General features: G+C 44.2%; 2 long non-coding RNA genes across 2 annotated transcripts; both read right to left on the bottom strand.

Annotated features, from left to right (window-relative positions):
• Window positions 1-11,368: 11,368 nt before the first annotated feature.
• On the bottom strand, window positions 11,369-15,721 carry LOC111773793 (uncharacterized). The gene is made up of 3 exons (XR_002808422.2): window positions 15,524-15,721; window positions 12,548-12,854; window positions 11,369-11,806 (listed from the first exon to the last, which is right to left on the bottom strand). It is a non-coding gene; the product is annotated as an uncharacterized lncRNA (long non-coding RNA).
• A 16,775-nt stretch (window positions 15,722-32,496) lies between these two features.
• LOC111773867 (uncharacterized) lies at window positions 32,497-45,069 on the bottom strand. The gene is made up of 2 exons (XR_002808526.2): window positions 44,914-45,069; window positions 32,497-32,631 (listed from the first exon to the last, which is right to left on the bottom strand). It is a non-coding gene; the product is annotated as an uncharacterized lncRNA (long non-coding RNA).
• Between the last annotated feature and the right edge of the window lie 27,020 nt (window positions 45,070-72,089).

The raw sequence follows: 72,089 nt of genomic DNA on the forward strand, positions 1-72,089 counted from the left end.
CCTCATCTGACATGCACCTCGGTTAATTGGTAATGACTTATTTATTTGCTGAAAACATTCTGTACAGAGCTATCTAATTCAGTTTAAGTGCAAACAGAAGCAAAACATATACCCCAAGATTCTCTTATAATTTTATATCTTCCATCCAAGATTTTTTCAGTAGATTAATATACACAGTTGCTTGTCTCAACAGGTGCAATGTGAAGATATACAGATGTATTACTGAGAAACAGGAAATAAATGCTAAATGTTTGCAAGGAACGTGTGAAAAGCCAGATTCGTAAGTCTTCTCATTTAATGGTGTCTGACAGAAGTGGACATCTCCACGGATCAATGAAAACTCTTTCTTCTTTAGCTGTATTATGGATTTTCTTAAAGACTACAAAGTTATTTAAAAACAACATTTAAGGCCCAAACAGTCTTGGAATAAAAATGAAATCATATCCAATAATCATCAAATTAGTCATGGGGATAATGAAAGAGTAAAAATATCCAAGAGAAGGGAGTGGACATTCTATTCTGTGCTGTTCTGTGGGAAGTGCACCACTGCAGAATTCTGGAAAAGACATCAAGCGTGAGGTCAGCTGTGAGTGAAAATTTAGACCAGAGACTTCGTGACACTGATTAGGGGACAATGACTAACCATTTGGCTTATAAATGCTGTAAGTGGAGGGGTCAGTTGAAGGAAGTGAGATTCAGAGGCAAAAGTGGGAAGAGGACAGATTGAGACTGGCCTTGCATGCCGAGCTAAGGAATCTGAACTTATTCCTTTGGGAAATGGGAAGCTATTGGAGACTTTGAGGCCGCATCTGATGTGTAAACGGTGGTATTTTAGGAAGATGAATCTGGCTGCAATGTGCAGTAGATAACAGATGGACGAGAAATGATGGGGCACTGTCGGAACTAGATGGCACAGCAGGATCCGTTGGACCAGCTACAGCTGGGCGTGTGAGGCAGAGGACTCCTGGGCTCTGAGTTGGTTTGTGTGAGAGGCAGGAATCCTTCTGGGGGAGATTTTGTGCTTGAGCCCCTGGAGATGGAAAGGGGAACATTTCATTGCAAACACTGCTCTCTGTTCTCCAGCCTAACACCCAAAACCAGGAAGAGGGGCTGCAGGCAGAGCACAGAAGAGCTGCTTCTGTGAGGGCCTTTGCAAGGATCCGGGCTGGCCCCGACTGTCGGCTGAATAACTGAGAGCCAGGAGAAATCTGGTTAGGAAGCAATGCCCACTTTCCTCCTGCACCTTGCCCCGGGCCACGTGCGGGGGAGATTCCACGCTTTGTGGGGGCTGATGTTTATACATTTAGGGGCCCTCCTTCTCACAAAGAATACGAAATTATAGTGTAATTGGATGTGAAAGTGAATACAGTTGCACACTGCACAATGATGTTTCAGTCAACAGTGGACTGCATACACAACGGTGGTCCCATAAGATTCGTACCCATAGCCTAGGTGTGTAGTAGCTACACCCTCTAGGTGTGTGTAAGCACCCTTTATGATGTTCATACAAGGATGAAATCGCCTAACAATGCATTTCTCAGAACGCATCCCCAGTCATTAACCGATGCATGACAGTACTTATTTTGAATAAAAAGAGAAATGACAATAAATTACAGTTGTTAAATAACCAACAAACATCACACAATCTAGAATAACAATATTTTTTAATTAAGGACCTGATATGCTTGTATAATGATTTTCTTTTCCCAGCTGTACACTCTCATTGCCTTTTAAATCTGTCAACAACTTTATACTATCATTTTCTGTAGAAAGAAAGCAAGATAAATTGGCCTTTGTTGTAGTAAAAAAGCAAAATTTGATTTTTAATACTGATAGTTTAGGAAAGTTTCTTTCAGCTTCACAAATCTTTAGTGGTAAAGTCATGTAAGTTTTCAGAAATGTTATCAAATTGGGGGACGTTGCTATAAAATTTATATCAAATGGGAGTTGCAAGAAATATTTTGGGGGCATTTCAGAGTATCTAGTCTATAAACCTATGCTAAATACTTTTTGAATTGATGACTCTCATTAACCAACTTGTCACCAATGTCCTCACTGTAGGATGCATTATGAGTTTATGTTATCTTCATCGTTGTTGGTATTTTGTGTCAAATCAGGAAAAAACTAACAAGATCGCATAAAGGTGTGACTGGGCAGGGCCACTTCAGGCCAAGAGAAGAGCACAAGCAAAGACAAGGTCTGGCAGAAGCAAGGAGTCCAGTTTGATAGAACATAAAGTAGGCAACAGTGGAAGATGGACCAAGAAACTGTTGGGATCATGTAAGGAGGTAGGAAGTGGTGCTAAAGGCTGGCACGTGTGCTGAGACTCATTCTCCTTTAGGTTAAGAAATCAAAGGCCATGGGGCTGTTCCCGTGGCCGAGTGGTTAAGTTCGCGTGCTCCACTGTGGCAGCCCAGTGTTTCGCCAGTTCGAATCCTGGGCGAGGACATGGCACCGCTCATCAAGCCACGCTAAGACGGCATCCCACATACCACAACTAGAAGGACCCACAACTAAACATACACAACTATGTACTGGAGGGCCTTGGGAGAAAAAGGAAAAATAAAACCTCTAAAAAAAAAGAAATCAAAGGCCTGTTTTTGGGCCCAAGCACATGAAAGCCAATGCTAAAGTCATTATCATTACAATCAAACTAACTGGGATTTGAGTACTAACTCTGCTGTTAACAAGCTTGTGAACCTTGCTAATAATCTGACTCTACATGGAAGTGACTGCAAAGTGTGTGTGAGTGTGTCTGTTTGTGTGAGTATAGCACTAAACACAAACTAAATACGTCCCCAACTTGTCCTTAGAGGATTCCTAAAGTACCCAAAGACTCCAATACCACATGAGTGTGACACAGGGAAAGTCAAAGTAGAGAGACCGGGAGAGACAACTGTCTTCATTAATTACCATTAAAATATCTAGTTTAGCAAATTGTTTTAATACATATGACCATGTGAATGTAAACCTAGGGCCCCCTCCAGGACCATAGAAGGAGCTCCATGCAAATGAAGCCGTTTCATTAGCCTCACAGTGAAGCTACCTTCAGTCACACTGCTTTACCTGCCATGGGTGAAGGATAAGCATCAGATGAGAGCCATGAGACAGAGGAACAGTGGAAACTTCCAGAACAGATCCATGCAGAACACATAACTCACTCATGGAAACCACCTGAAATCCCAGGAGGGACCTGTGGGTGGGCTGCAGGTCTGGGTTATGCAGATGGAGGCAACAAGAGAGTGGCATGTAAGTTATCACCATGGATATGAAACTTGCAGAAATTCCAGATACAATCATGATAATCCCAGCGATGTGAGAGCTTGAACCAACGTTATCACAAAGAAAAGTGAGAAAGGGATGGATTCAAAGACGTCCAACACAAACATGGACAAGTCCTCGTGACTGGAGAGAAAGAGAGAGGGGCAGGCCATTCAGCCAGGGACTTTGGGGAGGGGGAGGTTTCTCTTGTCAACAGGTCAAGGCTCCCGGCCTTCGCACCTCAGGATGTTCCCTTCACGCCAAATAGCACCAGGGCCAGTTTGTTGGGAGGGAAGTAGGGAGTGGGGTTACTTCTTCCCAAAGCCCATGAAGCCGGCAGTGCTGGAAACAACGAGAAAACTCAGAAGAAAACCTCTGTGTGGATGGCAGCAGTGGAGGTAGCCACCTCAGAGATGCAGGCAGGAAGGCTCTGGGCAGATGCTGCAGAGAGCTCACCAGGAAACCAGGGCTGGTGCTGGACAGCAAGGAACGTGACCACAAGGCACCCCCTAAGACCTCAGGTAGAATGGGGGTCTCTCCAGGTACCTTTCCTTGTGCTGTATCTGTGAGGTTTTGTTAAGATCCGAGTAACAGAAGCCCCCACTCAACTTGGCTTGAAGAATTGGTGTAATTTAATGACTGGCATTAGGAAGAATGCGATGTAGGCTCCTGTTCTGCTTCTCAGCCATCCCTCTCCACTCCTCTCCGTTTGCTGGCTTCATCCTCAGGCCAGCTGCCCTCAGGATATGCGATGGCTACCCACAAGATGTGAGAGGGCTGTCCCCAGGATGTGAAATAGATGCTCTCATGATATGAGATGGCCGCCCTGATGATATAAGATGGTTGTGTGTGACAACCAAGACTACATTCACATCCAAAGGTAGAGAAAGAGACCTGCCCCCAACACACACACACGTGCACACACACATACACACACGCACGCACACACACACACACAACCACCCAGCAGACGCCTGAGCTCTGCCCTGATTGAGCCCCCCTGACCTGTCCTGCCTAGAACACTGCCTGGCATGCAAGAAATCTGAAAGATGTTACTCATGTGGATAACAAGAGCAAGGGTTACAAGAGAGCTCTGTCTCCTTTGCTGAACGACTCCGTGTTTGTGACCTCACTTAGTCCTCACAACGGCCTTGGAGACTGACACTCTTATTATCCCCATTTTACAGCTGAGAAAACTGAGGTTCAGAGACGTTAATTTTCCCAAGGTCCCAGAAGTAGCAAGCGAAGGAGCCAAGAACTCAGTTGGTCTGGCTCCAGATTGCTCCCTGTCTCTCCCTGTGCGACATGAGGAGTGTTTTAGCATCACCTGAGTATGGTGGCCACGAGGATGTGCCTCGTACATCTCCAAGAACAGGGCGCCCCAGCGGCTGCACTCTGAAATCCATCACTGGGTTTGGGGAAGGCCACCCTTTGGGCTGCTCCTCACCAACGACTGGACGCAGCAGGGGGACGACGGAGGCAGGCCCGTTACTGGGGGATGCAGGATCCCTCCCACAGCCGACTTTGGCTTGAGGACACCCAAGGACCTTGCCCAACTTTCCTTAGGTGGCACAGCAGCCTAGGACCCTTTTGCCCATCATCCTGTCCGAGTTCTCAGAGTGAACACCCCTCTCTCTGGCTCTCCATCCAGTCACAAGGTCGGGTCAATGTTCTCGTTGGCGCTTTCTTGAATCCATTCCTTTCTTACATTTCTTTATGACAATGATGGTTCCAACTCAAATCCTTCATGATCAGGTTGACTGTGATTTTCTCTCCTTCGTTTGGGGGTCAGACTTGCATTGCAGTCTAACGGCTCTCCCACCTTCTCCAGCTCCCTCCCCACCGTCTCTCACAGGGGTGCCCCTCATATAATTCTTGCACATTTCATCTGATCTTGGCATCTGCTTCTTGGGGGACCCAAAATAACACATTAAAATTATTTTATTCCTATGTATACATTATAATTATCCATGCAATATTAATACATTAACAAAAATTTCAAGACTAGGAAAAATAACAACACAGTAATAATAACAGCTAATAATTATTGAGCACGTACCCAGTACCAGTTCTGTCTAAGTGATTTCTTACATTAATGCATTCAGACTCACAATATGCTGAAGAGGTAGGTGCTACTGTCCATTTTACAAATGAGGAAATTGAGGGAGAGAGAGGTTAAGAGATTTTCTCAGAGTCCCACAGCAGGTAAGTGGAGCAGTCAGGACTTGGCCCCAAGGAGGCACACACTGGCCTCCATACAGGACCCTGCCTCCGCACTCTGGCTCGTGTGTTTTCCCTCCAGCCTTTTGGCGCTCCGCATGCTTGGTTCTCAGCCTGCTATTCTCTGTTATTCTCTATCCATCACGCCCTACTTTTATATTCCATAGAACTTTCATGAGTCAGCATTACATATTTATCTTTTGGGCCACTTATTTAGAATTTTCCATCATTCTCATTGTGCATTCATTTGCTCCATCGGCCCCAGTGGACCCCTTTCTCAAAGAGAACAAGCGCGTCTCTGTTAGGATCCAGGGCCCATCCCTCCTGGGCACGTGGTAGATGTCCAATAAAACATTGCCGAATGTTGTTCTTTGTCATCACACTGCCTGTAAGATTTTATGTGCTGCTTTTCCTAAATATTATACCATGAGCATTTCCCAGGTTGCTCCATAGTCTTCATAACTATCGGTTTTAACGACTATGCAATAGACTATGACTATTAAACCAGACGTTTAATTAACACTCCAATATTGTTAGACATCCAGAGCTCCTAATTTTTTGCCATTATAAATGATCATGTGAAGAGCATTTCCATGTAGACAGTTTTTCCTGCGGCAATCAAATTCCAAATTACCTGGGAGCACGGAGACAAGGAAAGCAACCGAAGTGAGGGCATTTTCTCTTTGACCAAGTGACATGGCCTCTCCCGGGCTGCGGTGCTCTGATACACAGTGGGGGAGGAGGTGTCTCTGCTGAGCCAGTCCACACCCCCACCTGCCCCTCTGCTACACCTAGACAAGGTGGAAGGACCTGCCGGCCTTCCTGCCCGGTCTGCTTGGTCTGCTTTACACACCTCCCCTTTGTCCCCCAAAGCACCGCAATGCAAGGTCATTCGTGGCCCGCCACAAGGCAGCAAACAACTTCACAGTCAGTGCTTGGCCTCCCTGGCCTGGAAATGTTCTCCCCAGGCCTTTAGGTAGGGCGTTGCTTATGGCTGTTAGCTCCTGTTAGGTCCTGGGCTCCTCTCACCTCCCCCTGGTGCTCCCTTGCCCCCCACCCTCCCCGGCAGCCTCACACCTCCTATATTCCTGTTAGCACAATTCACTCACACACACACAACTCAGACTGCTCTCCACGCCCACCTTTGCAGTGCCGCAAACTCATTAAGGTGTTGGGGACCATCAAGGAGTCATAGCATCAGTTCGCTTTGAAATCAGGGTTTTCTTTATTGTGAGCAAATGTGGGGGGATGCTCTTGCCTCTCCTGACCAGTAGGAATCCGGAGCTTGCATCTCTATTTGGTGTGCAAGTTTATTGTAGAGCTCAGGCCACACAGCGAGTCCTGGGAAGGCAGGGCAGCCACGTGAAGCGTGGTGCTGGGGGACTGGTGTAAGTGTGTGGCCTCAGAGAGGACCGGGCGAGCTCAATGCTCAGCAGGCGAGCCGTGAGACATAAATCCTTGCAGTAGACGCTCATAACCGTTCCTCACACGGCGCTCTTACAGGATGGTATTTGCAAGCACTTTGTCAAGGTGATAATTCACTGGAGAGCCTCTGTGCCTTTCTCCTCCTTGGGTTGGAAATTCTTCATAGCAGAAGTCATAGGAACTTCAGAAAAACCCAGGGCAGATGCTGTTGATCTTTCCTTTGGCAGTCTCTGGAAGGTCATCCTCTGAAGGTCATTTTGATGAAAATAATTCCAAAATGAATTTAAACACAGTTCACCAAGTAGCCTCTGGAGTCGGCATCCACTTACATTTGGAATCCTGATGGATTCTCCGAAACGAGCAGGAAGTCAAATTCTAGAAAACCTTGTTTAAATGATTTTTTTAAGCTCTCCTGGTGTCAGACTCAGGAAGCATGTTGTTTATTGGCAAAATTCTCAATTTTTCCTTTCTACTATCCATATTCAGAGTGATCGTGCGTGTCTCTGTGAGTGTGTTAGTCGAAGAACAGCACAAAGGATAGCATCTTTGGGGATATATCTTAGGGGTTTACATTTAATTATTTGGTTTGGAAATGAATTAAATGTAAGTTCCTTTGCTGGGAAATTATACACTACGCATTCTTGATTTTACGTTGCAATTGAAGGATAAACCTGTTTTTATAAAGATTTGCTTAAAAATCAGCCTGACTGCCACAATATTGGGTGTGCAGGACCCCACCTGCTGATGCTAGGGAGTATGTGAATCATGGCAGGACAGGGGGATACTTAGGCATTAGGTCCTGGAATTGACTCTGGGCCCCTCTGTTTACCAGCTCTTGATCACAGCGTCTCTGAGTGACAGTGCTCTGTAAATTGCACAAACCTTCCGCAGCACATTTTACGTCCGACAATCCCAACCTGGATGTTTGTTTCAAAACAAACACAGCATGGCTGACCATCAAATTTCTCGTCCTGCTCAGCAGCCTCCAGTAAGAAAAGCCCACGAGAGCGTTAGAACCAGGATGGAGCAGGACCGCAGGTAATGGGGTGGATAATTGTGGGAAAGGACACCAGAGCCTGTTTCTCAGAAGCTGATGAGGTCAAGACACCTGATCTCTGATCATCGGCTAAACATTTCCCCGAAGTCCACACCGCACATTCACACCGGAACTGCTCATGTGTTTATTTTTATAGCAAAGCCAAAATTCTGCTATGGTCTTTGTCAGAATCCTGGCTAACACAGCATCAGGCTTTTGAGAAAGGTAAAGCAGTGTCTTCTTCAGGAAGGGGTCATCGTGGTGGGTAATGTGGTGGTGAATGTGGCACTGTGTGTGCCTGGACAGATACCAGATCCCCTCTAAGTCCTGACTAGCAGGATCCCAGGTGAGAAATGGGACCGCAGAGTAAATGACTCCCTCTCTGGGGTTATCAGCCTCCACCAGCGGAAACTTTAGAAGCCTTGAGCTGGTATGTGAGAGTTATTCAACATTTCCATAATGCATATAAAAACAAACAAGCATAGATGGATGGATGTTAACTAGACTCCTGGTGGTGATCATTTCACAATATACACAAATATCAAATTATTACATTGTACACCTGAAACTAATGTAATATTCTATACCCATTATATCTAAATAAAAATAACCATAAAATAAACAAGCATACTTTGCAGAAAAACATTTCCTGCATGAACCACTAGCTGTTGTTGGTAGAGGCTATTTGGTAGATGAGCTTTTCCCTAATTCTCTATTCCTCAAAACAGGGTCGGCAGCAATAGATGCAAACCCACAGGGCTGTGCAGTCAAATAAGATCTTGGAAACTGTAACATGATGGCAAGCCACTCACAAAGCAAATTTTCATATGCAACGGCCTGAGAAGATTTGCAGTAAAGAAAGCCATTTAAGCATTTCCAAACTTTAGTAACAAAGAAGCCTGCTTGGACATCTTAAGGCTTCAGGTTCTGCAAACCCAGCTTGGCAAGGCCACCCAAGATGGGAGACTTGGGTGGCGGGTCCAGGGGGCCTTTTCCTTTGTTCCCGATTGACCTCAGTTGACAGCAACCTTGACATTGCAGGCTTTTCTGGTCATTCAAGCCAAAAAAGGTTAACGAACCTGAAGCAAACACTTAAAAACCCTGCACAATTCTCTGCAGAGAATCCCTTGGCAAAGCGAAGAATCCTTTGCTACTGTCCATTTTCATCTCTTAAATTACATATTTGCTATTAAACGAACTGGCAGCACGCCTGTCTGGGGACCACAGAGAGTCGTCATTGGCTTACGACTCGGAATGATGGAGCTTCGTCCTTGAAATGGGCTCTCTTTACCAACACGGATTATTTGCATTCAGGGAACAGGGGCCAGAATTTCTTCATTCTCCTTTGGAAGCTGTGTTTTTCTGGAGCCGCTGCATTGTCCCGGGTTCTGCAGAGGAGAGAAGGGCAGGCTCTTCACCACAGCTCAAGCTGTGTCCCTGAGGCCCGTGTCCTGTTATCAGACATGGCCCTCCCCCTGGGCCGTGGGAAGAAGGACGAGGAAGAGATTGCTCTCCTCTTCTCCTGGGTTTCCTGCCAGCCCCAGGTTCTGCACTGCTGTTTCTACATGTGGCCCCATGTCCTTAAATCCACTTGAAAACTACAGTGGGCAGAGGTCTGGAGAAGACGGGCAGGGCCTGGGAGCCCTTCTCAGAGCCCCAGAACCGTGGATTGGTCCTCTTTCTTACTTTTCCTCTTCTCCCGAGATCCTGGCCATGCAGTGCTGCCTGGAGTCAGAACTGATGCATCACACTCCACGAATTCTCCATTCTACTTGGAAGACCAGGCAAGGAAAGGCAACTCCCTTGCATCTGGCATCCTTCTGGGGCCATGGGGGAGGGCGGCGCTCTCTCCCAGACGGGGAGGGGCAGGAATGTGATTCTTTCACAAAGCTGCAGCGTATCTGTTTCCTGAGGGTGCCGTTTATTCTTCTGGAGGCTGAAAAACTGGGTGAGAATACAGTTCCATTTAACCCAGGGATACGGCTCGTTTGGATTCTTGGAAGGAAGGTCATGTGAACGAGAAATGGGCCTCAGCATTCACTCCCCAAGATTTGTATTCTGTGTTTACTTTTTAAATAAAATTTCAGTTGGTTGATCACAAGACATGGACAGGACTTTCTGAAGGAAGCATTTGTGATGGTCGCATATCTATGAACGTCAAGGGATGTGATTCTCTCTTTAATACTCGGGAGATAAAAATAGCATAGATAGTTCCAGAAAGCTGGCTCTGGGGTCCTATCACTCACCCCCAAATCAGAGCTTTCAGGTCCATTCAAGGGAGAGTTCAGGGTGCATTTTGGCAGTGACGCAGATTAAAGAAATCCTCATGCAAGCCGAAAATCTCGTTCTGGAACCCAAGCCGGGCGCAGTTGCTGAGGGAACTCTGTGCAGTGTTAAGTGAGCTCATTGCTAGCTATTTTCTTGTATATAGCTATACCCCATATCATGCCCAGAACCCACTTAGCCTTGAGGTGTGCTGCACAGGCCTGTGCCAGGTGGTGTATCTACAAGAGCTGATGCTCCCATATGCAAGAGTTTTGTAAGCCAGTTGTTAAACTCTTGGCAGCTTGAAATAGACCATGGTGGGGGAGTATTTACACCACAGAAATTGGCAAATGCTACAAATCACGGGGGTCTTTTTTCTGAGAGATGATTTACCAGCACACCACTGCCTGAGCTGGGGCAGAAGGAAGAATAAGGAAATAGGTCTGGCCAAAGGGCAGACATTTAAGGCAAGTCACCACAATTTAAGGGGTGTGAGCAACCCAGACTTGATTTGATGGGGTCGCCATGCTTGGCGATGTGGTCCCATGGGTGGACTGCAACAAGGACCATTGTACAGGCAGCCAGCAAGCCTCAGGTGTGGGCCCAGGAACAAAAGGTCTTCCCCTACATCAAGTAAGCATGACAAACCGATATCGTGCCATCCTCTCAGTGCTGTGGGAAATTAAGAGGAGCCTGGGATCAGGCTTGGGTGGATCAAGCAGAGGAGACCCACCCAGCCTGGAGAAAGCCGACTTTGGTCAGCAAATGGCAACCTGCCTAAGAGAGCAGTGATGGGGAGCCAGACGACCAGTGGAGATGATGAGAAAGAAGAAAGGCCCATTTGAGAATCAGGTACCTCTGGAGTCAAGATCTTCCATGTATGAAGAGGGAAACCTGGTAGAAGACAGGATTTACTAAAGCCTTACTGGATAGGTACCTAGACAGTGGCTCACTCGAGCACGGAAAGGTAACATGGCCACGGGAGACCAGAGAGCTCACCGAGACACAGCTGACTAACCCAAAGTCTTGGCATGTTAACTATGTTTACAGAGGGCTCATTCTGCTCCAGGCACTATTTTGAGAGCTTTACGGAGAATATCTCATTTAATCTTCACAGAAACATCACAGACGAAGACTGGCTTATCCCATTTTACAGATGAGGAAACTGAGGCACAGAGACTTTATTCAGCTACCAGGTAGAAGAGTCAAGATGGGAACTCAGGTGGTTTGACTCAAAGCTAGCACTGTTAGGATGCCACTTCAGATTCGCTGATCTCTGCTTCCCTGAAGCTTCCATCAACCGGTCATTGTCACAACCCTCTAGAGGCCACCAAAGTGGGACAGTAGTTCTTCCCTCTGACAATCCTTCAGATATTGGAAGACTACTATCAGCTCCCTTGGGTTCTCCTCTGTTCTCCAGGATAAACAGCCTCTGCTCACTCAGTCGCTTCTCCTGGGATGTGGCTGGGCCTCCCGCACCGTGGTGAATGGGCCATGGAGAGCTCAGCCCCACATGCTGTATGTGCAGGATCCGTACAAAGTAGAGTGCAAACACCGTGCCCTTTGCTCTAGAAGTATCGATGTCTATTAAGACTCCAGCTAGTGAAAAAACAAGCCACAGAACAGAGTGTTAGTAGGGTTCCATTTTTGTAAAATAGTTATTTAAGCAGAGTAACATACATGTGTACACACATAGGTTTTTTTTGTTTTTTTAGGAAGATTAGCCCTGAGCTAACTGCTGTCAATCCTCCTCTTTTTGCTGAGGAAGACTGGTCCTGAGCTAACATCCGTGTCCATCTTCCTCTACTTTATATGTGGGACGCCTGCCACAGCATGGCCTGCCAAGCAGTGGTGCCATGTCCGCACCCAGGATCCAAACCAGCAAACCACAGGCCACCGAGGCGGAATGTGAGCTCTTAACCACACTCCACCGGGCCAGCCCCCACACATAGTTTTTATTATGCACAGAAAGAACCCTCCCAAAGGATAAATATCAAATGAAGCCCTGCTATTAAATGTAGGTGGTGAGGTTGGGGACGGGGACAAGGAATTGGGAAATTTCACACTTCACACACTTTGATATTGACTGAAGTTTTTATAACAATTATGTATTATTTTATTTTTTTGACCCAAGAAGGACAGTCATAATGTATTATTTTATTATTTAAAAAATAATAATTGACTTCTAAAAGTTAGTCAATGACTCTTTTAAAAAAAAAAAAATCTGTTTAGAAGCTATCTTTTAGAATACTTCGAGGGACTCTGCAAGAAGCCAGGCAGAAACTCATCCATCTAATCATTTCATTCTGAATATAAAGATTTAATCAGAATTTAACTCACCCTTCTCCCCTAAAGGCTAATAGGAAAATTTGAAATTTATGGGTCCAGGCTCCTGCTGTGGGCTTCAGGCAGCAAGGCAGTTTTCCAAAGATGAGGTAGACACGTGACTCCCCGTGCACGGCCGGGTTTCAGGGATGACACGCCGGTCAGCTGTGCACGTTCCTGGCCCTTTTCCAGCCTGTGTAACTAAGGAGGGTACAGACCAACCTATGATGCTGCAAATCCTTTCAGAGATGGAGCCGCTTACTCGTCCTCCTCATCTGCTTCCGAGGATGCTCAAGGACTTTGTAACCCCCCAGAGCAGAGCCTAGCGTAGGAAAGAGAGACGAAACCTCCTGTAGCCCACGTTCAGGCACAGTCACAAAGCTTTACAGTTGATGAAACACAGTGCTGAACATTCTGGAACGGATGAGGCATGGCGCTGAATGCTTTCTTTGTCTTTGCAGAGGCTGTGGCACTGCTTGGACAGGCGGTAATGGCAACTGAGGCACACGGAAGGGAAGTGGGCTGCCCAGGTACATACCACTGGGACTAACCCGTGTTCTTTCCAGTCCACGACCACATACTTGAACTAGAATGTGAACATTCTGGAGCCTAATTCAAATACCACTGAGGGGGTTAAACTATGTCAACCTCTATGGGAAGCAATTTGGAGAGATCTGCCAAAATTTAAAATTCTCATGTTCTTTGCCAATTTCACTTCCAGGAACTTATGGTACAAATATACTCATGTGTTGAAATGAAATGTGTCCATGCTCATTCGTTGTAGCATTGTTTGTATTACAAAAATTGGAAACAGCCTAAATATCCTTAAATAAGTGATATTCAAATAAATTAGGGCACATAAAATGGAATCTATGCAGCCTTTAAAAAAGAAGACCACAGATAGATAAACCCTGACGTGGAGTGAGCTCTAAGATGCGGCATTAAATATTCAAGTAGGGAAAGGCGTCTGAAAAGTGTGCACAGTCAAGGGTGTCCAAAGGATGATGGGGAAAGACGTTCATGCTTAGGATGCATGTTATATGTCTGAACTGTCTCTAGAAGGTGATACAAGACACAGGTTACAGTGATTGCCACTGAAGAAGGGGACCCGGGATGAGGGGGACGGGGGCCAGCGGAAGGGGAGCTCACATTGACTCTACCCATTTCCTATCTTCTGAATTGTGTACATTGTTTATGTATTGCCTGTTTAAATTGTAAAATATAATTTAAAAAGAAGGAAAGTCTTGGTCCATGAACTTTGGCCAACACTCCAGATACACCCTATGGTTACACTGGGCTGAGAGCTGTTTTGCCATCAGGGCTGTGACAAGAGCAAAGAGGGTCCAGGAAGAGGTGGTGGGAATCTGGCACATGGGAGGGGACCAATGGGATTCATGCATAAGAGTCATGGGTGGGTCACGGAATCTCAAGTCGGAACAGGTCTTAGTGTCCTGTAACCCAAATCTCTGCCAGACACATGATTCCCTTCCACCACGTCCAACACTGACCTTCGGCTCTAGAACCTCCATCTAAGACATCATGATGGCAAGTTCATGTCTGCCATGAGCATTAATGAGAAAGGCACAGGGAACCACCTCGCACTGTGCCTGGCACGTGGTGCATGTTCCATAAACGGCTGTCCTGTTGAACGTGAACAGTGCAGAACGTTCCATACTTGACGGCAGACCTTGTACCCTCTGGTATTCTGACCACTTCCCCTGTCGTGAGCATTTCCCACCACATTGTCTTGCAATGGCTGTGTAATATTCTGCTGATGGGGAGCTATAATTTTCTTAACTGCACGTTTAGTTTGCTTTGAAATTTTCAGACAAATACGAATACAGATGAGTATCTTTTTGCACATAGCACGTTATTTTTCAAAGGCCCTGTTTCAGCAAAAATATTCAATTGAAAGACTGAACATTTTTTGGCTGGGGGAGTGTTCGTGAACAATAATACGTTGCTATGACATTGACACTCTGGGGCACCTATTCTAAAAACAAAAGTCCAAAAGAAATGCGCCTGGGGGGAGCAGAGGAGAAAATATGAATGTAAATAAATATGGACCCAGGTGAAAAAGCATCAAAGATTAGTCTGGATGGAAGAACCGTATTATCCATCTCAAATTCTTCTCTGGGAAAATCAGTGTCCTGTAACATTTCGGGACTTACACGCTGTTTTGGCTAAAAGCAAAAACAGCAAGAAGTCTGGTATTTCAAAAGGATAAAGAGGCATCACATCAAAATACAGAAAGTTTTCCTTTCCTCTGTCCCCAAAGAGAAATATTGTACCTGTTGAAAGAAAGAGGGAGAACTGGCATCTTACAGGCAGAAGAGTTGGCAGCCCCTGTCCCCTGAGGCAGAGGCTGGGGTCCTGGAAAGAATGGGATTTTGCCAGGGTCTGGTATTTTGTCAGCATCCTTGCCTTCTCTGGAACATCCCCATTGTACCGCTGAGTAAACTAAGGCCAAACTTTCCCAGGAGCTCCATCAAAGCTGAGCTCGGCCCTGGCCCCTGACCTCCACTCTGCTGTCGGCCCCCTTTCCCCCTCCGCCCTCCTCTTCCTCTGTAGGTCCTCACAGCAGACCCCTCTGAAGCCCCCTCACCACCCAACTTCAGAACCATGTCGATTAACTCCACCCCAGCACTTGTTGTGGCAAAAGGAGAAGGCTTCCTTTTGCTGGATGACGTCCTGACCTCACGGCAGCTCTGATGCCATTTTCTTCCTCTACTTTCTCTTTCCAGCTTCTATGACACCATCATTTTCCCCCCTACCTTTAAATCTTCCTATGCCCAGAGCTCTGTCTTCAGACTTCTCCTTCCCTCCACCCTCCCAAAATCTCCTCACCCCAGGTGGCCTCATCTAACACCTTCTAAACACTGATGAAGCCCACAGAGCAGCCAGCATCCGAGGTTGTCTTACCAGTTCCAGCTGCTATAACAAAACACAGCAGACTAGGTGGCTTATAAACAAGAGAGATGTGCTGCTCACAGTTCCAGAGGCTGGAAGTCCAAGGTCAGGGTGCTGGCGTGGCCAGGTTCTGGTGAGAGCCCTCATCCTGGTTCATAGCTGGCGCCTTCTCGCTGCGTCCTCACCTTGAGGAAGGAGAGAGGGAGCTCTCTGGGGTCTCTTCTACAAGGGCAGCAGTTCCATCATGAGGGCTCCACCCTTGTGACCTAATCACCCCCCAAAGGCTCCACTCCCTTATACCATCTTGTGGGTTAGGATTTCAACATGTAAATGGGAGGGGTGAGGCACGAAGATTCAGACCACAGCAGTGGGTATTACTGGATGCCTCCAACTTACAATGTCTACCTGTCTAGAATACAATTCCTAATTCTCCTCTCAAAACACGCACGCACACACTTCTCAGGTTAGGGAAAGGAGGGGTTCGTGGCCTCTCCATAATCTAATTTCTCTTGCCCCACCTTCTGATCGATGTACAGGCTTTGTCACAACCAAGACCTGAGACCAAGTCCCACTCTTTCCTCTTTACTTGGGTGGGCATGTTACACGATTGTTTTGATACTCACTTTCCTCACCTGCAAATTGGGGATAACAACTCCTATGTGATAGGGTTTCTCTTAGGGTTAAATAGGATTATAAATATCAAAGTGCTTCACAGAATCTCTAAGCCAAAGTCACCTGCCCACTGGCCATGGCATGGGGTGGGCTGCTGCCGTTACCCTGGGAGGCGCCAGCCCCACCCAGATTTGGAATTAACCTTTGTTGTATCCCTCAAGAAGGTCTTCTGCCCACTCAGACCGTGGTGGCCTCTCTTCAGCTCACCCCAAATCTTGGGGTCCTTATTCATTCACCCTGCCTCACTCAACTTCGGCATAGTGGGCTCTGCCTTGTTCCTTTCATCCTTCGCTAAGAATGTTTTGGAAAGGAAGTACTTTGCCTTACAACCCGCCCCACTCTCCCAGGTCAGACTTGGGAGCATAAATAGAGAAGAAACTCCAGTGAAAGATATTTTCATAAGCACCAGAAGTTTAAATGTGTGTAATTTGAAAACCTCAGAACTACCACTCACTATGCGGGTTTTTCAATTTCACTTTACTTTTTTAAATCAAATATTGCTCCTCTTCATGCTAGTGGGAGGCCCCTGGATTTAAACATGACTCGATGCTTCCCTTTTCCGTAGAGATCCAGACATCAGAACTGTAACTTCCAGTGTTTCAACTATGCCCTCATTTTAAAATCCACCATGTCATCTGGTTTGGACCCAGTGGTCAACATTCTTTAGCTTGCTGATATCTGTGACCCAGTAACTTAGCCTGCTACAGGGGAATATTCAATCAACATTGGTTCCTTCTTCCCCCGCAACCATTTCAGACACAACATGCTTCTGATTTTCTGTCTTGTAGGAGATTCAAGCCCTGAGTTCTGAGCTTACTGCAAGAAATCAAAGGGATTATAGTTTTATTTTCCTTCTGTTTCTATGTACTTGGTTTACTCCCCTTTTAGCTCCCTTCCTAGATAAAACAGATAAGCATTAGAAAAACTAAAAACTGAAGACAATAGTGCTCACTTCAGCGTCCTAATGTGACTGCAGAAACATCTAGTGCATTGCTTTCTCTTTCCTAGTTTCCCCAGGAATATTGCCTGTTTCTTTACCAAACAGATCAGAGTTTAGCTTGATAAAACTCACAAAGAACCGAGGGTAAGCGATGTCTCTTGCGTCAGCTGATCACTGAAAACTAAAAATCACCGTGCTAGGAACAAAATTCGAGGCACGCAGCCTGGTCCTGAGTGTCAGAGACACGAAGTGGGAACCCAAACCTGCCTGTCAGCCCTCTTCTTGTAAAGAAACAGGAAGGGAAAAGAAAGTGAATTCAGGCTACTTTGAGCACATCTTGGGTGTTGATTTAGAAATCCTGATGGCCGGTTGCATCAGACACCAGAAAAGCGTAAATCTAGGAGCATCTATTGGCGGTGCGCTTCCCTGAGAACTCAGGATAATGAAGCACCTGATTTAAGCTCTTTTTGGGATAAACATGCCAAGGTTCTAATTCTGTAAAGGGATCATAGATCAACCCAGATCTGGATAATGAAACCAGTGGAGTTTTAAACACTCATCAAATGTTGTGTCTGGCGCATCTGAATCCTGGAGTTTATCTTATTAAAATAGAATGCTGTACTGGGGAGAATGATAGTGGGAGCCAGGAAGACTTTCTAGATTACTAAAAATATGTCTTTTTTTAAATAGGGAGAAAAAAGTTGCTTTGAGGTCTAATGAGTGTCTGGCTGTGTTCTTGATAATTCTGGAGAGTTCAGGACCTTTCAGGTATGCAAGCCTTATCAGTCAACTGTTGCTACATGACCAACCACCCTAAAACTTAATGACTTGAGACAACAATCATTTACTGTTTCTCATGAGTCAATGGGTTGGTTGGCCTGGCCCGACTCATCTCAGCTCTGCCCCCTCAAGCATCTGTGGCCAGCTGACGGGGCAGCTGTGGGTTGGTTGGTCCCAGATGGCCTTGGCTGGGACCCCTCAGGTCTCCTCCACATGGCTTCTCATCCTCCAGCAGGTTAGGTTGGGCTTCTTCTCATGGACATAGGAGGTTTCCAAGATAAAGCGGGAGTGTCCGCTTCCTCTTGAGGCCTAATTCAGGACTAGCTCACCCTCCTTTCTGCCACATTCCAGTGGCCAGAGCAAGCGACCAAACCAGTCCAGGTCCCAGTGATGGAGAAAGAGACTCCACTTCTCCTGACAGTAGGAGCTCCAAGGCCACAGGGCAAAGGGTGTGCATACTGGAACAGTAGAGAACTGTGCTCAGTTTTAGTCAATCTTAGGGGACCTCAGCCTCTGGTGTTTGAATACTGTCATGTTAATAGCTGCCCAAATTCCCTGTTGGAACATGGTAACCAGGAAGCCAAGACAAAAACTGGAAGTTTGACCCAGGAACAGGAAGCAAAAAACCTGTGAAGGATACTTACCCAGCCTGGCTACGAGAAAAGTGTGATGTGTCCTTTAAAAAAGCCAAAGACTAACTAAATAAATAAACAGGTAAAAATAAAGTTGATAAGGAGAAAGGAAAGAAAGAGCAGAACAAAACAACCAAAGTTGAACCAGTTTCGGAGAAATGGGTCATGATGGATAACCCAAGAGGGATATTTATAAAAAGAGCTTTGTAGAGTGTGTGGCTTTTACTCCAACACTCAAGATGTAGGAAATGTCCTTTTTTATTTCTATAAAACAAATAAAATGTGCTCTATGCCCACAAGGACAGGGCTGTTGGTAAATCCAGTGGCCGCCTTCTCTGAGCCTCCCTCCCAAGCCCATGCAACTGCTGCAATGGTCTGGAAGCTTATGTCCAGGCCTTCTTATGTCTGTCCACACTGGTCAGCTCCGATAGGCTCACAGTCCAAGCCTGAACATGGGGATCTTCATGCAAGCTGGGATGTTCTGAGCTCAGGGTCCAGCCACCCCCAGAAGCATCACCCAGCCATGCCATGTGCTTGCCACCTCCCCCATGCTGTAGGGAGCAAGACAAGGTCCCTACGACTCCTGAGACCCCAAGCCTTTGCCCCCTTTCCCATCTTGCCTAAAGCTATCTGGCCACATCCAGTTCCATGTCCCGCATCTCCCAGAGCCCCACATGACCTCCAAGACGTTCAGCTCAGCTCTTTTTTATAACAAAGCCTCTCACCTCTGACCTGAGTGCTGAGGTTGTCCAGATTTTCCAGAACTTCCAAGACAGACAAGGAGTCAGGTTAGAGAGGGTGAAGAGGAATTGCTCTCCTTTCTCCTGACCCTTCCACAGAGTCTAAACAAAATATGAATTAATATCTCAATAACCCATCCTGCCACTTCCAGCTTCTCTATAAGCCTGTCATCAGGGCTGCTAGCAAGAGGCAAACTGGTCTGAACCTCAAGCACCCCTTCCCCTAATTGAAAAAGTTTCTGATCCAGCCCCAGCTGCCCCCTTTCCCGTGATGGGGTTCAGGGCAGGCCGCCCCAAGATGCGTCACTCTGGTATGTGGATTATTTCAAGCTGAAGACAATAAAGGCTCAGAGGACTCAGGAAGAACATTTGACCTTCCCCCAAACTGCCTAAAAGAATTTAACACAGAAGGCCTGTTCCAGGAAGGCGCTAATACCGTAAGATAGTTATAGGATAATGTAAAATAGGTGTGATAGAAAAGCACCAACAAGCCCGTTTTTTTGGCCCAGCAAAACTTGTTTAACAAAGACTTGCATTTCCATCTCCATGTAAATTGCCTTCCTCCCCTCTGAAACCCCCAACCACTACCCCAACATCCTCCTTTGCCTTTAGGTGAAGGTGATATTTAAGGGGGCAGCTTCGGCCACGTGGCTGAGTTACTCAGTTTTCCTGGGTTTCTCCCATGTATCCATGTTATTAAACTTGTTTGATTTTTCTCCTGTCATTCCATCTTGTGTCAATTTAATTCGTAGCCCAGCCAGAAAGACCTAGAGGGTGAAGGAATTTTCTACCCCCCCCCCCACACCTGCTCACCAACACCACCCCAGCACCTCCTCTCTTTCTTTCTTTTCCAATTTAAAGAAAAAAATAAAAGTTCAGCAGCTCATGTCGAAAATAACTTTTATTTATGTCATGCTTTTTTTAAAGCAAGATCTTTCTCGATCCTCCCAGGAGGCCTGTGGTCAAGCCTTTTAAGGGATATTCCATGGTGGAGCCCAGATCCTGTTCAGGGCTCTCCTCACCATCATGACTCTGACAAATGCACGCTCGTTCTCAGGTCTCCCAACCATCGACTGAGCTTCACGCTTCTTCCTTCGATGCCCTTCCAGCTGTTCGAATTCAGTGCATCTAATTCCAGAGCCCTTTATCCTAACGTTAACTCCCCTCAGGAGTCTGGAAGGCAGTACTCTGACAACAGGACCATCCTTCTCCTTGGCTTGAGAACTTGGGTCTCCCTACCTCCTCTCCTTCTCTCCCCACGCAGAGCTGATGTGACACCTTGCTGCCTCCCACCCATCCCTCTGTCCCACGCTGCCATCCCCAACCTCCACCCATCTCCCCAGGCCCTGACCTCCCTCGCGGTCTGCCTGGCCTTGCTTCTGCCCCTCCCTCCTCCACCCTGCAAGGGAGGTCTCCGCCCCGGGAGATGTGTTGAGCTGTAAAGGAGCCGAGGTGAGGGAATTCACATGAGAAGTCCTCCGTTGCAACAACTCCTTCATTACGGACAGAGCAGAGGAGGAAACCATGAGTAAGCACACAGTGTTAGTAAATATCTGCAGTGTTGGTGACAGATTTTACAGGAAAGAAATGAAAAGAGAGTTCACCAAAACCCAGTTGTAAGGTTACTTATCAAACTGATAAACAAACAGCAAGCAACAGGATATATTGGAGTATATGAGGAAGCCATTTGGTGTAAAACTAATTTGGCCTAACATTGTTTTTCCAAAAGGGCCTGACATGGCCGTGGAGCATGCATTGTATATCTGCTTTAAGCATTCGCTTTGTCCCAAAGACAAGAATAAATGGCCCCAAGACAAAGATGCAACTTCCCCCATACTGGCATGTCCTTAAGGATAAGCAGCTCTCCCCAGGCTAGGAACTGATTGCTGCGCTCACCCTGCTGTGTCCATTGAGACAGTAGACCTGCCACCTGCTGTGTGAATAGCTGTGCTGTGGCGGCTAGGCAATCTCGTGACTGCTGTAAATGGGACATTCCTATCATAAGTGGTGTATGCTTTTTGTTCCAGGGTGGTATATAAGCACTCTGTACACCCCACTTCTTTGGCGCCCTTCCTTCCTTGGGGAGGGAAGTCCCAGGGCTAGCGCTCAGATCTGGCTCATAATAAACTCACCCCAATTTTGACTTATAGGTTGGTTATGGATTATTTGTGGTGACAGAATTCTCATTCAGAAGGCATTGTTCTGTACTCAGTGCTGGAAATCCTTCAATGGGTCCCCATAACTTCCAGGATGAAGGTCCGAGATTCAGACTCCTTCATAAAGGCCTTCTCAGCATGGCTGCAACCTTGCTCTCTATTCCAAATTTGGAAGGTTCCAATCTTGGAAATAAGAAACTCTCTCCTCCTGAGGGGTTTTAGGATTTTAAAAAATCATGTCATTAATTTTGCATGGTATTTGATAAAGAAATAGTTTAAGGAAGAAGTAATTACTCTCTATTTTACAGGAGTATATTATTGAAGATTTATCACGGATCCACAACACTCTACTTTCAATTGTAAAATCCATAATGCTCTGAAAAACAGAAGTCCTTTTCCATGTTTGGCATAAATTAGTCCACAGATCTGACCTGAACTGACATGAGGTTATTCAGAGTCTATATTTATCTTACGTGGTATGAATATTCAGACGTTTCACTGCAGAAATATTAATGTGTTTAATTACAGCCACAGCCCCAGACCCCCCTAGAGCATTTTATATAACATACGACATCTACAGTGTATTACTTCTTTAAAAATCTCAAACATGCTGAAATCTGAAACATCTCTGCCTTAAGATTTTTAGGTAAGTGTTTTGGACCAGTATAAATTTATTGCAATATAACTCTTAATAATATTTAAAATCTATCTTTAGAAATCCATAGGATCATCCTATGTAAAGTCATATCAATCCCCACCATTCCCCCTTCTGGTGGTTTAAAAACATATGCCCACATATTTTAAAATATATCCATATAGTCTTTGTTATTCTTCCCTTCAAAAGGTGGAGCTTACTTCTCCCCTTGAACGAGGACTGGAAGAAGAGACTCACTTCTAATGAATAGAATACCGAATAAGTGATGGCACGTCATTTCTCAGATTAGGTTATAAAAAGACTGCACCTTCCATCTTGGATGCACACTCTCTCTCACTCTCTCTCTCTCTCTCTCTCTCTGACCATTCGCTCTGGAGAAGGCAGCTGCTATGTTACGAGCTGTCCTGTGGAGAGGATCGAATGTTGAGTAACTATGGAGAGTGGGAGCTTCAGCAACATCTAGCAAGGAACTGAGGCCCTTGGTCCAACAACTGATGCAGATCTGAGGCTTGTCAGCAACCATAGGAGTGAGCTTGGAATCAGATCCTTCAGCCCCAGCTGAGCCTTAAGATGAGACCTCAGCCCAGGGGGACAGCTTGACTACAGCTTCAAGACGGCCCCTGAACCAGAGCCACCCACCTAAGCTGCTCCTAGACTCCTGACTCACAGAATCTGAGATAATAGATGTTTATTGTTTTAAGCCGCTAAGTTTAGGGTAATTTGTTACCCAGCGATAGACAGTGAATACATCCGTCAGCCTTCTCTACCCTAGCACCTTATTTCTTTCCCCATCACACTTTATCACAAGCCAAAGTTTCATTTAGCTTTTAATTTATTCATTTGTTGTTTATCTTCTCCTCCTTCTATGACGGAGGGACCAATGAGCATATTCAGGGTTGTGCTCACATCCCTTAACGTGAGGCCCGGCTCACAGAGGCTGAATACACACTGAAGGATGGAAGGAGAGGGCGAAAGGAAAATTATTCTGGGGACAGAACCAGGGAGGCAGCGAGGGTTTGGGGTCAGTGTTAACAAGTAAATTATAATCATTTGAAAGCTCCAAATCCCAGAGAGTAATCCTCCCGCCCCCCGCACGTGGTCCAGGTGGTCACCAGGCCCCCTGGACTCTGCCCCCTCACTCTCCCTGAGGGTGTCACTCCTCCACCCTCACCACCCTCTCTCACTGCCAGCCTCCATCATTCTTCACCAGCGTCCTCCTGGGTCTCCTTGTTCCCACCAACCCACCTCCATTAATCCGTTCTAAACATTGAACTGTGCCCTGGTCGGGGGAGGGGAGAATAAAGGGAAGTTGAGGGTTCCTCTCTTTCTCCAGGATCCTAAATGAACCCAAAACCCCCTTCCAAAAAATTAAGAACCAGTGGTTCAGAATAAGATTTCCACTCCTATTGCACCCCATTCAGTGAGAAGATAAGGAGAAAGTTAAGCAAGAGTATTGTCAGTTCTAAAGAGAGTGAAGATAGCTCACCTCATGCTCAGGAGTGTAAATCACATTATTTTTCCAGGAAGCAGTTTAGCCATAGGTTCAAAGACTTAGAACCCTCATCCTCTGCCACCCAGTAATTCCATTCCTAAGAAGCTACTTGTGCACCCTGGGACTATGGCAGAGATTTGAATAAAGATTCATACACAAGGATGCACAGCACAGTTTGCTTTTAGTAGATTACAAGCAACCCAGCAACAGAAAAAGGCTTAAATAAATTAGAATATAACCATTAAGTGAACATTATTTACCAAGTAAAACTGTACTTTCCAGTTTTTTAATGACATGAGAAAAACCTCACAGGATAATATAATGAGATGTTATATATAAATATATGTACTTATTATGTAACACACACATATACAACAACAGAAAAAAATACATCAAACTGTTGCCCCTGATGATCTCTGAATAAGGAAGTAACGGGTGATTTTTATTTGCATCTTTATGATTCTATGTATGGCCACATTTTCTACGTTGAACAAGCATTGCTTTTACGCTTAGCTAAGAATTATAATTTTCTTAAGTGAAGAACAGGGAGGCATATGGAAGAAAATAATCTGAAATAACATCCAAGACCCTTGTTGGCATTCTCCTCCCTACACGCCCAGAGATGCTACCATGGCAGGCAGTCAAGTTCAGGGGAAAAGCCACAACCCAGGTGAAGCGGGTTCCCACCCAGGTTCTGCCCATTGGTCCTTGAACAGCAGAGAAAGGCGGCCATCAGTCCTGTTCATCAGGGAAGACTGGCTGGTGTAAGGAACAACGCTGGAACCTATTGGCTTAACACAGCAAAGCTTCATTTCCAGCTCAGTCTGTGGGGGGTAGGAGGCAACATGCGGGGACTCTATTCCATACTTCCTTCAGGGACTCAGCTTGCTCTTCTGTGAAGATGCAACCATCTTCAACACACAGCTTACAAGATCCTCGGGGAATGGGAAAAGAGAGAGGGAGAGAGTCCTGCAGGGGAGATTTTGACACTCCTGCGCATGTTCATCAGCCTCATCTCAGTTATGTGGCTCCTACTACCTGTAATGCTCTGGGAAGTGTGGTTTAGCTGGACACCCAGGAGGAAGAGAAGAGCGCAGCTTTTCCTGAACTTCTGTCTTCTGTTCCTAAAGATTCCCATGAAAAGGGACACTTCTTCCAAGTCCCCGCGGCCTGCAGAGTTCTGTGCTTGGGAAAGAGAAGCTGGGGAGCCCCCTACCATTGCTCACTACCTCCCCACTGGATGCTGGACAGAATTCGAAATCTGCAAGGCAGACGGTGTCTATTTCTGGGTCCATTGCTCCTGGCAGCCTTGACGCAGGTCCTTGTCAGGCTTCCCGCTGCCAGGGATCCTCTACCACATGGGCAGTCTCCCTCCTACTGATGTGATTCCCAACACTTTCTTTGCTGGGAGGCAAAGGCGGATTTGGGCAGCCTGTCAATAGCAAGGAAGCTGGACGATTGAGAACCAAGCTCTTCTCATTGCAGAGTGCTCCAGGCCATTTTGGGGAACTGACCAACCTGGTACCCACCCCCGCCAAAAGCCCTCCTCTCCACTGGGGCTCTGATCCCTCCCCGCAGAGGCAGAGGAAGGGAAGGGACAGGCGGTTAAGCTCAGAGGCTTCAGGCCATCGCACCTGCATATAGAATGACATGTGCACAGTCTTCCCAACCGCACAAGCATCACCATCACCCTAGTGAAAGGCCAGAGGCAGCAGATAAAGGAGAAGTTGTGGGATGAGCGTGAATTAATACTGAGCCTACGGCAAACTCAGGCAAGAACGGCATATGCGATGAAAAGACATTAATTGCTTAAACCTTACTGGGGGGACCAAGGATTCCTTACTAAAGAGAAAGGATTTAGAAGTCAAGTCTCTTTAAAGCCTAATTGGTCCTCAGAGGATGCAGATTTGCCCCACAGAGGAGACTCAGGAAATGTGACTCAGGCTGCAAAGGCGATTCTCAGAGAGAGCTGCTCCCATGGGTACAGTGAGCTCCAGCCCCATGTTGGAACAACAGAGGACTCTAAGAAGGGGCCAAGTTCACAGGACACAGACTCTTAGAAGCCACACGACCGGCAGCCAGGGCTGGGCTTCCTAAGAGAGCGCCCGGATGCAGTGCTTCTCAAAATTCCCACCCAACCATTCCAAAGACAGAGCGGCAGACACGGATGTATCAGGACCGAATCCATAGCCCTAAAGAGTTGACCTCAAGTAGATTTATTTATCGATGTTTAAAATTCATGGAACCCTACCTCCAATTCCATGTTTTATATATGTTTGTTTAATAACATCTAAAAAATTACCATCAATATCATTAATGTGCTCTCTGCTTCCCGAGGCTTCATCTCAGACCTTGGTCTACCACCTACTACTCCAAATATAGGCCCCAAATGGCAGCCTCAGCTTCCCTGGGAGCTGCAAGAAATGCAGACTCTTGGTCCTCTCCCCGCCCAAAGGACCAAAACCTGCATTTTAACCAGATCCTGGAATGACTCATTTGCACATCAAAATTTGAGAAATACTGCTTTGCCAAGTGCTAGAAGGAGTACAGACACCCTAGTTTGAGAAGCATAGCTGTGTAGACTTTTCTGGAAGGTCCGTTCATGATTCTCCATCGTACAGCTCTCTCCCTCATTAACTAGTTTTATTTTCTCCTGAATACTTATCTGATATTATTTTGTTTGCGTGTGTGTTTAGAATACAAGCTTCATGAAGTAGGATCTCTTGCAGACCCTTGCGTGGACAATCTTGCCTATTGTAAGTGCTCAATAAAAGGATTTTGAGTGAATGAATCTAACTGGGGGGGTGGGGGTGGGGCACAGACCAGGGCTGAATTACAAAAGGTAAATCAAGTGTCAGTCTTTTTACAGAAATTTCCCCATAAAGAATAATGTGGGTATTTTTCTCTCCTGAAAATCAGAAACAAAAAGTCATACTGGAATGTCCTCACAAAAATGATTCCAGCTGTCAGTTCCGATGTGTGGATTTCCCCCCCCCCACACCACCCAGCAGTTGTCTGACATCAGCTGGGTGTCCTACAATTCAATTCCATTCTGATGCTATCTACACAGAGATAGCGTCAGATTCCACAAGCCCAGGGGTCAGTCCCACAAGACTGCTCCAGTTCATTCGCCAATTGCAAGCTCAGGTTGTCAGCTGTGCTTCTCATTGGCTGGCTATAAATTAGAGGTTGTCCTGACTCCTTCATTGGATTCGATTAATTTGCTAGAGGGAGTCACAGAACTCAGGAACCTGGTTTGCTCTCTGGATTACTGGTTTATTATAAAGGATGCTAAAGGATATGAATCAACAGCCAGATGGGGAAGCGATGGGAGCGTCCGCGTCCTCTCCTAGCACATTGCTCTGCCGGAGTCTCCACACGTTCACCAAGCCAGAAGCTCTCCAAACCCCATCCTTTTGGGTTTTTATGGTTTTGATTAAATCACTGGTCATTGCTGGGGTCTTTGGGAGGTGATTAGGGCATAAGGGTGGAGCCCTCATGAATGGGATTATTGTCTTTATGAAGGAGGCCCCAGAGAACTCCCTTGCCCCTTCTGCCAAGTGAGGACGCAGCTAGAAGACACTGTCTAGGAACTAGGAAGCGGGCTCTCACCAGACACCGAATCTGCTGGAGCATTGACCTTGGACTTCCCAGCCTCCAGATCTGTGAGAAAGGAATTCTGTTTTTATAAGCCACCAAGTTTATGGTGATTTGTTATAGCAGCCCAAGCAGACCAAGACAGGTAGCATGTGATCCCGTCTACAGACAAATGGTTACACCAGGTTGGCGGAGAGAATGGATCTGACTCTAATGGGGCATCTTTGGGATGATGGAACAATTCTCTGTCTTGATTGAGGTGGTGGTTACATAAATCCACTTGGATGATAAAATTGTATAGAACCATACACACCAACCTACCCACATACACACACACACACGAGTGCATATAAAACTGATGAAATAAAACTGATGAGTAAGTTCTGTGGATTGTACCTATGTCAGTTTCCTGGATTTGATGCTGTACTAGAAACATATAAGATGTTACCACTGGGGAGAACAAGGGTACGCGGGACCACTCTACTAGTTTTGCAACTTCCTGGGAATCTATAATGATTTCAAAATAAACAATTTAAAATATCAGATTGAAGTTTTGATGATAGGGACCATGTCTTGTTTTTAAAACATTTAATGAATAAGAGATAATTTTCTACTGTTCAAGACAACCTAAGCACAGAAATGTTTTGATTTCCTCTGTACAAAACGCGTCTCCCTAAATTAGAGAGAGTAGTTGAGCCAAAAGTAATTAAGCATCTATCTTCACCCGGGTATAGGAGTAAATAACCCCATGGGGACTTAGCTTCTTGCTTCTCACGTGGCAGCCTGGGGCAGGACCTGTGGAGAACTGCCCCGCTCAGAAGGAGGAGAAGTGAGCCACCCAAGAAGGCTGCATTTGGTTTGGGGTGATGGACGTGGCTGCCATTGTGCAACGGTGTCTGAGTCCCACCATGAGCCCCGTGACTCAAGCAACAGAATATGGTGTCCAGTGCAGCCAGCTGTTGGTCCAAGAGGAGCTATACTATCACCTCCATCACCAGCCACGTCCATCCTGAGGAAGGGACACCCATCGGAGAACCTGTCCCCGACTTGAACCAGTGGGGAATGAGAAGATGTGGGTAGGCAGTTGGTGACCTTCATTTGCCCTTTGATTTTTCTCATCACTAATACATAGTCTTTTTCTGGGCACACTGTTCTCACTTGGGTCGAACTGTGGGTGGCCTAGAGGAAATGAATGGAAGCTCTATAAATAACTCAAGCTCTTCCAAAGCCGTGACAATAAAGCCAGAGCTTGGAAACTCAGCAGCCTACAGGGACTAGACAGGAAAGGGAGTGAAGCGGGCCAAGTCGGCAGTGTGAACCAGAGAGACCCAGCCCCGTCTAAAGGAAGCGGCCAGCTGACTGCTCCCTGGAGACCCAGAGTGGCCAAACTGTCCCGCTTCTCAGGACCAGCCAGAAACCTGGGTTTTTATGTGAAATGCACTCTTTGAAACTTAACTAAAATGTTTAAGACACCACATGGGCCAGCAGCCCCCCTATGCCCGCCCCTAAGGAAGGAAGGCAAGGACCACGTGAGGGCCAGATGTCAGTCTGTGACCAGAGACACCAGCTCTACTCTCCTGGCCTTGACGTCGTCCCTTCTCACGCTTTCTTAGCAACAGAGACCGAGAAAAGCGCTCTCTCAGGGGAAGGAAGGCAGAGTGAGGAGTGGTGGGAGTTTGGACCAGCTCCATGCTCAAGAATAAAGAAGCAATGTGCTCTGACAAAAGGTATTAACATGCGGGCACTCCCAACCTCCCATCTCCCTTCCTCCTACTAGTCGAGCAGGGGGGACCTTGTAGGCAGAGATCTGGAGGAGAGCTGGGGGAGGGGAGTGTGGGCGCTGAGCATCCTTGGGTTCAGGAAACCACTAGGCTTTGAGGAATGTTGTCAGGGACTAAGATGAGACCATCCTCACTGCTCTTTAAGAAGCTCGGGTAAACTTGAATGGCTCTTGGCCACTATACTGTGTATGTGAATTCAGTGAGACCTTGCCAAGACGGGGCCGGTAAGGGCTAGGCTGGGAATTAGTCTGTTTCCTGTATAGAACTTCTTTCTGTCCTAAGAATGGAAGGAGAAGTTTTTTCCCCATAGTCTGGAAGTTTAGGGGCATTTTCTAAAAGATTTAAGCCTCTGGGACTTGCCCATGTTTCCTAGCGGTGACCGTCTTATAAATGACAATGTCATTTAGGATCTTCAAGGCCAAGTGTGGGCAGAGCAGCTGGCTCCCTTCCCAGCCAGTCTGTGCAGGAGAGGAACTCCTGATTAGTTTAAGAGCAGAAGTCTGGGGTAGGGAGGGGGCACAGCATGAGGAAAATTCACCTCTGGCCTTGGGGCTGGACAGGGCTTGTCTGGAAAACCTGTGGGACCACCTGGCAGAAGCCCATTCTGAGAAGGTGTTGACAGATGAGAATTCTCTTGAGAGAGAATTTCCCCAAATGGGAGCCAGGAGGCAAGGTCAGGCATGAATGAAGCCTTAGTCATCAGAGGACCACAGACTCTGCACCCGGCCCAGGTGATCCGAATCTGGCCCATAGACACCAGTTGAAATCCTGGGCAAGGGAGACCTGGAGCCAAGACAGAAAGAAGGGTCCTCATCCAAACCAGCTAGAGCCTGGGGGCACCAGAAGAGGAGAGGGGCTTCATCCCCAGCAGTGTGCCCAGAAGGGTTGGCTCCCTGGGGAAGGGCCCACAGGGGTCAGCAGAAGAGACAGGTGGAGTAATGAGGGCTGAGGAAGCAGCTGGGAGCCCATGGAGGGACCAGAACCACATGTTCTTAAGTACAAATGAGACATCTCCTAGAGACCCCAGAATTATGGGGGGGGGGCGCCACACCTTCAAAAATTTGGCAGGAACAAGAAAAGACACATTTAAGCGTGAAAATTACATACATTTTAACTTCAGTCTTGGGGCCCAGGAAGGCACAAAATGTAGGAACATCCAGATGTTTCTCCAGTGATAATTCAAAGCATAATGTTTCACTTCAATAAGTTTGTAAGCTCTTGGAGGACAGAGATTTCTCTCTCTTTTATTTAATGCCCTCTCTCCAATGACTAGAAAAGTGCCTGGTACACAGTCACGTCAGCGCTCAACTGAATAAGCTAGAGAGTTTCAGAACTTTACCTCCCCGATTCTTAATCTTTTGGCAGCAGCAGACCACTGTCTTGAAATAAAACTTCAAGTGGAAGTGAAAAAACACAAAATAGATAAAATGGAGTTTCTCGGATTGAAAAGGAGATGGCGTGAGGGATCCGCGCCCAGCTCAACCCACTCCTCTTGGCTGACCCTGTGAATCCTCCAGGCCTCAAACAGCACAGTTGGAAACACAAATAAGGTCATGTTGCAAAAAGGGAGGCTGACAAAGATGCCAATGTGGCCTTTCCTTCAGGAGGCATTTGACAAAACTCAACATAAGGAGGCCCCTTGGGAAAGTATTGGTGATAGCTTGGCATATGGATCGATGGAGAAGTTAAAATCAGGGCAACCTTTAGTTTATTATGCAGTGACGGAGGGCAGAGCAACCACAACCTGGACTGTCACACTCCTCCCGCCAACATGTCAGCACCCAGCAGGCTCTGACACTTCATAAATATTAATGGCCTTTGGCTCAGCAGTTTCTGAATATTCCTCAGTTTAAGCTCAGCCTCAACACTTCCCAGGGCAAGGAGCGGGGTTGAATTAAGATGCAGCCTTTATAAAATGTTGACTTGTATAAAATGTTGAGTTTAATTCTATTATTATTTTATCCTTCCAACCCAAACCTCAAATTTTGCATTTATATTGAGTTATCCCTGACTAGGTCCAGTGGCAATGTCACAACGTCCCTACCGGGACGCATCCCAAGCAGCCTTGATGATCTTCTTGCTCCTTCACACCAGCAGCTCCAACATTTGCCAAATCGAATTCAAAAGAGTAACGTGAGTTCCTGATGGAGGGCTCTCCCGTCTGCACCCTGGAGTCGCGCAGACCTGGGACCAAATTTCTGCCCTGTGAATGCTGCTGGTTTGGGCAAGTCACTCCGTTTCTCGAAGTCTCAGTTCAACAATTCTAAAGTGTGGGAAATAATACTTTCTTCAGTTTCCTATCACTATGGCAACAAATTATCACACACATGGTGGACTAAAACAACCCAAACTTACCGTCTACCACTTCTGGAGGTCAGAAGTCTGAAATGGGGCCCATTGGGCTCAAATCAAAGTGTTAGCAGGGCTGCATTCCTTCTGGAGTCTCCGACAGAGAATCTGTTACGTTGCTTTTTTCAGCTTCCAGAAGCTGGTCCCCGTTCCTTGACTCAGGGCCCCTTCCTCCACCTTCAAAGACAGCAATGGCTAGTCCAGTCTTTCTCACACTGTATCACTGACTTCTGCCTGCTGCTTCCATTTATAACGACACTTGTGATTACATTGGGCCCACCTGGATTGTAGTTATTATAGTTTAGCAGCATTTCTTTCTACTAAGCCCTAGAGTACTCACCGGGAAGGGTGTGACATCCTCCTGACCCTGAGTAACGTGACCGTGAATTTCCTTGGCTCTCAGCCACACCACGGTGCCATCCACTACACTTTCTTTTGATCAGTCATCGTCTCATGGATCCACAAGTTTAGCCACTTTTCCAGGTTTTCCATAGCTTCATTGAGCGTTAACATGTTACTGTAGCAGTTTCCAGAGCAGCCTCTGGTACAGGCTGGCAAATTTCCTCTTCCTTTTCCGTGATGTACCATATTGTCGACTCATTAACGTTGAACCCAAAGCCGATGGCACTAAAACTCGAACTTGAACAAAGCTCGTGTAACACACGCGTTTCCTCCATAAGGCACATCACAGCGTTCTTGAGCTTAGGAACGTGGGAGAGCATCTCAGCACTACACTTGGAGGCCACTTTATACAGCGAAATCACTAACAAAAAGCACAAAAATGCAGAAAACACGGGACTAAATAGACTGAGTAAAGGACACTTGTTTACATTATGAGAGCTGAAACAAGATGGCAAAGTGTCACCTTGTTCGACCTCAGCTGGGAACATGCATGTTGGCAGATTCAAATTTTTTTTGCCTCTCTGTTCACATCCATGAATGACCAGGAAGGTGCGGCTGATATTGATTCTAGAGTTACAAATAAATTTTCGTGAGCAAGAGAATTCACAAATTCAGAGTCTGTGACTCATAAGGATCGACTCTATCTGGTGTTTTTTTGGGGGAAATGGCTGGAGGGTTGCACTCAGCTGGGACAGTGCACTGGGCGTCTACATGTGGCCTCTCCAACATGGTGGCCTCAGGGTGATTGGCCTTCCCCCAGAGAAGTGGTGGCCGGCTGCGCCCCAGAGTGGGCATCTTAAGAGAACAAGGAGGAAGTTGCATGACCTTTCCTGACCTAGCTTTGGAAATGACACAGAGTCACTTCTGCCACATTTTATTGGTTACAAGAGAGGCGTCAGACAGCCCAGCTTCAGGGAAAGGAGAATTAGATGCCACATCTTGGTGGAGGAGAAGTTGCTATGTCCATCTTGGAAAACACCATCTGCCAGAGTGCTGGAAAAAAAAACAGTAGCTATTATTTGATACAAAACAACAACAAAAAATGTTTCAACCAAACGCCCACAAGTGTAGAAGTCATTACTCAGAAAGATTGCTTTTGTAATCATCTGCTTCCTCACAAGGCTCTAACAGCTGGTGAGCAGCTGAGAAGCTCTGGCTACACGTTTAAGGCAAAGATAGACAGGAGCTAAGGAGAGCGGGGAGGCAGCCAGAGAGTCACACGACCCAGGATTTTGAAAAAACTCCGAGTTCTTTAATCCAATTAGGACACAGTCTGGTCCCAGCCAAGTGGAGGAATTCACATCTGAACAACAGTGTTCCAGAACATTGGTTTACCCAGACGGAAGCACCTGAAGACTCTGTTAAAAAATATAAATTTGTTCAACACCCTGCCTTACATATATGAATCTGCAGGTCTGTCGTCTTTTTGACAAATACTCCAAGTTATCCCGGTGTAGCTACACGGACAGGTATCCTTCTCCGACCCAGGAACTTAGAGAAAACTCTCAGCTCCCACATTGTCACTCAGTTCAGCTCCTTCAGGAGTCACCAGAGATCGTGTTGAGACGCTTCTAGACCCACTCGCGTTCCCAGGAGGTACCGGGTGTCCCCGACTCTGTGACAGAGAGCTGGAGAGGACAATGAGACATGCTCCAATGTGTGAATCCTCTTTAAAAGCACCACCCTATCAGATGGGTATTGTGGTCTGCAGAATAACGCCTCCTGCAGAAGATGGCCATGTCCGAACCCCTGGAACTTGGGAATATGTTACCCTAGACCAAAAAGGGGAATTAAGGTTGCAGATGGACTGAAAACATGCCCCATGTTGTACTGCTATTAATTTATCACTCTGAAAAAAAGTCAACACAATGTTTGGCACATAGTCGGGGTTCAATAAATGGTATTACCATACCGTGACAGGGATGTGTCTTCATTCTGGTTGACTTTTATCTTCCAAAACTTTTAACTAAGCACTCAACTTTAGTAACAGAGTAGTTCATGCAAGAGAACTTTGGAGAAAGCACAGAGTAAGGGAATTAACAGAGACTTTGGGAGTTAACATGGAGTTTTCTGTGAACATCAGTGACCAGGAGTCTGCCTTGAGTTCATCCAGTTTCTATAATCACTTCCAATAATTTGTACAACCAAAAACAATGGAAACATTTGAACATACAACAAATGTTTACAACTCAAATCACAGACAAAGGGCCAATCTCTTTAATGTATAGAGAGTTCCTAGAAATCATTAAGAATAAGAGAAGGGGTCACCCCAGTGGCATAGTGGTTAAGTTCACGTGCTCCACTTCAGTGGCCCACGGTTTGTAGGTTCAGATCCTGGGTGCAGACCTACACATCACTCATCAAGCCATGCTGTGGCAGCATCCCACATACAAAATAGAGGAAGATTGGCACCGATGTTAGCTCAGGGCCAATCTTCCTTCACTCTCAAAAAAGAAAAAGAAAAAAAATAGAAACAAGTACAAATGACATGACATGAAGGATATGAATAGATACTTCAGGGAGAGGAAAATACAAAGAACTGTTGATGCAATGAAAATACACTGAGCCTCAACATAGTAAGAGAAAAGTAAACTAAAACTACACTGGAATTCAAAAGTGTAGAAAACTCTGTTGGCAAGGTTCTGAAGGAACAAGCACTTTGATACACAGCTAATAGGAGTGGAAGTTTGTACAGTCCAATTGGGGATTAATCTGACCCTATCTACCAAAATACTAAATCAGTCCCCTTTGTCCATCTATATTCCATTTGGGGAATTTATCTGACAGATCTACCCACAGAGAAATGAAATGACACTCTGCAGCTTTGTTCGTCATAGGCAAACATTGGAAGCAACCCAAACATCCATCAGTGGGGTACTGCTTATAGAGTGATATATCCACTTTGTGAAATACTAGAAAAGTGGGGGGAAAAAAAGGCATGATAAAACCCCCCAAAGTGACATAGAAACATCTCCAAGACACATTGTTAAGTGACCAAGGCAAGAAGCACAATGTGCACAGTATGCCACCTTTTGGGTTTCCAAAAAGAGGGCAGAAAATAAGACTGTATATTTATATTTGTTGTGTCAACTTAAAAGCAAATTTGCCTATTATTTTATATCAAAATGAGTTTATTCAGGAATAGCCAAGAGAATTGCAATTCAGGATGCACATGCTATGGCAAACCATAGGCAAATCTGGAAAAGAAAGAAGGGAGCTGCTTTTACAGAGAAAAAGGGGTATTTGGGGGGAGGGGGAGTGGGGGGGTGCTGTTCCAAAAGAAAGTCCATTGGTGGAAATAACAGTTCAGGGCAGCAAATGCTTCTCATTGGCTGAGCTGAGGCATTTCTCATTGGCTGAGCTGCAGCGTTTCTCATTGGCTGGGCTGTTGCCAGGTGGGGAGAGAAATCTTCCTTCAATAGTGAAGTCATTGTCCTTCCTGTCCAAGATGCCCGAGTCTGTCTCTTCCTGTTTGGAGTAATTGATGATGCGTGATAGGGCTTGAGACCCTCCCCGACAGGGCTTCCAGACTCCAGTTAAGGTTTCTTTCATTAATTTCTAGAGCTTGTATGTGTGCATGGAAGGTCTTTAAAAGGATCCATGAGATCTGAAAGCGAGGTTGGAAGCTGGCTGGGTGGATGACATGGATTGAGGGCACTTTTCTCTGTGTACCATTTTGGCTTCTGAATGTTGTTTGTAAATGCATTACTCACTAAAATTTTAATTAAATCAAAAGTATTATTTAGCAATTAAAATGGTTAATGTTCCAAATTACAAACAATAGATGTCTCCTCAACAGGACAAGGAGCATGACAGATGGTCTATCGAGAAGCATCTTCCTCCTCATGTAAAATATTAGCCTGGGAAACACACAAGTAGCTTGTTAGAGAGAAAACTAACATGAAAGTCGGAAACAACAACTATAGTTTAGAAACAGTTTAGATATGTTAGTTTTAGTTTCTGTTCTAAGTAAAATACATTTCAATTGTGGTATCGAGACATAAGAGAAGTTTATTGCTGGTTCTCAGTGTTTGTTTTTCCTGATTTTCTTCTTACAAAATAGTGTGAGATGGGCCCAGCCCCGTGGCCAAATGGCTAAAGTTTCACGTGCTCTGCTTCAGTGGCCCCAGTTCGCAGGTTCGGATCCCAGGCACAGACCTACTCCACTCATCAACCATGCTGTGGAGGTGTCCCACATACAAAAAAAATAGAGGAAGATTGGCACAGATGTTAGCTTAGGGCAAATCATCCTCAGCAGAAAAAAAAAAAGTGTGTGTGCCTGTGTGTGTGGCTTAAATAATGTCTGTAAATAAATTAATTGTGCTACTGTGTATTCATCATTCAAACATGTTAAGGACAGGAGAATTCTGTATGAGTTTAGTAGAAAAAGCTTACCAAAAAAGGACTATGATTCCACATGAAATACACTTTTTCTCAAATGTTTCTAATTGTACTATGTTTTGAGCATGAGGAATCTGATAAAAGCATAACTGTAATATAACAGGGTCAAAATGCATCAACGGTGGCAATCCTCATATATTATTATTCTGTGTTGGTCCCATAAGAAATTACCAGGTTTGACATATTTAGAACATAAGTCCAACACCAAATCATTCCCTTTCTGTTACCCAAATCTGTATTCTACTCATTTAGAAATAGTCTTTCCTACCTCTTCAATTAGTAAAAGGACCCACTCATTTATCAGCCACCTGGGACAGTTTTTAGAGCTAAACAAGACACTCAGTAATTATGCAGGGACAAAGTCCTATGCCAGGTTGCCAAGGCGAACGAGCCACTTTACCTGCTGTGGTATTCTTAATAAATGGGAACCGCAGAGTATTTATAAGGCTGGTTTGGTTGTAATAAATTGCATCTTTCCAATTATGCTACAAATTGCTTCCAGGGGGCTCGAGTTGAACTCTTTTCCGTAAAGGCACATTGAACAGGACTGAAGTGGTACCCAAACCCCTAAACTATCTAAGCGATCTAGCCACCTAAGTACCTCACTTTTGTCAAAACTAATGATGTGTCCGCGATGATTAACGACTGCATTGATAAACAAGATGAAGCCTTCCCAAACTTACTCTTGCTGTATTTATTTGAATTTGTGTCGCCTGATTCTTTTCCTGATCTGGAATTCATCTGCACTTAAAAAAAATTATTGTGTTACAGCTCTTTCTAGGAAAATAGCTTTAAATTTTCACTTCTCCCAATTCGAGACATAACGGATCTCACCAATGTGTAAGGCAGTAATAGCTCAGATGCTCTGTTCTTAGATTTACGTCTCCCAGAGCCAAGTCAATCACCACCAAGAAAGACTCAGCCCTGCTTGTGTTATATATACCAAAGTAATAGTTTTAGTTGTTTCACAGATTTTGTCAATTCAGTCTCTTCATGGAGACATACCCCAAATCCATTTGTCCTGTTTGAAAAGTGGGAATAATACTGTTATCATAGCATTGTTAGTCAGCCTTACACGGAGTCTTGGAAGCCTTGGAGGGCAGACATGTACCCTCGAAATTAGCTGCAGCATGTCACTGTATGTGCATGTGTGTGTGTGTGTGCATTTTTTCTCACAAAAAAATAGTTCATAGCAGGGGCGGGCCCGGTGGCATAGTGGTTAAGTTCACACACTTCACTTCAGTGGCCCAGGGTTTGCCAGTTTGGACCCAGGGTGCAGACCTACACACCACTCATCAAGCCATGCTGTGGTGTCATCCCACATACAAAATACAGGAAGACCAGCACAGGTGTCAGCTCAGCAACAATCTTCCTGACCAAAAAAAAAAAAAAGTTCATAGCACTCATCAAATTCTCCGAGAGGTTACCTGAGGACTCAGGAAAGGTTTAAAACAGACACAGCTCAGTCGAGAGGGCAACTTTCTTCTGGGCGTTTATTCTGGACAGATGTGTCCACCTAAGTGGAAACTTTGTCACTGGCATTTACGTGAACAGGGCAGCCTATGGCTCTACACACTTTCAGGTGGCCCAGAATCCTGGATTATGTTGCATTTGGCCCCTCCCGCCTTAGGCTGTTCATATGCGCCAAGTATACATTGCTCATTTTCCTCTTAATTTAAGCCTTTGCCTACCTGCCCCAGTGCACTTGCACACCTACTCAAGTGGTGAGATTAAAAGGGTGGAAACCTCTTTTCAATGACCTTTTCCTATTTTCAGATTTCTCCGGTACCAGAAAGGAGGCTCTTCCTGTCCACATCCCACCAACGCATCGCTGATAAATTAAAATCAACTTATTCTGCATACAGTAAACATAAGACTTGCTCTTCTAATATCTGTTTTGCCAGAGAATATTTGGTAAAGAGAGAAAAAAAACAGGTCCTTCTACACAAATGAAATGAAAACAAAATTCCCAAGAAATGCTCAGGATTCTACGAAATTCTAATCTTCCTTTAAATGTGTTGTGGCCTTGGATATAGTAAATCTTTATGGGAGGACCTGAGTTGGCTCATTAGATCTGGAGACGAGGACGGTTTGAGGACACTGCTGCTCTGGGTTGGAATACACTAGAAATCCTCATCAGCACTTGCCCAGCATGTTGAATCGTGTTCAGAGACCGTAAGCTGTGGTGATCCTGGGTCTGCTTCCGAATGAATGTCATGCAATTTTCTCTCTTACTTCATTAAAAAGCTCAGACTATCGGGGCCGGCTGGGTGGCGCAGCAGTTAAGTTCACACGTTCCACTTCAGTGGCCCGGGGTTCACTGGTTCGGATCCTGGGTGCAGACCTATGCACGACTTGGCAAGCCATGCTGTGGCAGGCGTCCCACATATAAAGTAGAGGAAGATGGGCATGGATGTTAGCTCAGGGCCAGTCTTCCACAGCCAAAAAGAGGAGGATTGGCGGCAGATGTTAGCTCAGGGCTAATCTTCCTCAAAAAAAAAAAGCTCAGACTATATCATCTGCCTGGGGAGGTCTTGAGGTACACCAGTTTCCACATACAGGGATGGCTTCCTTCTTCTCAGGGTGCTATTCTAAGAAGCAGACAAACTCAGGCCTTTCCTATGGACTTGTGCTGTATTTGGCAGTTTTATAGAGAATGTGCCCAGAACAACAAAAGCCTGTTTGCAGTTCTAGTCATTTTTTTCCCGGCCTTTGACCCTGTGGACCACACTCTGTTTTCTCCGCCCAGTGGAGAAAGGGTCTGTGCATCACACACTCGGACTTTTGCCCCTGTCTTTGAGGTGCATGCATTAGGGACTTAAAGCTCAGTGAATGCTGCCCCTTTTAGGCTCTGTCTCCAATCCCCAGGGGTTTGCCCCATTTTATGTCAGTAACTTTGCCTTTGCAAGCTTTACTTAGCCTTCTTTAAAAAAAAAAAAAAGAAAAAGAAAAAGACTATAATCAAAGCAGGGCTTCGTTGCCTTGGGGCAGGGGAGGCTAATTGGGAATTAACCCTCTTTGGAGCTCTTGGTCAAGGGCCAGCAACATCTCCACGGGAGTTAAGTCAATACCCAACGGCCTGCCTTTGCCCTGAGAACAGTGTGTGTGGTAAGGAAGTTGTCCCGTAATCGTAGGATACGAAGAAATGTCTGCTGCAGTCTAGACTGAAGCTGTTCTTTTTACTTCCACTTTAAACTATCTTCTGACTCTGCCGAGAGCCGAGAGACAGGAATCCATCTTCATTTGCCAGGTGTGTTTCTTATTCAGAGGACCACATATTTCATCTCCACCAGATTTCAGAAACATCCCGGTCCCCTGCCTCTTAATGACCATCCATGTGTCTTCCTATTAAATAGATCCAATTTCCGTATCTTCTTTAGCTACAAAATGTTTCAAAAGCGATTGCTTAGATGAACCTCATGGCATCCTATTGCAAATGACACGAAAGCCCAGAGCAGAGCTGGTTTGCTTTCTGAATCGGATCGCATAAAATTCTTAACCAAGTCATTTTCTGCTTTGGACAACTGTGTGGTATATCTCAGAATACACAAAAATAATAATATTTGCCAAACACAGGAAGGTAATTATTTCTGCCTTCCGAATAACAATATTTTATAAATATGTAACAACTTCACATCAAAGTCGATCTGACTATGTTTAAAAATCGAGGCTGCTATCCCTGGGTCCCTTCTGAATAGCCAGATGGGGGCTCCTGGGACACAGCGGGGAAAGACAGAGAAGTGACATTTATTGAGTCTCTCCTGTGCTTTGCGCTATTGAGTCCATTTAAAGCCCCAGAAGTTGGTATTACTATTTTCATATCACAGAAGAGGACTCTACGGCTTAAAGAAGTTCCAGACCTTGTCCAAAGTCATTCCAGCTAGCAGAGTCTAGATCTGAACGAGATTTGGCTCCCTGTGAGCCTGTGTCCCTGGATAAGGGATAAAGGACAGTCCCTGGGGACACACAACCTTGAGTAGGAAGCAACTTCCTGTGGAACAATCTAGCATGTGGCCTGGAAATTGGAGTACTAAGTAAATCAGAAAGAAAGGGAATCATCCAGGAAATAGCGGCAGAGGACTGTCTTCAGATATGACCTAAAGGTGGTCCTCAAAGGACATCTGGGCGGGCCTTAGTGACCCTGGTGACAGACAGGAGCTGGAAGAGGTCTGGTCAGAAGGCATTGGGACTTCAAGATACATCCAGGGCAGGAGGGACAGAGACAATGGAGTGAGGGAGCTGACTCATCCACACGCTGATCTGAACTCTGTCCGAGGGTCTGGAAAGATCGCACTGGATCCACAGACAGAACTTGGCAGAAGGTCTCTCTGGGAGCGTGCAGAGAAGGGAGGTGGGGGCAGAGGAGGGTCCGAGACTTGAGGAAAATCAATGGTATTGAGAAAATCAGAGATCAAGCTCAGAAGTGGCCCAGAGAGACCCTATGGGAGGAGCAGGTGCCCAGCTGCAGGGCTAGGATGGGAGGATGGTGAGGGCGCATGGCTGGGAGCATCCATTCCCGGGCACGGCTAGCACAGCATGACCTTGGACATGGAGCAGGACTGAGCCCTCAGGCACCGTGCCTCGGCCACTGCAGCTGCCCAGCTCTGAGGAAACAGGGACTGACGAGCATCCTCAGGATGGATGTGAGAAGGCACTGGAAGCCAGCTCAAAATGCATCCACTGTCAACGGGATGGGAAATTAGAAAAGAAATATAAATATCCTCAAACCAAAAAACAAACTAGGAGTCTGAGAATCAAAGTTGAGGCTTTTTCCTTTGGAAAGATGCTCCAGCACTCGGCTTTGTTTCATGACCAGGCACCCAGGAGGGTGGCTACAGGAGGACACTGTTTCCAGTGGTGGCCCCACCCAGCACAGCTACAAAGCACAGCAGGTATCTGAAGCTTGAGTAGAACTGTAACACATAGAATTGAGAGGGTGGAACGGATTCCAGGTCTGGAAAGAAAATGAACAGAGGCGAAAAGTTTGGAAAACCACAACAGGTGTTTGGGTAACAGGGAGCCAAACAGCTCTTCAGGGCCGGGCTGTACCTCTGGAGGACCAGAGAGAGGTGCAGAGAGGGCACGTGGCCAGGGCAGGGTGGCTCTGAAGACATCCTTCTCAGCCATCACATCCTTGCCTGAGGCTGGGCAAGATGCTTTCACCTGTACCGTTGTGAGACTGAATCATAAGCAAGGTGAGCCAAATGGGAATCTTTCCCTGCTCTCCGTCGACAAGGAGACAGCGCCTCCCCCAATTAAGCATGGCATCTGCTGAATCATGAGGTCTGAGCTTCCCTCCAAGCGAAAGTGCAGATGCTGCTCCAGCAATCCCCAAGCGGCAGGAACTTGGGAGAGGGAGTGGGGAGGCTGCATCGGGTGCTTCCTGAGACTATTTCTGGACAGGATGCAAAACATCAGCATGCCAACATCTGTTGTTGCTTGCAACCTCTAGGCAAGCGTGTTTTGGAGATGCTTAGAAAGAAAGAAATCTTCCAAGTTGCTTTAAAGGAAAATTATTGACTTCTCTCTGTTGTCTGACACAGAAACATTATTTTCTCCATTTTTCTCTTTTCTGGTGTTTATGATTTGTTGTTTTGTTCCGTGACTACTATTTTAATTTTAGGAGCTGCTTTTAAATTTGCACACGTGAAGAAATAGAATTAAAGAGGTCTTCTCCTCTGCATTTCTAACACTCAGCTGCTCTCTTGCCTTACCTGTCCAAATGCATTGACCTTAATCCTCCAGACAGTTCCCTCTGTTTCCTAACCATTTTCTCTCAAAATTCTGAGGACACTACCCCATTGCCTTCTGGGTCTTGATTCTGTGGAGAAGTCTGAAGCCAACCTGATTTTTGGTTCTTTGGGGGTTACCCGATTTGTTTTTGTTGTTGTTGTTGCTTTTACTTTTTTTCTGTTTGTTATGGGTCTCTTCTTCATGCCTCAAAGATGGAAGTGTCACTTGCCAGGTCTAGATGTTGGGCTCTTTTTATTAATTCTGCTTGTTTTTAATGAATCTTTTCAATTTGAATTTCCAATTCTTTCTTTAGCTCAAGAAAGTTTCTATTTGTTTAAGGCTTCTTTTCCATTTGTTCTAGACTTTCTAACATGGACATGGGTCTCCTCGAACTGCCATCTGTGTCTGTTTTTTTCTTCTCGTCAATTTCACTCCCTCATCTTTTTCACATCCTTGACTTTCACTTTTAGGTACAAGGAGAATTTCTCACGCATGTCTACTTAACCGATCTGATTTTCTGCGGCATTGAATTTGTTACTTGCTGCTTCCATGTAGGATTTTAAATTCTGCTTTTTGTTTTTCATCTCCTCACATTTTTGCCAGATCTCTCTGGTCTTTCTCCATGACTGCCTGCTCACCTCGCACAGGTGCAGTATCTTCCAGAATGGTTTAAGGAATAACGGTAGAAAACTTGTAACCTTTTCTCCTCTCTCTTACAGAGCTCTATTTCATTGGACAGCATTTGCTCTGGGTTCTTTTGAAGCAGTGTGAGGCATTGGTAGTGATTCTTCTCTACAATGTTGCTTTATAAAGCTAGTAAATTTTTTCTGTCTTTGTTAATTCTCTTGAACAGTAGTCCGTGATTGTTTATTACTGGGAATCGGCATGGACTCTGACACATACTGTTGGAATCCCTTCCAGATTCTTTGCACTCAATAAAATTGAAAACCACTTACAGAGATTTAGTTAGCCAGATCAAGTATGTGGCATCGTGTAGAAACTAAGGAGGGAGCCTGGACCAGTGGCTGCAGCAACACGGAGCATCACTCCAGTACCAGGCAGCTTCTTCCTCTGTCCCTTTTGATACCCAGCAATTAATATTAGAGCATAAATCCTGAGACTTTTGCTCCCAAAATATTCAAAATATCTTGACTTATGAAAGCAAATTAAAGAATAGTATGATAGTCCACCACAACCACAGATTAAAAAAGAAACATCACGTGATCATGTTAACACATGCAGAAAAGACATTTGACAAAATCCAACACACATTCATGATAAAAAAAAAAACCTCAGTAAACAAGGAATAGAGGGGAACTTTCTCAACTTGATAAAGACTATCTATAAAAACCTACAGCTAACATCATAATTAATAGAGAGAAATTAGAATCTTTCTAAGTAAGATCAAGTACAAGGCAAATATGTCCCCCCTCACCACTCCGTTCAACACTGTACTAGAAGTCCTAGCTAATGCAATAAGGCAAGAAAGGGAAATAAAAGGGATACAGATTGAGAAGGAAGACATAAAACTGTCTTTGTTTGTAGATACAGGGGAAGAAGAGAATTCCTCTACCCTCTCTAGGTCATTCCGGCTGGGCTATGAAGAAATTCACATGAGACAGAATAACAGGAGAAAAACAAACAAAGCTTTATAACATATATACATGGAGCAGACCCAGGAAACTGGGTAACTCAAGATAATGGCCAAGCTTCCAGCTTAAATATTATCTTCAGCTAAGGGCAAAGGAGGATGTTGGGGTAGTGGTTTGGGATTTCAGAGGGGAGGAAGACAATTGACATGGAGATGGAAATGCAAATATTTGTTAAACAAGTTTTGCTGGGCCCAAAATGGGCTTGTTGGTGCCATTCTGTCATGTCACATCTATTTTACATCATACTATAGCTATCTTATGGTATTGGTTCCTTCCTGGAACAGGCCTTCTATGTTAAATTCTTTTAGGCAGTTTGGGGGAAGGTCAAATGTTCTTCCTGAGTCTTCTGAGTCTTTATTGTCTTCAGCTCAAAATAATCTGCATACCAGAGTGGTGCATCCTGGGGCAGCCTGCTCTGAACCCCATCATAGAAGACATGAAAACCTATGTAAAAAATCTCAAAGAATCAACCAAAAAACTCCTGGAACTAATAAGTGATTATAGCAAGGCTGCAAGACACAAGTTTAAGTAATACTGTAGTATCCAACACCATATTATCATACTATAAAGGGATAATATGGTGCACACTATTTTGTGACTTGCTCTTTTCACTTAATGGCATACCTTAGACATCTTGCCATTTCAGCACATGTAAGTCATCTTCATTCTTTTTCACGTGTGTATAGCATTCTATTAGATATCAAATTCACTTACCCAGCCCCATCCTGAGGGTATTTAGGTTGCTTCAGGATTCATTGGTCGGTTGGTTAATTTTTGCTTGCAATATGATTTCATGAATCACCTTATTATTTCCCTATTCCCTTGAATCTTCTCAAAACACAAATTAGGGCTTTTACAAAATCTCCAAATGCTCACTTTTGCAAATGAATTTTTTAGAATAACACTGTTAACAATAGTCACCTCTGAAAAGTAAGATCAGAGAGAAAGGTCATGTGGCAAGAATGTGATAATATATTTCACCATGTATCTTTTTCCGCTATCAAAGTTTTTACAGCTAAATGTAATGAATTTTAATTAAAACGTAAATAAGCAATGCTGCAACAATAGTCGCACAAACTGTTTTTCTTCTTTAGGGCTATGTCTCCGGGAAAGGATCTAGAAGTTAGATTACTGAGTGAAATGGTATGCACCCCAAAGTGTTGTACCAACTCTCACGGCCTAAAGAAATTTGAGAGGTGCAGGATTCTGCATGTGGTTCCCACCATCAGGAAAAAAAAAAAAAAAAAATGGAAGCAGCCGTATATAACTGAGTTTGGTCTCAAAGTGAAGGTTTCACCGATGCTAGTGTGGAGGATCTGGTCTTAAAATCCATTAGAAAATAGTCAATTGGTGGAAATGCCGGAACAGGTCCTGCATGACGCCTAGTTGTAGTTCTGGATCAAAAGGACAAGGTGAACGCTCTGAGGTGAGCTTACAGAAGCTCAGAGAGGTTACTGGTGCGTTAAAGCGTGGCAGAAAGGTGACATACCTGAGAAGTCCAGCTCAGGCGTCGTTCAAACAGCGCTCCTACTTATTTCTTGGAGATTCTCTCTGTTCCACCCTTTCCTGTTTCTGGCTTTGCCCCCCAGCGGGCTTCTCAAGGTCACAAGACGGCTTCAACCGCAGTCAGAGATGCAGCTTCTCCGCTCACATCCAGAGGGAGAAAAACAAATTGCTGAGCTTTGCGCTGATTGGGCCACCCTGGAACCAATCACCGTGGCCAGATGACTGATATGCAGATCAGCTTTGACCAGCAGTTACCGGAACCAATCTCACTGGCAGGAGGAGGAGCAGGTAACTGTAATTGGCTGAGGCCATTCGAGACACGCCCCTAGAGCCCTGGAGGAGCCAATCCCAACCAAGCCTCGGCGACTGCCTTAGCAAAGCAAGTCACCAGGCATGGAGGCGAGAAACCCACTCTGGGTACCACGTCAGAATCTTCCGTGGATGGGAAGGAGAAAAAGACCACCGTGTGCTGAGAGCCTACGTTGTGTACTAGGCACTGAGCAAGAGGCTTTTATTTTTAGTCTAATCTTCAAAACAATCCTTTGAGATAGGCATCGCTGTCCTATTTCAGAGATAAGGAAACTTCAGCTCAGAGAGTTTGAGTGTTTTGCCTAAGGTCACACAGCTAATATGCATCAAAGCTTATCTCACTTAGATATCATATGTGCTTGGTACAACTTGCTAGTGATTCTGAAATCCGTCCAAGTTCAACATGATAAATATATTTTACATCCTATTCCTTTGAGGTCTTTCTTTTTTGGCTATTGTTCAAAAGTCATGTGGAGTATTTGGAATATATACATATATGGTTAAGACTAAAGTCAGAAGGAAAAGCAAAGACCTGTTTTGTGTGTTTCAGTTAAGCATCTTCTGGCAGTTGAAGTATTTGGTTTGTGTTATGAGATGCTGGCCTAGAACCAGATCACAGGACTGAATCATGTCCGATGTAACGTGCGTCTTACAGAGCGGTTAGGTGGTCCTGCACTTTACCGTATGAAATCAGATCTCTGCTCCTGTCCCGAGGGAGCAGCTATGACCTCATGAACTAGGGGCTTGGATGCAGTTCGAAGAGCTGAGAACAAGTTATGAAAACCCAGGCAAAGCAAACCTTGGGATTCCAGAGAAGTCCCCCAATATCTCCCGGCCTTGCTAAGACCAGCTCTCTGTGGAACCTGGTGAAGAAAACCTGTGCGTCCAGGTTTGCACTTTCCCCGTGAAAGAAAAGGGATTGTCAAGCTATGTAGCCTCTGGGATGGTGGGTCTTCCAGAACATCCGTTCCCAGGAGGGACGACATGGAAGAGGAAATCCCACACTCCCTGCGAACTTTGGGCTTCCTGCTCTCTAACTGGCGTTTGAGATTGGACCAATAGTCCCGGATTGCCATTCTGGTTGGAGGGAGGGAGTGCGTGTGTTGGTGGAGGTGGGTGCCTGGGTCTGCACACAGACACACGCCCCCTAATGTGGATGGTCGTGACCGGGCAGTAGGGGAGCATTCCTGTGCAGCCAGAGAGGGCAAGTTTATGGGTCCTCAATTCTCTGTGCTCAGGAGTCGTAACTCGAGTTAGAACCTGCTGCCTGTGAAAGAGGAGTTATTTCACAGATCTGCGCATCTGAATAACAAATAAACAAAGACAAAGACGAAACGAAACAAAGGCTCGAAGTCCTAATATTTCACTAAGACCCTTCTTCTTCAGAAAGACTATGTGGAAATTATGTCGTTGGGATAATTAATTGTGCTGAGCTTCACCTGAAATGTTTAAATATCCTCAAACCATTTCATTGTTTTGCCTTTACTCAGAATAAGCGGTTATTTTCGAATTAAGGTGAAGCCTAGTGCGGGAAAGGCGTAGTTTAGGCCGATTTTAACAGTTTCTCTAGGAAGCAGTTAAAAAATGACCTCGAGTTTTAATGGGCTGGGGAACATCACGCCACACACTTGGCATGATGTTGTGTAAAACACCGACCCCATGGGTGAAGAGAGATTGCCAAAATATTATTGCCTTAAAAAATTGCCCTCCCTTTTAAAGGCAGCGATATTTGTATCACGTGACCCTGGGCCAACAAGCTGATTGGAGCAGAGGGGACACGCCCCCCCATACTGTCGGGAATCCCTTGATAGGGGGCGGGAGGGGGGGGGGGGGATACACAATTTTCACGCAAATTGAAAACGTGGGTTCTCTTGCTCAAAGAGCGGGAGGAAAATGCCATTAAATGTAATAAAATATAAAGCGTTTTCCTTTCTTCCACAGTCTCTCTTTCACGTTATCATAGTGTTTTTTAATTGCTATTTAATGTCGTTTAAGTAAAGAAAAAACACAATTTAAAATTTTACCATGAATTTTACCATTCCGCTTTATATTGTGCAATTCTTGTTTAAGTGCAAATATCAGAGCATTTAACTGATAAGCTGAATAGCTGCATTACACAATTTAATTCGTATTTTGTAGCTCGTACATGCACATATATTTCCAGCTTACCAGCACATTGGAAAGGCTGCAAAACATACTCAACTTTTTGTTTTTCACTTCTCCATAGGTGCATATTCTATTTTTTTTCATTTTTCTTCCCAAAGCCCCCCAGTACACAGTTGTATATTCTAGTTGTAGATCCTTCTAGTTCTTCTATGTGGGATGCTGCCTCAGCATGGCTTGATGAGCAGTGATCCTTCAGCGCCCAGGATCAGAACCCGTGAAACCCTGGGCTACCAAAGCAGAGCACGTGAACTTAACCACTGGGCCACCGGGCCAGCCTCCTGCCGCATAGTCCATTAACACTTCCTGCTTTCGGCTTACCGATGCGTAAGGAAGGACGGAAAGGAAAAGCAAAAGTCTTCCTTCTTGTATTCGTTCGTTCTATGTCATCCTTTTGTCATAAGTGGTTGGCTAATACAGGGAAGTGACACAAGAAGAAAGGGATCGTAGGATTCCCTGGTCATCTGTGTTTCTCACAATGCCATTGACTTCTTCCTGCCTTTGAAACAAGTTCTGGATCTAAGGGAAAGCACGGCCTCCTGGGGTCCTCTGTGTCTTCTTCCCCTTACTCAGGCTGAGATGTGGCAAGATTACCACTTACCTCTTACTCCCTTTGAGTCTCACTGATTTCCCACATGTCGTAAGTCCACGGGAATTCTGTGCTCACGGGGCATCACAAATGCGATATGTGAACCGGGACACACACATTGCGTATATCTCCTCTTCTCACACACATTTTCCATTGTCCCCTCGGGGATCACTTACAAAACACAAGTTCAAACATAAAATTGCTAATAATTTCAAGTAGCAAAGCATTAAACCAAGCACAGGGGCCCTCTGAGGACAGGGTTCTGTGTGACTGCACAGGTCACACGTCCACGAAGCTGGTCCTGCTCCTCACTAACAAGGATCAGAGTAATTAGCTTGGCCAATCAGATGCTCTCTGTTGAGAATTTAAACAGAGATGTAATGATGAGAGAAGCATCGGTCACTAAGTACAGGGAGAAGCTGCAGAGGAAGAAAATATCTGAGCCACAAAGGAAGCACTATTCATAAACTTGGGTCCTAAGGTGTCTAGAATTTTCCTTGGATTCTGATGACCTCCCATTTCCAGCTTTGTGTGGTCCGTGCTCTACCACTGTTTCTGCATTTCACATTAGGTCTGGGTATGCAGCAGAAATTTGTTATTATCACACTTATCCTTGTAATGCATTGCTCATTACTCAGCTAATTTGAATAATCCCATGTTGATTGCAGCTAGGAGCCTGAGAAACAATGAAGGTAAATGGTTGCTGTTGGTGCTATGATGTTTTAACAAAAGGAGGAAAGACAGCTGGAGTTTAGATAAGTGAACCCCAAGAATGAGTATGTTAATGTCCCCTGCACATCAGGTGGGCCAGTGCCTATTCAAATAGCAAACTCCCTTCTCAGGCAAATAAAGATGAAATAGTCACAGCAGTTCTTAGATTACGAAACTGACTTAAATATAGCATGTTCTTCCTGAGTTATTCATAATAGCAAAAATTACAATCTAAATGTCCAACCAAATAGATTATATCACTTGGGTGGTATTTTTTCCAGGCAGTAAAAAGTATGTTTTTAAAAGGACGTTTAGCAGTGTGCATGTCAAGAGGATCATAATACAATTGGAAAAGCTGAATAAATATGTATACTTAGCTTAACATTGCCAATTATGTTCTGAAAGTATAAATATTTATTTTCTTATTTACATGAATAGAACAAAGATCATAAAGTTACAAGCTATTTATCTCTGGACTATAGGATTGAGTTTTTTTCTACTTTCCATTACATAATTTTTAATTTTTTAATGTATTTTAAGCTTTGATTTAAAAAAATTATTTCTCCAAAAGAAAAAATAAACAAGTGGGGCTTCATCAGACTAAAGAGATTCTGGAAGGCAAAGGAAACCAGGATCAAAACAAAAAGACAATACACCAACTGGGAGAAAATATTTGCAAATCAAATATCTGACAGGCGGTTGATCTCCATAATATATGAAGAACTTACACAACTGAGTAACAAAAAACCAAACAACCCAATCAAAAAACGGGCAGAGGATATGACAGACATTTCTCCAAAGAAGATATACAGATGGCCAACAGGCATGTGAAAAGGTGTGCGACATCTCTAATCATCAGGAAAATGCAAATCAAAACTACACTAAGATGTCACCTTCTGCCCATTAGAATGGCTGTAATCGCTAAGACAAAAAATAACAAGTGTTGGAGAGCTGGTGGAGGAAAGGAACCCTCATACACTGCCGGTGGGAATGCAAACTGGTGCAGCCACTGTGCAAAACAGTATGGAGATTCCTAAAAAATTAAAATAGAAATACTATATGACCCAGCTATCCCACTAATGGGTATTTGCCCAAAGAACTTGAAATCAACAATTCAAAGAGAGATATATGCACCCCTATGTTCATTGCAGCATTATTCACAATAGCCAAGACATGGAAGCAACCCAAGCGCCCGACAGATGGATGATTGGATAAAGAAGATGTGGAATATATATACAATGGAGTACTACTCAGCCATAAAAAAAGACAAAATTTTCCCATTGCAACAACATGGCTGGACCTTGAGGGTATTATGTTAAGTGAAATAAGCCAGACAGAGAAAGACAAACACTGTATGATTTCACTCATATGTGGAAGATAAAAAAACACGTGAAGAAAGAGAACAGTTCAGTGGTTACAAGGGGGAAGGGGGTGGGGGGTGGGCACAGAGGATGAAGGAGCACATTTATATGGTGACTGACAAATAATAATACACAACTGAAATTTCATAGTGTTGTAAACTATCATGACCTCAGTAAAAATTTTTAAAAACTTAATTCACATTTAAAACCTAAAACTAAAAATTAAATTGAAACATTTGTTTCACTTAATGTGGGGGGGAAAAATTGTCCCTCAAAACTCCGATAAATTTGCGTTAATATAATTCCACACTCAATAAATAACTTTATAATCGTGATTTGATCTCTCAAGGAGTAAAGTATGATGACGAAGAGGATGTGTTTCTGAAGTCAAACGGCTTTTGGCTCGAATCACAGGTCTGCCACTTTCTAGCTATTTGACCTTGAGCAAGAAACCTCCATTGGGATGTTTCGTTGTCTGTAAAATGAAGTTTTCAATAAAGGACAACTATGAGGGTCGTTATAAGGATTAAATGAGATGATTGGTTTCCCTCAGGCAGGGCTGATTGTCCATTCTGTTCATTTTGTATGCAAGTAACTAGGCTGGTGGCCAGCACACAGTAGCTGCTCAATAAACATGGAATGAGAGAACGGACACATATGCTTACTGAATGAATGACAACGAGAGTCATAACAACACCCAGGCCAATACAATTTTATTTTTCTACATGTTTTTTGTTGACATTTTGTGTATAGCGTGGGATATGTAGAAATGAATACCAACTTTTAAAACCTTCAACTTCCTTTTATTAAAATATCTTAATGCTGTTTTCTCTTTTGTCTTTAAGCTTTAATGGTGTTGAAGATCTAAGTCAACATCATAACTGATAAGACCCCTATTTTATCATTTTTCAATTAAATTTGTTTACTCAATATTTGATAAGTAACCAATTTACTGGGCTCAAAACTTTAAAGCATTTAAAACGGACATCGAGGTGAAATTTTCCCTTCCTCTCCTGTTGCCTCCCCCCTCTTCTTATGACTCTCCAAGAGATAACCATAGTTGTCAACCCTTAGGTACTTTTCCTGAGATTTTTAAATATATATCTATAATTGATTAAATTTTGGCACCCCAAAAATATGTCCAAATCCTAAGACCCAGTACCTGTGAATGTGACCTGATTTGGAAATAGGGTCTTTGCAGATGTGGTCAAGGACCTAAAAATGAGATCATCCTAGATTCAGGCTGGCCCTTAAATCCAAAGGCAGATGTCCTTTCGGGAGAAGATAAAGGCAGAAGACGGTTTGAGACACAAAGAAAATGGCCAGAGGAAGACACAGGCAGAGACCAGAGGGGTGCAGCCACAAGCCAAGGGACACCTGGAGCCCCCAGGAGCTGGAAGAGGCAAGGAAGATTTCTTCCCTAGAGCCTTTGGAGGGAGCATGGCCTTGCCGACACCTTGATTTTGGATTTCTGACCTCCATAACTATAAAAGAATAAATTTCTGTTGTTTTTGAGTCGCCAAGTTTTTGGTAATTTGTTGCAGTTGCTCCAGGAAACTGATATAACATCTAAGCAATACGAGAACACTCGTCGGCTTTCGTTCACTATGCAACAGTTGTTCTCAGAGAGTTGATGGGTAACTTAAATTGCTGTCACAAAAGTCAAAACCCTGAATAGTTTCCAGCCATAGGAAAAGTTGGAAGAAAGGTATTGTCTACTCTTTGATAATGCTGGGGATTAATTATACATTTCTTGAACTGCAGCTTTAGGGAATTTCAAAACACATACTTTAGCCTTCTTCTGCCGTATGAAATATTCTGTTGGAACAAACAAGATCAGGGCAATTATATTCAGTACATCTCACCCAGCAGGTAGAAGGAGGAATTCACACCTTCAGAGAGAGGGAGACAGAATTTGCATGAAGTGGCCGGTTTTAATCTCTGCATATTGAAGTTTTTAACACTGGGGTTAAGCTCTAGTTAATGCTGAAAATAAATGTGTGTTGCTTAGAGCCAAAGGCAGGAAATTGTGAGTTTCATGAAAAGGGCCAGGAATTAACCCTTTTGTGGCTGGATAGTGGAAACGGGGTGGAGGGGTCAACATGGGGGTGGGCAGTCAGAGCAGTGAGGGGTCCAGGGGGTGGGAAGTGGGGGAGGATGGGAGGGCATCTGTTTACAAACTGGTCCAGAAATACTTCCACATTTGAACAACCAGTACGGCGTCTGATGCGTGCCAGCTGGAGACCATTCCAGTGACATTAGTATAAACAACACACCTTGCCAATACTTCTACACTCCTCCTGGCTGATTCAACGATAACACTCTGAGATAAGGGCTATCCCCATTTCACAGATGCGGCCCCCGAAGGCTCCAGGATATAACACACTCCACCAGGGTGGCCTCCATAATAAATTGTACACACAGACCCTGAGCCCAGATTTTGGGATTTCAAATTCAGCCCTCTTTTTATTAAATAACAGCTATTTTTAAATGACAGTAAGTCTTCCCAGCCTGGGCGTACGACCAAGCTGGTTCCATTTCGAATGAGAGAACCAAAGAAAGCCAACACAGAGCCAGAGAAGAACCAGAGGGGAAGCTGACGTCGAGGATGCTGTGGGAGTTGTCACGAGGACCAGCTTTCAAAATGAAGCAATCTCAAGGCTGTATTATGGATGAGACCCTAAAATCGTGACTGAGGGTGGATAAGGCGAGTATAGACCGCTCCTCAGCAAATTACCTGATAGAAATCAACATCAGAGTAAAGAAAACATGTCTATTTTACCCAGTAAGTAGCAGAATGTGATAACCCAAAATGTCAAAAACAAAGTTTCAAAGGGGTTTTATATTAATATACCAATGACGTCCATATTATATTATTTTTCAGGAGGACGGGATTGAAAAGGGCACATCCTTGCATTTGAAACCGATGTCAAAGAACACAGTTTACCTCTTGGGGGGCACCACGCAGGAGGCTGGACTAGCCTGAGGCCACTGTCACCCTGCTGGGGACTGAGGAGGCTCTCTCTGAAGGTCGAGTCTACAAAAGGATTGGCCTGGTGCTCTTGTCTAACAAATGCCCAGGCCACGGCTGAGGTTTGCATCTCTTTCTATAGATTTGCAGGCAGAGGAAACACAGCATCTCTCTCTTTCTAAAACTCCGGTGGGCCTAGCAGTTGCCAAAACTGAAGGACAACGTGTGCTGCTGCGTGAGCACTTCTGCGTGCTGGATTTGCATATTTTATTCCTGTTTTAAGGCTGAGTAATGGTTTCAGGTTCTGAGCAGTAGCAACTCTAAGTGAATGATTAGCCAGGCTGTGCTCAGGTGAACCTTGCCCCACTTCTGCCTCTGCTGCTCCTTGAGAATAAATCCAAGGCGTGCATCTCGGAGCACTGAGACCTGGGGGTTTGGATGCATTTGGGGAAGGCTGGTCCAAACGATAGGATGTTTTCCCCCACGGCCAAGGACTGCATTGTCTGTGAAATATTAAACAGCGTAGGAGGCTGACACTGCCCCACCAAACCTGCCATGTGCTCAGAACTGCCATCGGTGTCCCACGTCCCGGGGGGTTTGAATGACCTCCATGGGGCACACAGCAAGCTGAGAGATGTAATCGTGACAGCCAGTTAGGAGCAAACTTATTTTTGACCCAACCAAGTAGGAATGACCTACCATGTGTTCCGTATCACGTTGAGGATTGGAGAGAGAAAATGAAAAAGTCCTTAGCTGAAAAAGGAAAGTAAATTAACTACATGTTATTAAAACTGCTGAGTTAAATCAGATGGCAGGCGCAAAATTCACATGAAAGAGTCGATGGTGGAAATGATGTGAAATCCAGGATTTGCTTCGAAATAACTGGGCACAAAGCGGGGGCCTTGGGTGGAGTAGAGAGGAAGTGAGACCAGTCATGAGTTAATAATTGTTGGAGCCTGTGTTTGGGGACACAAAGCTTCCTTATTCTCTCAAGTTGTATATACTGTTGAAACTTCCCACTACAAAAAAGGTTTTTTTTTACGTATCTCATTTACGATAACAAAAACAGTAAAACACATTAAACTGAACCTTACCAGAAATCTGCTGTTCCTGTATAAAGAGATCTATAACAGCTAACTGAAAAACCTGAAGACTCAAACAGGGAAAAAAAATCTTCCTGCATGGGGATTTTTGTTATCCTGATGACATCCATTTTCACCCTAATTAATCTACATAATCAATGTAATCCCAGTCAGAATTCCAGTAGGAATTTATTGATTCTCGAGTTCATATGGAAAAGAAAATATGCAAGAAGAGCAATGAAATTTGAGAAACAAAAAGAATAAAAAGGAAATTATCCTGCCAAGTATCAAAACACATTACAAAGCTATAATTAAAGTAATGTGATGTTGGCATAAGAAAAGACATGTATTAATAGAACAAAATAGAGAATTCAAAAATAGATACATGTATATACGGGAATCTGGTTTAATATAGAGATAGCATTTCAAGTCCTTCCCTTCCTGATTTGGGACAAATTCAGTTTTATGTTTGGAAAAAATGTATTTCTGAATATTTATAGGTCAATATATTTGTATGTTGATCATCTATGTATATCCTATTTATATATTTATATAGTTAGACAGAATTATGGGTTTAGTTTAAATGCCTTTTTTATATTTTTGTATGTTTTCGTTTCAAAAATATTTAATTAATACTTGTTTATATATTCCATGTGGATAAATTCTAGGAAGACCAAATTAAGGTGGACAGAACAGCATTTCCACATGTATGGAGCTCACAGTCTGCGTATATAAATGTACGCTATATACAGTACATACATGCACATATATGCTTATAAATGTATGCATACACACATTTTGTACATAAGCATGTATATAGTGTGTGTATAAATAACAACATGAAGAGAGCTGTGGAGACCCAAAGGGGTGCGATGGGGAGATTGAGGAAGGCTTCCCCAGCGGGGGACTTTGCTGGCAGGAGGGGGCTGGTCCAGCCCAGGTGGAGAGGCCTAAAGGCTCCCCATGGTTGAGATGTTGTAACACCATAGCAGGAGGGCAGAAAGGGGTCTACAGCTGCGAGGGGCCAGCAGTGAGTGTGGAAAAACATGGTAGAACAAAATCATGACTAAGAGTGTTTAAGACTCATCCTAAGTTTAAGGGGGAGCCGGCAAAGGTTGTTGAAAAGAGGATGGAGGAGGGACATGACCAGGTGGGTGCTAGGACAGCTTGCAGTCATAGGGACCAGAGACAAACAGACATGTCTGGAAGCCACCACAGTGGGCCGGATCTAGAACAACATCGAAGAGATTGGAGAGGAGGGAGGGAGGCAAAGAAAGTTCTGGTGAGAGGACTGGCTAACTGACTGGGCAAGGAAGAAGGAAGGTCACGACATGCAGGCAGGGGTCACAACCTGGTGCCCACGATAATCACCTGGGAGCTTGTTGACATGCGAATTCAATAGCGATGCAAGGATATTCTATTTCCATCAGGAGGTCCTTGGGTGATTCCACCAAACAGCCAGAGTTGAGAACCACTGAAGCCAAGATGGCTGGAGGGGGCTCCAAACTGCGATAAGGAAGCAGGAAGACGAGGTAACTGGAGGAAGCCTGTTGGGTTGAGTTTGCGATACCTGCAGAACAGTCTCTTGAAGAGGTTCATTCACCCACAGGTTTGGGGAAACCACCAACTGTCACTACGAGGAGCTCTGTGAAGGTGAGAAGGCACCTGTCTTAGTGAGCTCAGGCCACTGTGACAAGGTACCACAGACTGGGCGGCTTAAACACTTATTTCCTCACAGTCCTGGAGGCTGGAAGTGCAAGATGAAGGTGTCAGCAGGGCTGGTTTCTGGTGAGACCCCCCTCCTTGGCTTGCAGGTGGCCACCTTCTGGCTGTGTCCTCACATGGTTTTCCTCTGTGCACGTGTGTCCCTGGTGTCTCTGTGTGTGTCCTCATCTCCTCTTCTTATGAGGGTACCAGTCCGATCAGAGCTGCGCCCACCCTAACAGCCTCATTTTCATTTAATCACTTTGTTAAAGGCCCTATACAGTCGCATTCTGAGGTCCTGGGGGTTGAATTTGGGGGAACTTAATTCAGCCTGCAACAGCATCATAGTGGCGGTAAACAAATTAACCAGAAGGCCACATTGTCCCCACAGTCTTAAAGGGGCCAGCTGCCAACAGGTCCCAACTGACCAGGAGCCAGTGACATTCTAGTTTAGGGGCCTCTTGCAGGGCATCTATCATTTACCTCCCTGCTGTCCACTTCACCAGACCAGGGATGGATGGAGGAAGAGCTCTGATGACTCATGTCTCGCAGGGGAGTAAAGAATATGCTTTCAGTTCCTTCAGGTCAAAACAAGAACAATCACATCCCACTTTTATTGAGTGCTTCCTGTGGGCCCCCGATACATCATCCCATTCCATCCTCACCTCAGCCAACATGCGGTGGGTCTGCCATTGTTATCCTTGTTTCTAAGATGAAAAATGGGTTTGGCGTGGAGGCATGCCCTGTAAAAGTCACTCGGCTAGAAATGGTGGGGCCGAGCCTTGACCTCAGCCCATCTAACTCTGGAGCTCATGACTTCACCCCTACGCTACAGTACTTCTCCTCAAGTTATTCTCTTTTGCTTAGAAACATTTCTTATTCTTCTAGAACTAAAAGTTCTTAGGGAAATCCCAGATCAAGGAAATGATCTTCTGTCGAAGTTGCAAATTGTTTATCCCCGTGATTCTGAAGGCTGTGATGGCTACAGACGTGACTTTAGGGAGTGGCCCAGTTTGGACATTCCCTGGTTTCCTTACAGTGAGAACGTGTGTAGTCTTCTCAAGCAGCCCAACAATGAGATAGAAAAGGAGAAGAGAGATGAGAGGTCCACAGGTAGCACAGAAAAGAGATGAGAATGACTGGCGAAGGGCATTTTGAAGCCCGCCTCCTGGCAACATCCAAAGTGCGTTCCAGAGACTGAACTCGGCTGAGTAAGTGATGTGGTCTGGGGCTTGCTAAAGCTGTCCATGACCAGTGGTGCCAAAATAGATGTTGCGGGGGAGTCGAGAGGACTCCCTGGGCATCACGGCATGAGCATCAGGAGAACAGGGCATCAAGGGAGTCAACACGAAGATCCACATCTTTCTCCACCATCAGCCAGCTGCCAGTCACTCTCAACGACAGAATTTCATCACTCGGTGAAAGGTGGGCAGTTTGTCAACTTCATATAAGAAACATCAGTATCATCCTATGATAAGAGCCCTCTCCATATTCCACTTGGAAAGAGAGGCATACAACTAGCGTATTCCAAAGAGATTAATTACTTTGGGCAAGTTGTCTTCTAAAAAACAATAAAAATTATATAGAAATTGGCGCTATGGATACTGGTCCTCCCAATAGTAATGATATGTGCAGGATTTTAGCTGAGGGGAACGATGCTCTTGGATTGCAAGTCTGCAAAGTTATTTGTTGAGAAATTGTTAAATTAAATATAACTATTTTCAGAATATCCTCTTCTCATCTCCGGTGCACAATAAGATGGAAATCACCAGGCACCTTTGAGTTGGAAACATTTGGGTATCGCGGAAAATGGAGTGAATCGACGGGGGGATAAATTACCTTACTTTTCATATACTGCCCAACCAGGACAAGCACATGTAAAGAAAATAAATTTTCTTTCAGTAGCTGCCACAATAAGCCATAAAAACATCTTTGGTATCATCATACCAGAAATGAGTTTGTTTGTATACTTCCACGGCCAGGATCCGAACCTGCAAACCCTGGGTCCCCGAGGTGGAGTGCGTGAACTTAACCACTACACCACTGGGCTGACCCTCCAGAAATAAGTTTATTTTTGAGGGTAAAAGATATGAATTGGAAAGAAAAATCCTTGCTGCTTACCAGATATGCTCCTAGCCCCACTGACATCCTTTATGGGTGTTTTCTCACTTTGTGGATTGTCCATGGCCGTATTGCAACTTACCCTGGCTGCCCTGCACAAGTGAGGTCAAGCTCAAGTGTGGCTTCTAGTGGGTAGATGGGCACGGCTAGGAAGGATTAGAAGGCAGGGATAGCCGCTCCCTAATATGGGCAGGGGATGTGGGAATGGAGGGGAGAATCCCTTTGAATTCTAGTTAAATCACACACATCTTTCCAAATGGACATATAAGACATATAACAGATGCTGTAAATATGTATAAACGTCGGTTATCTTGAATCTCAGATATTCTAATAGGACAAAAGTGAGTGTATTTTCCTTGTTATTCATTCAAACATATTCTAGTCCTTTCACTGGATAGTAAATTTCTCACCCAGTCTGTGCTGACTCATTCTGCTTCCTAGATTGTTTCTTATTTCTTCTTCTGAAAAGTCCTAGTGGAAGTCTGGAATTCGAGACGGCTGTGGGGAGAAGAGGTTGTACAGATAGAAAACAAACACAAACCAATGTCTTCTTTCCAAGCGACATTTCACCATGGCCTCTGGGTCTCCAGCCGTCCACAGAGGACCTGGTAACCTGGCGTTCACACATCCTATGTCCTATCCCACGTTTGTCCTGGCAGCACATCTGGTATATCATCACTGATGTTCGAAAGTTTGAGATCATGAGATGAATAATAATTAACCAAGACCAAATGTTTGGAGTTTGCCTGGTTGAAACAGCTCAGGTGGCACCTGTAACAGTGGACGCAGGAGAAGGTACCCCCTGTGAAGAGAACAGCTCACACAGGCAAACTTGGGAGGAGAGGGCGTCTAGACACCGCCAATGTGGAGGTGCTGTAAATAACCTGTGCATTTCACCACTTCCTTTTAGCTGGATAATAACACGGAACGTTTCAGCTTGACCATCTGCAACGTGCAGAGCAGAAGTTTGCCGGAGAGCTATTATTTATTAATTATCTTAATGAGTGATATTATAATAACACTATAATATTATTAATCATCCCCATGTGACAAATGAGGCAAAAGGGGATGAGAATTTTTGGGAAGCTGCTGGAAGTCACTTCGGTAATGAGAGGAAACGCTGGACTATAGACTCAGCTTTTCTCCGGAATGCATGCAGGCTGCTTAGCTCACTCGCTAGGAAATACCTCCCCAGAGGGTGGGTTGTCCGTCACGTTCACGGCTGTATCTGTCCGCCACGCTGAGAAGGTGCTCAGAGAATAATACTGAGCAAATTGCAATCAGTATAAAAGAAGCAGCTCACTTGGTCCAGGTTGCATGGAGTCACATTCCAGGAAACAAAAAGTCAAAAGGAATTCAGATCTTTACTTCAGTGTCTCAAAAATGCCAGAGGGAAAATAGACAAATACAGAAGCAAACCTTCACATCCTTTTCCCCTTCTAGATCATTCTTCGTCTCTCTCCACAACTGACAGCTGCTTCCTAAAACGCCATTCTCCTCTCCAAAGGGTCACATGGCGTACTCTGACGTGATGACATTGTCTTGTCCCAGGTCAACCCACCCCCTCCTGGCTCTCTGCCCTGAGGAACAAATATATATATATATTCTGGGGGTCTTACCCTGAAGAAGCTGCTGTAGGATGTGAGGGACTCTCATTGTTTTATTTACTACTTTGTTTTGTTTTCCAGAAAGGTTTGCTTTTTGTTTGTTGTTTTGTTCGCATAAAAGATCTCTGTTTAAAATCCTAATTTTGAAAGTCTTGTATCTGCCTGTTGTAGTGCAGTCCACATTTATGAAATATATCTCTCCGTGTTTGTCTTTTAAATTCTCTCTTTACTTTCCTGGTTTTATCTTTATCTTGTCTACCATTGTTACGTGTTGAATTGTGTCCCTCTGACATTGGTATGTGGAAGTCCTAGCCCCAAGTATGTCAGAATGTGACCTTATCAGGAAATAGGGTCATTGCTGAAGTAATTAGGTAAGAGGAGGTCATCCTGGAGTAGGCTGGGCCCTAGTCCAATATGACTGGTGTCCTTATAAAAAGGGGAAATTTTGACACAGAGACACACACACACACACAGAAGACCATGTGAAGATGAAGACAGATCCGGGTGATGTTCCTACAAGCCAAGGAACCCCAAAGATTGCCAGCTCACCACCAGAAGCAGGGGAGGGGCCTGGAACAGATTCTCCCTCAGAACCTGAGAAGGAACCAGGCCTGCTGGCACCTGGATCTCAGATTCCAGCCTCCAGAATGAAGACACAATAACGTCTGTTGTTCGAGGCACCCAGTCTGTGATGCTTTGTTATGGCAGCCCCAGCAGACCAATATAATCATTGAAAAATATTTTGTAGTTTTTTCCTTTCACTCTTTATTTTACCCTTATATTTAGTCTTGTCATTGTCACATCCTTTTTATTTCTTAAAGTCTGATTTTATTTATCTGGATATTTGAATCTTTTATTCTCTCAAACTTTATTTCTCTTGTTTCCTTTATATTGTTATTTTATCCTTTAAGCCATGTATCATCTTTTGGCTCTGGTCCTCTCCATAATTTCCCAGGTTGTTGTTCCTAATGTCTGTCACTATCATCAACGTGATTTCTTCCCACACTGTAGCTTGGATGCTGGTGCCCAAGAACTGTGGCTGTCATGGTGCGCACTCCACAAGCACGCAGGGTGGTTGCTACTTTTTCTCTTTCTCTCTATTTTCCAAATTTCCTTACTGGATCTTCCATCTCCTTCAATGCTGTTTCTCTAAATATTTTCAATTTGTTTATCTTGATGTTCTCAAGCCAAAAAGTTCCTCTAGGACCATTATGATTCTCCTTTCACAGATTAAACATTTGCATATTGGAATGTGATGTTTTTGTACGTTGTACACCATCAAGTCCCTTTTGGGGAAAGAGCCACTTCACGGGCATGCAACTTGCACAGACACACAGGGCCCGTTGCTCAGCCAGCCCGTGCTAGGTTTAATGTTCTGCTCTTGCATCTTGAACTTCCTAGTTTCTGCACCATAATTTCTACCAACTTATGTAGCCAGCTCTGTTTGAAGAGGAGCATTTTCTAAAATCCATACCCTTGTACCTTGAACCGCTGGGTGCTGAGGAAGTTGCACACACTCTGTGCTGTATGATAGCTGGTCCACCAAGAAAGGACCATCCGTGCGAGGCTCAGGCAGGGCGTTGCTGAATTTCCTACTTGGTTTTCATGGAAGGAAGCCCAGTAGCGGTTCTGTGGTCAGGCTCATGAAAACGTTTCTAGGCAGCCTGCCTTGAAAACGTTCTGTTTCCAGTAGGACTGGAACTCATCAATATGCAAAAATATGTTTTCACAATCTTCGAGGCCTGAAAGAGAAGTTTGAACCAAAAGGAATTCTGTAATAGGTCGATAGGCTGTTGGACAACATTTCAGCTCATGCTGGGGACTCGAAAAGACCCACTGGGTCTACAGATTTGGTAAACTTCAGGACAGCATCCCTCGCAGCAGCCCGCATCCCCTGGCACACCACGCCACGATGCTTCTTCCTCCATTTCTGCCCCTAGACCCAATCTTGGCCTCAGCCACCAGTCTACAGTCCACCTTGGCTTACCCCCCTGCTCTAACTCCCTCCCAGGATCGTGGCCCACCTTGAGCCTCTGGTTAGATCACTCTCTCCCTCCTCCCTCTTTCGAGACTCCTCCCCTCTGTGCCTCCGCCACAGAAGGACAGACCCCTAGAAACACAGCATCACTCACTTTCTCATTAGTGGTTTCCTCAAGGAATCTCTCATCACTGTGCTGGGGCTGTCAGAGCGGCTTCCCACTGCCCTTCTGGCTGGGATCTCTCACTGCTGAAGCAAGCCAGCCTCCCCAGCCTCTGAGGGTCCCTCAGCCCCTGCAATGGGTTTGACCCCTGACAGGGATTCCTCGCATGCCTGAGTGGGTTCCTCTTACAAAGCAAAGTGGAACAGAGCTCATCGAGATGCAAAAATGTGTTTTCATAGCCTCCAAAGCCCGAAAGAAAGATACTTTTAAAATAATGTTATAATAGGGAAATGAGCTGTTGGATGACTTTTCTCTCTTTTCCCAAAAATTTCATAAATATTTTGTCCTTGTTTATCAAAGAAGGAAACTGTATTTGCCTTGCCAAACATTGTAAAGTTCATCGAGAAATAAATCCTTGAGAATATCTAATAAATTTTTGAAAAATAAAGATAATGAGAAGAGACATATTCTAAAGAATATGATAAAGTAAAACAAAACAACAAAACAAGACAATGACAAAAAAAATTAAAACAGTACAGTAATAGCCCCCAAACCATCAAATCAATGAGAAAGGACAAACTCATATGTTCTACATAAATGTAATTTATTTTAAAGGGAAAGTTACAAATTTAGTGAGGAAATGAAGGATCTTTTCAGTAAAATCATTCATATCACTAGCTAAGAATTTGGGAGATAGAATTAAATTCTTACTTTTCATCTTAAACCAAAATGAATTCCAGATGAATAAGGATTTCATTATACGAAACAAAGCCAAAGAAATAATAAAAAAAAAAGTACTGGTGAATGATTTGTTTTACATCGAGGTGAAATGGGGACTTATAAACTCGACACCAAGATGTCAACAGGATGGTTGTGACCAGGCTTGCCAGACATTCACAAGGCCAGAAACAGAGTACAAATTGTGGCCCACATATCACATGTGTGAATATCCAAAAGTTATCAGCCAAGCTAACAGATTGTTAAATTAAATATGCTTTATCCTTCTAACTTGACAAACATACTGTCATAACAAACAACAAAAACAAAAAATTGGCATATAGCCATGGTTTTTATATGACTGAAAGTTGGCAAAATATCAAAGACTGAATTTAATAATCATTGTGTTGTGTCTGGGTGTCCTGTTGCTGAGCCAGCAATATTTGGATAAGTCATGCAACAAATATATATATATGTAACTAATAAAATATGCTATAGCTATTTTATAAAATTATTTTCTTGCCTTCACTTCAGCAAAAAAATCACTGTGTTATTTTTAAAATTTCCCACATAATTTGCATCGCATTGACACTAATGATCTAAAGGATTAAAAAGTAAAATTTAATTGCATTCCAAGTGTACAAAATATTATTTTCTTCAAAAATATAAATTGAGGGGCCGGCCAGGTGGTGTAGTGGTTAAGTTCACATGCTCCACTTCGGCAGCCCAGGGTTCACAGTTTCGGATCCCAGGCAGGGACATAGGGCCACTCATCAAGCCATGCTGTGGCAGTGTCCCACATAAAACAGAGGAAGACAGGCACAGATGTTAGCTTAGGGACAATCTTCCTCACAAAAAATAAGTAAATAAATCAATTGAATGAAGATAAAAAATCTAAAATTATTTTCATGAGTTTTCAAATAATATTTTTCTTTAAAATATCCAAAATTATGTATTAAAATTAAAAGACAACGTTTTAATTAATGGCTATCAGAATTTTAAATCACAATTATTTAAGCAGAGCTGAAATTTTTAATTTATTTTCATTAAATCTTACTAAGTATTTTGCTAAAAATAACACCATTTTCAAGTCCAACATTCTCGGTTCTTGTTGCCAACATACAGAAATGCAATCATGCTTTCACACCTGTTATGTTTACACGCGCGTGTGTATATTATTCCTTAGAGAGAATAATGTGTGTGCACTCATATGTATGGAGACAGAGAGACTACGAATTATTCAGTAATGCAACACGCTCCTTGGCCACCACGTGCAATCGTAAATGTTGCACTAATCTGGAAAGATCTCCAGATTCAAGAATTAGCACCAGCAAAGAAGCAAGAAAATGGACACTCAGTTCAAGAAATTGTACCTTAATATGCAAGAACGTATTTAACTCATACTCTCCCAGAGGCAGGGTTTAAACAACCTCTTTTTCTCCCCGAAACACTTATGTCACCCAGTTGTCCTCACTCAGGAACAGAAGCTCTTCCCACGTTAGCAGCACAATGCACAGCATCCGGTGTTGGAACACGATCATCTTTTGTTTGGAACACCTGGACAAGAGGTGAGAAATTTTCTCCAGGAATCTGAATGACATTAGTCAAAGCAGCTGTTATTTTGGGTGTAGACCCCACCATCCCAGGGCTAGGCACACCCCATCCAGAAGGGCACTGGCTTCGACAACATTAAAAAATCACCTTCTTAAAAAACAAAACAAGACATCCATGAATAAAATAAAAAAGCAAGCTAGAAAATACATGCAAAATACATGACAAACCAAGGATTAATGTTATGACTGTAAAAAAAAACGACTCAAGGGGCTGGCCCCGTGGCCGAGTGGTTAAGTTCGCGTGCTCTGCTGCAGGCGGCCAGTGTGTCGTTGGTTCGAATCCTGGGCGCAAACATGGCACTGCTCATCAAGCCACGCTGAGGCGGCATCCCATATGCCACAACTAGAAGGAACCACAACGAAGAATATACAACTATGTACCGGGGGCCTTTGGGGGGGAAAAAAAATAAAATCTTTAAAAAAAAAAAAAAGACTCTTACAAATGTTTTCACAAGTGCCCCTAAAGGAAAATGTGTAAAGATAGTGACACCAAACAGTTCACAAAAGAAAAACTGTGGAAAAGTGTGTCAAAAGAAAAAAGTGTACAAAAGAAAAATGTGCCAAATATATATATACCATATGTCATTATATTTTGTATATATACATACATATGTATATATACACACGTCGTTATATATTGTATATATTATAATATGCCACATGACGTACTATACATATGTTCTATATATGTGTGTATATATGTCACTGAAACTTATTACTAGGCCTTACCTTTAAGTAAAAGGGCCACAATAGGTATCCTGGGCACCCCAAAGGCCCAGTATTTGCAAGTTTAGGAGAAGACCTGCCTTGGAGAAGGGGGAATGGGAGCCCCCAACGAAGGAGGATTAAGAGGAAAACTATGAGGCGGCCAAGGATACAATTCAGGAAGCGGGTTGGGGATGGGGAGCATCATCAAAGATGCAGAGAGACCCAGGAGGGGAGGGACCCGCCTCCTTCGTCTCTGGAGTTGGGAGATGAAGACAAAGAGAGGCGGCACTTTCCTCCAGGGTGTTAGCTATAATCATGGACGACAGAATAACCGGGATCGCAGTCGCTCTGAGGGCGCATTACCTCTTAAGCACTGGGCTAGGTACATTCCAAGACACCTGTTTGAAACCTGACAACCTTTTTCTCATTTGCACAGAGACAAAATATAGTTCATGGCCCTTTCGGGGTCACTGGGGACCTCAGAAAGAGTAAGTCAGTAAAACCAAGGCTTTGCCCCAACGCAGATTTGCAAATGGGGGACCCAGTTCTATTTTTATTTGCCACATTCCCTACTTGCACAGAAACTAAAATCACTAGCTTTTACTTCGAAATATTGGACTCTACAACTAAAACATCATTCCTCCTTTTATAAAACACATAGCCCCAAATTTTCTGCTACCATTATTAATTTAAACTAGCAATAAACATTTAATAGAATTTCAGGACAAATAACCAGTGAGCCTAAAAATAATTTATTCTCAGTTGCCATTAACTGTGCTAAGCTCCTTTCTGTTTAACAAAGGACCTTGTAAGTCATTATTAAGAGGAAATATTGCAAGAACCAAGTCTTGGAAACCATCCCATTTGCACCATATTATAGATTTATATATTAAATAATAGAGGCCCCGAAAGAATTATAATGCACTTTTTTCTGGCATCCTTTTTCATAGCCGCATTCTCACTGGAATACTCTGCTCAAGAAAATGGTACTAATTTTATCCTAGATTTAACTAAACTGAGATAATTACAACCATAGATTTTAGTTAAAAAAAAAAAAAGAGAGACTATTCTCAATTGATCCAAAAGAATCTTGCACTCTGCTATTCTCCTGGGCCCCCCACTTGCAGATTTCCGTCTTTACTTCAGAGAAACTCTCCCTGGAAATACCCTTTGATCCTGGAAATAGACAAATTGCAAACGAAATTGTTGATCATTTGCCATCTTCATGGGTGGTCTCTAAAGCAGAATTTCTGGTTACATCTGAAATTGTATCTGCTTTTGCTAAACAGGCACTATCTAGATGAGCCAGGGAGGGTGCAAATTTATGCCCTCCTTGACTCTATACAGCAGGAAAGGGGGCAGTTTCCCCTGAAGATCTTTAGAAAGGCAACTAACTCTGGCCAAGGTCATTTTCTTCCACCTCTCCAAAGTTTCATAGATAGAGCATCAATGCTCCCTCTAAGCCGTGCAGATCCCAGGACCTTAAAAAACCAAACTTTGTTTCTCCATTGCTCTTCTGTAACAACTCATCTCCAGGTTTTATTACTAATATTGTTATTGTTGTTGTTATTATTATTTGTACTCTCCTGTTCTGCCACTGAGATAGAGAGATTGAAGAATTTTCATGATTAGAATTGACACAGTATAGATATAGCCAGACTACCAATACACATAGACAAATGAATCATTTTAATTACATAAATTTCACAAAAATTTTTAAAAACACCTGAGATGCTGTTTCAGCTTGGGTCACACTGCTGGTGTACATGTGTGGCTGTACGAAATTCACGTCACATCCAAAACTTCTGTTTTCTAGGGGTTAATGAAGGATAATAGCCTAAGAGTGCACGCACACAGTAGCTGCACATTAAATATCTGTTTAATGAATGCTACTGAAACGTGTTCACTAAACCTCTCTGTTTTTAGGACTATTGCTGAGAAATAGCACAATCTATTTGTGAGAGCTTGAACCACTAGCTTCTCATTCCCAGTTCTGCAGGAGAGGAACCCTTGGCATTCGTACTAGATTCTGCTTAGGGGCAAGGTGGATGCTGGGTCCACTGGGGACCACCGTGTCAAAGGGATGCAATGCCACCCAGACATGACTCAGGAAATCTGTGGCAAGATCGTAGAGGGAGGCTTAGGGATGTGGGATGGAAAATGATCAGACATCAGGAAGGAGGTTAACACTGGTCTGAGTAGAGGGAAGGGAGCACAAGGATTTGCTAGATTTTGTTCCCTGGGTTGGACACATGTAGCCCCAGCAGGGCAGGGCCAGGAATGGAAGTGGGACAGACACTACACCCATTACAGGAATGAAAATAAGGACGAAAGCCAAGGTCCGGGCAGAATCACTCAGACCTGCCATAGGTACCATGTCTTGGGGCTCAGAAAGAAAGGAGGACTTATTTATAACAACCACCTAGTCAGAGCTGGGCTGGTTGCAAAGAGGAAACCTTGCTAAGCCTCTCAGGGTTGGTCGGGCCAAGTTTAAATATCTGTCCAAGAAGGAAAAGGAGAGGGGAGAACGCCCTGGGACCCCAGCTAGAGAAAGAAGAGGGACTTTGAAGCTCGGCTACAGAAGCGGGAAGCAACAGAAAATCACGATTAGATGGAAGTCATTCCACCAAGGTTATAAACTCATATAATTTGATGCAAAGTGTTGGAAAAACCCTTATCGTAAAAACAGGAGAAAGGGAAAGCAATAATTAGGATCTGTCCCTACACTTAATTGCTTTTAAAATCAGATTTCTGGTCGATAAGTGAATAGTGTACGTACCAAGAAAAGACAATCACAAACTTTTGTCTAATAAAAACCTGCTACCATAGACTCAATTCTTAAATCATGCCTATTCGTTCCTACCACCGTTAGGAAAGATTGTGGAAGACTTTGAACCAGGCCAAAAAAGATTACTGTGTCTCATCTAGCACACAGCTTTCCAGGGGCCGGTTCACCGTTTTCGAGCTATTTGACAACTCTGTAAGTTGTAGAAAATTGATACTAGTGCAAATTATTTTTGTCCATAAAAATGCCAGGATGACCAGCAGGACTTTGATCACTTAAAAGGGGCAGTTGGGAAGGGGAGGTGTGGCCAATGGACATCAAGGCAGTGCCCACAGGCCCAGGCTTCAATATCTGGCAGTGACAGTGTCCAGAAGAGAAGCTTCAACGCAATTATCCTACAGAAAGACCAGCCATCCTGACCCACACATCATCATTAGTCAATCAAATAGTCAACAGATGTGACAGCCTTTGCAAATTGAAGTGACTGCAAAGGCAAACCATTTACCCAGAGGGAGGACGGGAGAAGAATGGATCCTCTGGCTTCGACCCATGTGGGTCAAAAGCTCAAGTCAGAACATGGCAGCCCTAAACTTTTGGGTTGAGGCATGCCCAGATTGGTGGGTCCTACATGGTCAATTCTCGGTGACAACAGGGATGCCCAGAGGCAAGTGACAAGAGACATATGGCATGGTTGTAGGTGGGGCACCATGTGGTCCTGCCCTAGGACCACACAAAGGACTGGAGCAGCCACCTCCATGGGTCCCTAAGGGACAATGACCTGGATCCCCATCACTGCCGGGACCACTCTGGTCAGAAATGGAGGCAAGCCTACAGATGTGAGGAGATGCACAAACGAGGCCAAACTCACCGTAACATTCCAGGACCTTTACACATAATTTTCTCTTGGCTTCCTTACTCTCTTCTTTTTTTCTACGAGAAAAATGTCCGATCACTTCCACATTCGTGGTTCCAACGAGAAGCCTAGAGATTTTTGTTCCTCTCGCTTTGCTTCATGAATCAACAAGAAATATATTTTAAAACAACTCTTTAAGGAGAGTCACATTTTCAGCATATTCACTACCTTAGGAAAAAATCGCATTTTCTATAGGAAAGTGCACCGTCATAAGTTGAAATTGTCCCCAGGGCCAATAAAGTCCTGGTCCTAGAGCCTGTGTATATTTTATAACCCACTTCCTATTAATAGGCCCTAAATCTTCCGTAAAGAAGGAGTCATTATAGAGAGGAATGCTAACCAGCAGATGGTCTCATTTTCCGCTGTCTGGTGGAGTGCATGTTTCTGCATGGATTAATGGCAGTCCCTCCCTCTCAGGAGATCTCTTCCAAGCTCCATTTGACATAAATCGACAGCTACATCCCGCAGAAACCTGGCTTGAATTCCGAGTTGTTCCCCTTTCACTTTGATGTTGTTTTTGGTCTCTAATTTTAGATCCCATACTTACAACACTCTTCCCTGATGCAAAAATGTGTTGAAGAGTAAACATGGTTTTGCTGGCACGTGTCGATTATCGTATGGCAAACAGCTCAGCGTGATAAATGAAAAGTACCTTGTAAATTCTGAAGAGCTATACCAAGTGAGTGGTCCAGGTAACACGACCCTGGAGAGAAGTTTATGATCACAATAACGATCCTTCACAGAATTGTTTTGTTTTGTTTTGGTCACCATCTGCTATGTCAGCTACCAGCCCTTCCTCCCACCCACTTATCCCCCGGAATCATCGCTGGGAATCCCCCCCGGGAAACTTCACGGAAACCACATGTAAATTCTGGTTTCTAGGGTGATCTGCAGCTAAGTGTCCAGCCACAGACGGGGAAGCTCAGGTTCAAGCTGAGGCTCCATGTTTCCCCCTTCTAGTAAAACAGAAGCAGCCTTTGAAAATTTTTCTTCCCTGGCCCAAGGACCCTTTTCTGCAGGGAGGGATAGGATGATTGGCAATCTTTGCAGTGGGTTCTCAGTAGCTCTCCTGGCTTTGGCTCCCACGTTCCCTCGCTCTTGAACAAGGTTTGGCTGGGTGGTGATTCCTTGGAGAGACATTACTGGAGCCACGTGAGTCCCCATGCATGAGCCACTGTCTGTACAGAAAGTTGGATCTTTGTCACAGAGCTCAGCTCCACTCAGCTGTTAAGAACCTCAAGCTTGGAGTCACACCTGGGTGGTCAACAGGTCTGAGGATCCCCGGGAGAGGACTCAGGCTCAGGAGGACAAGAGGATTCCGCCTATAGTCCAGGTCTACACCCAGAATGATCAACCTGTCTGGATTTGCCCAGCCCGTGCCTCGAGAACTGACTTAGTCCTGGGCAAACAGGACGATGGGGCATATCGTTTGTATTTTATGTGTCTTTCTTCCTTACTTTAGCGACCCTGGGTTCACAGTAGGAGGCCTTTCCTATTTATTGTCCCCAAGGCATTAGAGTATTCCAAACAGAAAGTATTTCTTTCCTGGAACAGCCTCACACCCCACTCAAAATCAGTAGGCGTGTCTCTACCACCATGAGAACTCCATCCTTACCCCCTCTTGCAACTTGTAACAAGACACAGAAGTGTCCCTCTTCTGGTGATGGTGCAAGGTACTGCAATAACTAAAGTACCTTGGTTTGAAGGCACATTGGGTTTATACTTCCAACACGCTTCTCCAAAAAAAAGGTCAGTGGGGAAGGGAGATTCCTGTCCAAGCTTTGTAAGACAATGCCAGACATACCTCCTGATTACTCCGCTTCACCAAGCATGCTTCCACCTCAGGCCCCTTGCACTAGCCGTTCTTTCCATTTGAAATAGCTTCTCCCTGTTCAAGTCTTTGCATGGTTCACTTTTATGTTTCATTCAGATCTCTGCAAAATGTCACCTCCTTAAAGAGATCTTCCATAATTAGCATGTCTGAAAGGACACTTCCCCATTACTCTCCATATTCAGACTCTGCTTTTTTTGACTTCATAGCTGTATTCTTACCTGTACTTCAGACATCTATTTATTTGCCTAATATATGTCTTCGCCACTAAAATAGAATCTGTATTACGAAGAGGATTATCTGCTGCCTTCACTACTGCGACTCATGCCTAGAACAGTATCCGTAACATAGTAGATGCTCATTTTAAGAACACCAGTTTACGGGGCTGGCCCCGTGGCCGAGTGGTTAAGTTCGCGCACTCCGCAGCAGGCGGCCCGGTGTTTCGTTAGTTCGAATCCTGGGCGCGGACATGGCACTGCTCATCGGACCACGCTGAGGCGGCATCCCACATGCCACAACTAGAAGAACCCACAACGAAGAATACACAACTATGTACCGGGGGGCTTTGGGGAGAAAAAGGAAAAAATAAAATCTTAAAAAAAAAAAAAAAAAAAGAACACCAGTTTAACGTACAGAAGTTAGTGTCACTCAGTTTCTTGGATTTCAGGTGAGGCTCATTAAATCACAGTCCACGTATTATGTAAGGGTCCCATGACCTTCCCCCTGGGCCTTCTCCAAGTTTTCTAGGGCAGTCCAGCTATTCCACAGATACTTCTGGTTCTTACCATCTGGGATTTCTAGCATAGTTCCATTTAAGTACTTTGTCTCCACGCTACTTGGGTTGTCCCTCTTCCAATTGCTTTGATATTCAACCTTTTAAATGGGTTTCATCCATAAATTATTCAGAAAAGTGATTTGTGTTAAGGAAGATGGAGATCATTATATTGTGGCAGTGCTGGCAACTTAGAAAGTGATACTGATAGAACAAATAGATAGAAAATCAGTAACGATACAGGAGCTCTGAACCACACTATAAACCAACACAGCGTAATTGACATTGACAGAACATTCCACCCAACAACAGCAGAATACACATTCTTTCCAAATGCATATGGACCTTTCACTGAGATAAACCATGTGCTGTCCATACAGAGAGTCCTAATAAATATAAAAGGACTGAAATCACACACAGTACATTCTCTAAGCACAATGGAATTAAATTAGAAATCCATAAGAAAGGGAAATCTGGAAAATCTCCAAACATGTGGAAATTAAATAAAACATTTCTAAATATACCATGGGTTCAGGGGGGAAAAAAGAGATGAAAGAAAAAATTTCAGAATGAATGATAATAAAAATACAATATATCAAAATTAGTGGAATGCAGTAAAATTGTGCTTAGAAAGAAATTTGTAGTTTAAAAGCATACATTAGAAAAGTAAAAAAAAATCTAATAACAATAATTTAAGCTTCTATCTTAAGATTAAAAAATGAAGAGCATAGAACCACAGTAAATAGAAGGAAATAAATAATAAATATGAGTGAGAATGAATAAAATTGTAAACATAAGTAACGGAATATTAATAAAACAAAAGCTAATTCTTTGAAAAAAATTATTGAAATCTATGAACTTTTAGCTAACATCATTAAGAAAACAAAATATACAAATTACCAACATCAGGAATAACAAAGAAGACATTGCTACAGTACGGTAGATACCAAAAGAATAATAACAGAATATTATGAAAAATTTTATGCAAACAACATAGATAAATTCCTTGAAAGAGACAAATAAACCAAAATGACAAAAGAAAAAATAGAAATCTGAGTATC

This window comes from Equus caballus, chromosome 6 (assembly GCF_041296265.1).
Source record: "Equus caballus isolate H_3958 breed thoroughbred chromosome 6, TB-T2T, whole genome shotgun sequence".
Lineage (NCBI taxonomy): Eukaryota > Metazoa > Chordata > Mammalia > Perissodactyla > Equidae > Equus > Equus caballus.